The following is a 72,089-nucleotide window of genomic DNA, read 5'->3' on the forward strand; positions in this document are numbered from 1 at the left end:
TGGTATTGTGTATTTAATCTCAGACATTTCAGAACTTTTCAACGGCATTTTCTTTAGCAGTTCATTTTCTCTCTTAAAAAAGAAAATGATCTTGTAGAAGGCATCCATTGTTTAAAAATCTAAATTTGAGGAACACCCACACATAACAAAGAGATGTGGAGAAGGAGGCTTGTTGAAGCGTTGCTTGTTTTACAAAATCATCAGGAGATGTATCAGTTTCCTATTACTGCTGTAACAAATTACCCCAAACTTAGTGTCTTGAAGCACAAGTTTATTCTCTTACAGTTGTGGAGACCAGAAGTCTAAAGTGGGTTGGGACATATGTATACATATAGCTGATTCACTTCGTTGTACAGCAGAAACTAACACATCATTGTAAAGCAAATATACTCCAATAAAAAAATAAATAAATAAAGTGGGTTGGTTTGATGGGACCATCTGTTTCCTTGCCTTTTCTGGCTTCCAGAAGCCACCTGCCTTCCTTGATTCATGGCCCATCTGCCATCTTCACACCCAGCAGTGTAGCATCTTCCAATCTCTCTCTCTACCTCTGTGGTCACGTCGCCTGTTTTCTGACTCTGACCCTCCTTCCTCCCACTTGCAAGGACCCTTGAAATTACTTTGGGCCCATCTGAATAATCCAGGTTAATTTTCCTATTTCAAGACCCTTAACTTAATCACATCTGCAAAGACCCTTTTTCCATGGAAGGTAACATATTCACAAGTTCTGGGGCTTAGGATGTGAACAGCTTTTGGAGGGGTTCATTATTCGGTTGGCCACAGAAGAATTTGCATCTGTCAGGACAGGCAAGATGCTGCTGCAGTAACAAATAACACCCAACCCTGTCCCACACCCACCTACCCCCGGGCGTAATTAAACAGGCAGAAAGTCTTCTCATCAACGTTGTTCCACTTTTACAATCTGGGGAGAGGCCACCACGGGCCACACATCTGCAGAGAGGACAGGTGAACTTCAGCCCAGTCCTTGACCTGACTCCACAGCCGTGACTTTCCCCAAACCTGCTGCGTCCTTCCCACTCCCGCCCACGTTGCTCCATTGCTCTTGAAAAATAAGTAAATAACAGAGTCAGGCTGAGCTGGTTGGACACCCTCTGCTCTATTTTCCAGCATCTGCCATAAACCGTTGGAGATCCATGTTAGTTTTCCTTATTGCTGTTAACCTCACCTTCTAATTGTGCAAAATGTTCCAGCAGAGCAGCCTTTATTACAGAGCCCGTCTTTGGCTGACATTTGGTGCTGTGGATCTTGGCCTTGACTGACAAAGACAGCGACTTCTCACGCTGGCCTTGTTTTCTCCAAAGTGCAAACAACCCCACGACCAGGCATCTGGGGGACCCAGGAGCTCCAGTGGCTGCTGGGCAGGCAAAGAAACGCTTATTAAAAAAAAAATAACAACAATCAAGGCTGATGAAAGTGTACTTACTTGGTTTCTTCCAAAAAACATAAAGATTGGGAGGTATTATACTTAAAAAGAAAAAAGGTTTCATAGAACCCTGTGGTTTTGGCTTTTTTTTTTTTTTTTATGGACACTTTAAAGTTCATGTAGCCTATTTCGCTTGGCATTTGGGGCTCCCATGACTGCTCTGTTTTGCCTGGTTTCCCAATGAAACCCTGGATCCCTCATTCATTCAAGAAGTTATTGAGTGTCAGTTATGTGTCAGGCACTGTCCTGGGCTCCAGGTGTAAAGCAGGGAATCAATGAAGCTCCTGACACTAGGGGGTTCACCTCTGGTCAGGGACAATCAATAACAAGATAAAATGTATCTGGAGGGAACCAGGAGGTGGCAGGTGCTAAGAAGGAAAGTGAGGAGGCAGGGGAGGGTGGGGTTGGGATGCAAGTGGGCTCCTCAGAGGACGTTGACATGGAGCAGAGACCTGAAAGCAGTGATGGAGGGACACAGGCTAATATGTGGGGAGAGAGTGTATTCCAGGCAGAGGGAATAGCAAGTGCAAAGGCCCTGAGGCAGGAGCATGACTGGCATCTTTGAGTAGCAGAGCGTGAACGGTGTGGCCACAGCAGAGTGAAGGAAGGAGACAGGTGGACAGAAAAGGCCAGAGAGGTTGGGAGACCAGACCACCCCTGTAGGCCACTGTGAGGATTTGGGTTTTATCTGAGTGAGGTGGTATGAGTTTATCCAAAGACATACAGATTTCCAAAGAATTAGTTTTGTGTTTGTGGAAGTAAAGGTAGACACCTTCTCCTGCTTTGTGGTTTCTTTAAAAAAAAAATCGCAGTATATTGTTTATGCCAGATGGACACGTTGTCCCAAGGGGATTCCAAATTGTCACCTTTTATTTAAACGGACATGAAAAAGAGTATGAGATCTCTTTTCGCATCATCAGAATTTTTTCAGCTATTGGTTCCCGAAAAGAAAAAACCTGCAGTGCAGGAGAATCAGCTACAGTGATTTGTGAAAAGGGACATAAGTAGGCCAGGAATTAGTTTGCCTAATAGACTTCAACTTGAATTAGATGGAAGACAGATGAGTGGGTTTAGGCTGTTATGGAGCAGAAAGAATCGCAGCGTCAGACAGAGCAATAAAGAGGCAAAAATTGAGCAGAAACACGTGTTCTGGAGATATTAGCTGTTAGGCACGTGCCTTTCTCTTGTTGAGGTCATCAGTATGAAATCCAGTAGTATCCCGGGGAAAGAAAATACGGCCACTCACTGTCGGGTGGCGAGGTATGTTCCAGTTCAACAAGTCCCCTTGGTAACCTGGCACGCAGCTTGTACTGCTCAGGTTGGCCAGAGAGACTGAACCTCTGCTTTCCCTCAAGTGACAAGTTTTGGAAAAGAGGCCAGCATCGGCGTGCTGGCCATTACATACAGGCAGATCTTTGGCATGTGTTCTGTATCTTTCCCAGAACCAAAACTCCTCGCTGCCCTGGGGACTGTCCTGTGGCAGGTGCAGCAGGGTCAGCACCGGCTGTCCTCCTCCCTGAGTGTGACCAGTGATGCCAAGTGGGGCTACTTGATTTAGGGCCTCCTAGACGACTTTTTAATATAGATGGTTTTGATCATGACAAATTAGATTGGGGTACCATTTTTCTCTTCCCTTACAGCAAAAATGCAAAAGTTTGACAATATTCCGTGTTGATGAAGCTGCGGGGAAACAGGCATTCCCAGAAGTGGCTAGTGGGGGTGAAATGGTGCCGCCCCTTTGAGGACATTTTAGCGATATCTACAAAATGGACAAAGGCATTTGCTCTTTGAGCCAGCCAATCCGAACCCTGGGGGTTTATGTTGCAGGTATTTGTGTGCAAATACTTAATGATTAAGGTTACAAATCACAATATTGTTTGCAAGAACCAAACAGAGGCACCAAGAGAAATTTGCCACTACAGGATACTCGTTAAAAACAAAAACTTGGGCTTCCCTGGTGGCGCAGTGGTTGGGAGTCTTCCTGCCAATGCAGGGGACACGGGTTCGGGCCCTGGTCTGGGAGGATCCCACATGCCGCAGAGCAACTGGGCCCGTGAGCCACAACTACTGAGCCTGCACGTCTGGAGGCTGTGCTCCGCAACAAGGCCGCGATAATGAGAGACCTGTGCGCCGCGATGAGGAGTGGCCCCCACTTGCTGCAACTGGAGGGGGCCCTCGCACAGAAACGAAGACCCAACACAGCCATAAATAAATAAATAAACCCAAAGTTTAAAAAAAAAAAAAAATTTAAAAAATTAAAAAAAAAAACAAAAAACAAAAACTTAAACAAACAAAAATGATGAACTGTCCACACACTGAAACATGGAATGGTTAAAATAAAGATACAGGATTATGGTATAAATATTGTTGGATATAAGATCTTGTAAATGGTAAAAAGCAAGATGCATAGCAATATATACAGAATGGTGTTTTTGTGTATATAAGGAGAGAATGTGAGGTTATGTACGTTTATAATGCTTGTGTTCGCATGAAGAACACTGAAGGCTATGTTGGAAACCAGGACAGTACCTACCTTTGAGCGAAGTGGGGTACTCAGAGTGGGGTGAACCCATTAAATGCGTACCCTTTTATGTTATTTTGATGTTTAAGCCTTCTGAATATATTGCCTGGAAACAACATAGGTTGATGGTTTATAAAAGGGTCCTTTCTATTTTGCAGTCAAGGGTGGTATTAGGACCAAAAATGAAGCGGAGGTCAGTGGAGGGCAGGACACAGGAAGCCCTTGTGTGTCTGTAAATCAGGAAGCAAATGATGACGTGACCATCCTGACACCCCCAGTGATGCCCACTGCTGACCTCTTGGCCAGCCCTGCAGCCTGGTCCGGACAGCCTGGGGATCATGTGGAGATGACTTAACAATAGATAACAGGTTTGACTGTGTGGATAAGAAATCCCACCAAATTTCATTGAAGGCTCTGCAGAGGAAAGTCACGATAATGTTTCAATTTCAGAAGAAAAGTCGATGAGCATGGGAGGGTGACCCACCCCAATAATCTAAAAAAAAAAAAAAAAGGTTCTGATGAACCTAGGGGCAGGACAGGAAAAAAGATGCAGACATAGAGAATGGACTTGAGGACAGGGGAAGGGGAAGGGTAAGCTGGGACGAAGTGAGAGAATAGCATTGACATATCTACACTACCAAATGTAAAATAGCTAGCTAGTGGGAAGCAGCTGCATCACACAGGGAGATCAGCTCGGTGCTTTGTGACCACCTAGAGGGGTGGGATAGGGAGGGTGGGAGGGAGACGCAAGAGGGAGGGGATATGGGGATATATGTATACATATAGTTGATTCACTTTGTTATACAGCAGAAACTAACACAACATTTTATAGGAATTATACTCCAATAAAGATGTTTTAAAAAAGAAAAAGATCACACAGCTAGTGAATGACCAAGCAGAAATGAGAAAAAAAAAAGAGCCGATCTGATCCAGAGTGGACGTGATGGGAAAGGTGGAGAGGGAGGCTGAGCCTTTTCTTTGCTCCATCCCCGCCGTCTTCCTGACCCAAGGATGACAGGTTTCCATCTCTAAGCCTCCTGGGCTGAAATTCTCATCGTAGAGGGACAGAAAGGAGCTCAAATATTAAACCACAGATGGCCTGCCATTTTTATTCGAAGTGCTGGAATTTTTCAGGAAATGCCAGAGGAAGGGAGGAGGTCAAGTCAGCTGTGCTCAGCAATCCGTCATCGCCAGGTTTTACTGAACAAAAGCAAACACGGAAAACGTGATCACAATTCAAAGGGGCAGCTGAGCAGATAGCTTTCACCTGTGGTCCCTCCTGCAGCATCTGCTGCTGCCATTGTGGTTTTAGGTGTTTATGTCTCTTACTAACACAGTGAATGCCTCTAGGAAGGCACCTGTGCCTTCATGCCTTATTCATCCTGGAATCCTCTGTGCCCAGCTTGGGGCCCGGCACTCAGGATGCTCGGTACTGAGGGTGAGCATATGTCCTGGTCTGAGTGGGGAAGTCCCCGTGTGGGCCTGTTTGCCTCCTTAATTTATTAATAGCAGCCTCTTTCACTCTCCAAAGTGACCCAATTTGAATAAAAAATTATTTTGTCAACCTATCAATAAGGCACAGAACCACCCTCTGGCTGACTTAAACAGAAGACATTATTGTGGGGATGTAGAGTAGCTTTATCAAGAACAGGATTTCTTGTCTCGTGTGACTGAGAAGTCAGTCAAGAGTTTGCCCAGGACAGCCCTGATTTATGCCTGCTAATTAATCATTGTAATAATTACAAATAGTGCTCCCATTTATTTCCACAAGTCTCTTGGGTTGGACAGTAAGGTACATGGTCATTTTAGGCAGGTGTCAGTTACAGCTGGATTCAGCACTCAGATCAAGTCATCAGGACATGTTGGTATTGGTTCAGGGACCTGCTGTGGGCAAGAGGTCCCCAGTGTCTGCATCCTTGCATCCATTGAGATTCTCAGACAAAAGGGTTCTTGTTTTCCAGTAGCTTCCACAAAAGACCTGGGATTAATTCTGACTGGATCACCTTCGGTTATACCCATGGCTGATCCAAACTAAATAAGTGGGAGGAATGGAATCTCAGAGATGCTTGGATCAGAAAGATTTGCGTAGAGGGGCAGGAAGCTCACCCCCACCCCAGGGAAAATTCTGGAATATCTATAGTTTTTTCTAGTACCAAACAAGGTTCTGGTGTGCCTTGACACCTGACAACTTCTATAAACTTTATCCCTACTACATAAGCAAATCTCAACTTTAATTAAAGTTCCTTCCAGCTCTTGATTTCCTGATTCTATGATGCCTCTTAACAAATGCATAGGAAGGTTATCTGAAGGCTGACTTGTATCAATCTCAGAAAAATAACAGTGAAATCTCCAGGGTTTAGCACAGATGGCAACAGGCATCCCAGCAGGGGTAGCAAATTAAAATATATATCTATTCAAAAATTTGATGATCAGGAAATTACTTCTTGGATGAGCTCTTTAGTTACTGACTTCGACAAAGGATTTGTTAGTACGGTGAAATGAAAATTATACATTATAATTTGACATTTTCCATGCAAATGGAAAAAGTAGCAGAAAAATCTGTCATTTCAGTTCAAAAAAGAGTTCACCTGGAAAGAGAAGTACACACACTGTCACCTTAGTGGGTGGTTTGTTATGGGTGGTTGAAAAATAGAGATAAAGTTTCTTGAGGTTTACTTTACAAGTTACAGAGACGCTTCTTCCCAAGCCCCATAATTTGGGGGGTTATTTTTCCTCAGGTCAAACAACTCTAGAGGTAGGCAGTCCTGGGATATTATAATGGCTCCATGATAATATCAGGGACCAGGCTCCTTTTGGCTTTCTACTCCTCTATCTTTAGTGTGAGTCCTGTCCTCATGGTCTCAAGATGGCTGCCAGAGCTCCAGCCAACAAGACCAAATTTCAGAAGACAAACAATGGCAAAGGGCACTCGTCTGCTGACTTAGCTCCCTTTCAAGAATTTTCCTAGAGTTACCACCCTGTAGCTTATGTTTAGTAACCATTGGCTAGATCTGTATACCCAGGATGAAAGGGAACCTGGTAAATGTTTTTAGCTGGGAATACTGCTTCTTGAAATAAAAATAAGTCTTAAGTTAAAAAGAAAGAAGGAAAGAAGGAATATTGGACAGGCAAGCAAGCTCTTACACAAACCTAATCAATCGTGTCTCTGCTCAGTTTTCTCTAATCAGCACTTTTGATTTTTCCTTCCCTCTTCCTCTTTTCTTTTTTTTTTTTTTTGTAATGTCCTATCTTCCAGTAAAAGCAAACAAGCAGCTGCATATGTCCCTGCCTTACTTCTCTTACTCTTCCTTCTCTCCTTTAAATGTATAAAATGGGATCTGCATTACAGAGACCTGTGATCTTGTCCCTAAGAAACACCATGGAACCAACATGAATACTGCAGGAGAACAAACCACCAGAGCTCTGCAATGGAAAACCCTGTATTATAAATCACAACCTCCATTTTTCCACCCCAAATTTTATTTTCCAAAAAATTTGAAATGTGACTACTTAGTATATATATTTAATTCTATGAATAAGTATTTTTTAGTCACCTGAATTAAACCAAACATCTAAATGAACTGTGCTAATTAACTAGACTGTCAATCACAGATTCAAAGCTAAATGTCAAACTTTCTTTCAAACCTCCCCCGCCAAACCTCAGCATCCAGCTCATTAAAGAATTGAATATGTATATTTTCTTTAAAGATTCAACTTTAACATGACAAGATCCATTCAAATATTCTTGAAAGATATATTTGGTCCAGATATATTTCTGAGTCCAGTAGCCCAGTTGAAACCAAATAAATCTTAAAATTTAAGCCACTGTTAATTCATGGTGTTTTAAAAAATGAAGACACAGCTGACGAAGTGCCTGAGGCTGAAAAGTAAGTATCATGGCACTCAGCTATCCAGCCTGCAACCGTTCCCATCTTGAGGTGTGCAGACGACTTGACTGGTTTGGAGCCCTGAGCCAGGGAAACCTGATAATAGACCAGCTGTGCCATGGTCAGTCCCTGGGCAGCAACAAGATGTATCAAAACTCCCAACCAGTGACCAACTGGGAATCCAGAGGAGGCGTTTGTATCTTGGAGATGGGGTGTGAATCTTAGGATCTGGGGCCGCAGAGATTGGCATAATGGACTAAGGAATAGAGTCTGGACACAGTAGGGCCAGTGAAAAGGATATGGTGAAGCCTCTTAGGGAGACCCATGGTTCATCCCATGACTCTGCTAGGGATAGAGGCATTACATCTTAGAACTATCGGGTGTTGTGTACAGATGGATGGATGATGGAATGACGGTTGATGAAGAATGGATAGATGAGTGAACGGAAGGATGGATGGATAGATAGACAGGTGAGTGCCCCTTCCCTGTCTTGTTCTATGCTTGGCACATGGGAGAGACTTAATAAATACTACTGAATGAATGAACATTCATTCTTATCTTTCCTATTATCTTACCTTTCCTATTCTGAGAAAGCAAAATAGTGAGATAGGGATACTTGAGCTCTGAAACCAGATGGCCTGTGTTTAATTCCTGGATCTGTCACGATTTGTTGTGTGACCTTAATTACTCAGGTCCCTGGACATCTCCGAGCCTCATAGTTCTCTTCTGTGATGGAGAATGCCTTGTCATATCTGTCACCATCATCCTCCTCCTCCTCCTCATCAGAAAGATTTGAGAATGAATATGGTAATGCATAGTAGTGGCTTAGCAGAGTGCCAGGCACCTACAACAAAGTCATTCAATAAAGGTTACTGTTAGTTTGAACCAGGTGAAATTGTCATCATACTTATGATAATATTGTGATTAATTCTGTTTTCGTAAGAGGAAGGAAAATTCTGTTAGTACTACTACTTTTAATAGTAATAGCAATACCTATTGAATGATAAATATGTGATAGGAACTCTTTTGAGCACTTTATTAACCCATTTAATCCTCAAATTAATGCAGCGAGGTGGGCGCTATTATCATCCGGATTTTACAAATGAGGAAACTGGGGGATGGAAAGTTGAAGTCACTTGCCCAGGTCACATGGCTGGGAAGTAGAGGAGCTTCGATGGCAACCCCGGAACTCGGACTCCAGAGTCTGTGATTTTAGCCACATCCCATGACGTGAGGGTGATGGATCCATTATACAGATAAGGAGACTCAGAGACAGGTGAAGCCACTTGCCCAGGATCTCACAGCCTGGAAGAGGAGGAGCTGGGGTCAGACCCTAGCAGGCTAGCCCTAGTGGGTGCTTCCCTAACCCTTGTGATGCGGAAGCCCTGGCCCTGAAGGATCTTGGCTAATAGTGGTCAATTGGACCAGCTTCATTTACATTTAAGATGTTCTGAGGGATGGAAACAGAGGATCAATAACAGTTCCCAAGTCCTTTCCATTCGTAGGCATGGCTCAGCTGTCTGATTCACGTCTATACAGCAATTCATAGTGTCAACAAGAGGACCAGAGGACTGTCTGTTTTAGTGACCGTGAATGTCTGGAAGGAATAGGAGCTCATTTCATTTCGTAAGTCTTTGATTCAGTAAGTCCTTTAATTCAGGGTGGCCTTGGCCTCAGGCTGAATTTTCTGATGTTCGTGTTCACAGCTCAAAGTCAGTGCCCAAATACCACCTTGGAAGCAAGAAGGGCTTGTATCCTACAATTTTATCCTCACCTCTGTTGTCATCTGTCATTGATCTTTCACCAGCTAAGGTTTCCCTTAGAGAGTCTCTGAGGTGCTTCTGAAAGAAATTAACACGTGTGCCAGTGTGGTCAGGAACCATGAGGCCTGCTGAGAGTCTGGTCGGCGTCCTCTGCATTGCAAATAACATGAAAACCCAACTCAACAGAAGAGGAAGGTAATTGCTCTTGTTGCTAAGTGGTTCAGAGCTGAGTGGGTGCAGTAGATTGGATTCATGTTCCCAGTCCCTTTCCTCTGCCATGTGGCCTCTTGGTGCTTCCCTGGAGAGTGGGCAGAGCTCCATCCTCATCTTAGGGACTTTGGTCTTGGTTATGTGACTTGACCAATGGGATATGAGTGGATGTGACGTGAGAAGACCCCTTAAATATGTTTGTGTGGGATGCTTGGGCTGTTGTCCTTAAGGTAGGGCCATGAGAAGGACAGGCTCTGAGCAGCCTAGGAGCCCAGGATAAAGATGTGGAGCTGAACCTGACCTGACGTCTGAAGCAAAGATGCATCAGTTAACCTGCAGATTCACGAGTGAGAAAAATATAGATTAGCTTTTAATGACCCAGCAGGATTCTGGGACTATTCGTTACAGGGCTCTGTTAGGTTTCTATTCCTCTCTGAACTGAACAAGAGGCTGGGCAGAATGAAATAGGTTTCTGAACTAAGCCCATAATAATTCATTCCTGGAGCTGAGGGTAGAATCAATGCTTTCCAGTGTGGGCTGGGGATAGACCCCCAGGAAAGTAAAAGGGGTCATGATTTTATTAAAAGTTATGTGAATGAATGCTGGGGAGCAAAAACAACATTTATCTACTACACTGAGTTGATGCTTATAGTTTTAATGCTTCATACTCATAATTCTGGAACCTTCTCGCATTTATTCACAGCCTACTTATTATGGGAACAAAAGCAATCTACACTCCTTTGATTTCTGAGGCTGTGGTTAGTCCAGTCTCTTGTGTAGAATGTATTTTTTCTTACCGTCTCCTTCCTATTTCTTAAAAGATCCAAATAAAAAATATGCACCATAATGTGTATGATGGCAATTATTTAGCTCAAATAATTCCCAAATGGCACCAAGCATCTTAGTCCCACAGGTTCATTCCTCCTGTTGTTTCATTTGAAATATAGACCTTGAAAGGTGTACATTTGGCTATATTCAACTTTGGATCTCCATTGACAGAACCATTAAAGTGTCTGTTCTCAGTGACAGAGCGTTTAAATGCTCCTTTCCTTTTCATTGTGTTCAAGTTTGGGGGCAGCGTTTCCCGTTGGCTGAACTTAGCTGCTGTCTTGTCTGTAACCATTCTCTGTTTTTGTTTGGAGGAACTTGAGAACCAGTCTTAATTTGAGTCTAAGTTTAGGCGAAGTCGTGAGCTTTTAATGTCTCTATAACAGGAGACTGGGGTGCAGGATGCAGTCATGAGTCAGGATAGGCAAGGTGATGTTGCAATAACAACAGCAACATTTCGCACGACAAAACTCATTCTCTATGTTTAACAGGGTTGGTAGAGGGGCTCTGTTTATTATAAACTCTCAGGGATCTAGGCTGACAGAGGCTCCACCACATTATGATGTCACCATATCAGTATGTGTTCCCACGATCACCATGGCATGGCCAGAGACTAGGGAGAATCATACACCAGATCTTTAATGATTCTACCTGCAAACAATGTCACTTCCTCTCAGATTCCATTGCCCATGCAAGATCATGTCTACACATAACTTCAAGATTTGAGAAAGTGTGACCCTCCCGTGGGGCTGGGAGGGGAGGGGAAGCCAGAAGGTGGATGAGGGCTGGTGCTGTCTACCCTAGTGGAGTATTAGTTGCGGAAAGGAAAGAATTAACTTAAAAACAACTTCACTAATGTGATGGTTTTCTCTTTGACACCTTGGATCTCGGCAAACAATTGGGTTTCTGAGAGGATGGATTAAACAGAAGTACCATTTGAGGTTGGGCTTTTTCTGCACTCAATCTCTTATAATCTTATTTTTGTCTGTATGAAGGCATTAGCATGCATTTTCTGGGCTCTGAGCTAGGATGACTCATTTTCTTTGCCTATTTCCTCATCTCCATGGTGCCCTGGTCTTTGCCAGAACCAAACAGCTGCCCCAGTGAGAAACTGCTGCAGGGATCCTGAATCCCCCAAGCCTGGTGCCTGGTCACGCCTGGTGCCTGGTCACCCCTCCTGCTCATTTGGTGAAGCCCACCCTTAACAAGCATCCCCCTTCCCTGCAGGGCGAGGTGCTAGGGACAATGCCACTTGGAATCTGAGAAGTAACACTTGGGGCCATGCCCAGATCAACTTTTCATCACCTTAGAAAAGAGATGGGCTTGGGACATTTCAATCTCCACTGGAACCCTCAGGCATGTCTTTGTTATTACTGGGTGGGATTATTGTAACTCTGCTGGAGGGATGCACCCCTCCCCCACCTTGGGCTGTGTGAGGATTAGAGAGGGTGAAAAAGCAAAATGAAAGTGTCAGATTTCTATTGGGGATTAAGAGGCACTCAACTCTAGCCAAGTTTTTTCCCCTTAAAGAAGGGAAAAAAAAGAAAAAAGAAAACCCAATCCAATTTTCCCATCCGCTTCAACATTCCATAAAATCATGAGTTAAGGGGAAAAAGACATAATTCAGCTAACAAGTGAGGAACACTTTGCCTGAAATGTCACATTTTCCTATGAGTTTGAGGCCAGCAAAGCAAAAGAATTTCTGTTCATAACCATTGTGTGAACAAGGGCTATTTCCAGGAGAGAGATCTCTCCTAAAATTGGGAAACAGAAGAAAATGCAATCTGTTAATTATTCACAATTGCGTCTAACAACTCTCCAAAATTTTGTCAGACATGGTGTGTCGGGCAGCTTCTAAAATGACTCCCATCCTGGTATTATGTCCTTGTGTGATTTCCTCCTTGAGTGTGGGCTGGACCTGATTACTTGTTTCCAACAAGTAGAATACAGTGAAAGTAATGAATGTCACTCCTGAAATTGGGGTTGAACAAATTCAGCCCCATGGGGTTCAGCCTTTCTCACACTCTTTTGCCCTTTCAGCTGCTCACGCTGAGGAAGCCAGCTGCCATGTTGTAAGCTCCCTTTGGGGAGGCCCATGGGGTAAAGAAGCAAGCCAGCAGCCAGCAAAGAGCAGAGGTCCTCGGATCAACAACCCGTGAGGAAAAAATCCTACCAACAACCACTAGAGTCAGCTTGGAAGCAGATCCCCAGTCTCAGGCGAACCTTTCGATGAGACCACGGCCCCAGCGGACACCTTGATTGTAGCCTGTGAGAAACCCAGAGTCAGAGGACAGAGCTAAGCCACACACAGATTCCTGACCCACAGAACTGTAGATAATAATGTGTGTTACCTTAAGCTGCTAAAATTTGGGATAACTTGTTCTACAGCAATAGACAACCAATACACAGGGGCCAACTTTAGTGGGCATATGGCCCTGACTAGAACAATATTTGACTGAATTGTTCTGCTGAAAATGACTGTTTGTTTTTTTTTTTTTTTTAAAGATTTATTGATTGATTGATTGATTGCTATGTTGGGTCTTCGTTTCTGTGCGAGGGCTTTCTCTAGTTGCCGCAAGCGGGGGCCACTCTTCATCGCGGTGCGCGGGCCTCTCACTGTCGCGGCCTCTCTTGTTGCGGAGCACAGGCTCCAGATGCGCAGGCTCAGTAGCTGTGGCTCACGGGCCTAGTTGATCCGCGGCATGTGGGATCCTCCCAGACCAGGGCTCGAACCCCTGTCCCCTGCATTGGCAGGCAGATTCTCAACCACTGCGCCACCAGGGAAGCCCCAAAATGACTGTTTTTAAAATGAAATGATCTCAATTTAGACTGAAGCAGCTATTCTCAAAATTGTTAGGTGTGAAGACTTTCTTCAAATGAAACCCTACAGAAAAATCCATTTGTTAAACAGAGCTGCTCTGGCTGAACTGGGGGTGGGTTTCCATTTAACACCCCTGCCCCACGTTATGCCCTCGGAGGACCCTCCTGTCAACCTTAAAGTCTCCATAAGAACCATAGGTCAGCCAGTTGGGGCAGCCCCTCCCCAAGAATACTCGGTGACAGGAGGTGACAGTAGCTATAGACTTTGAGATAAAGCAGTTCTCCCCCCGTTCCCCCTACCCCTCCCAGCATAGACTTGGGTAAGCGCCCAGGAAAGCCAGGAGGAGGGAAATCTTGTGTGGGATCTTGAATGTACAGGCCTTTCTCCTTCCTCCCAACTCGCCCGACTCTGCCCTCTGTTCCACCCCCAGAGATAGACCCACGTCGCCCTCCAGAAGCCCCTGCTACCGTGTAGGCCAACATCACTCCACCCGCCATCCCGCCAAGGAGAGGCGACTGGTAGAAAGCCAAAAGAGAAAAAGTCTCTGATGACGGAATTCCAGGCTCACAGCAGGCTGGGGGGAAGGAGGGGCGGAGATGGGTCCCCACCCGCCTCAGTGAGGAAGATTTAGGATTCTGTCAGTCCAGGCCCGGAGATGGAGACAGGGTGGGGCACCAAGTCCCCCGCTGCATCTCTCCCTGTGAGTGTCAGACGTCTCCCCTCCCCACTGGCCTACTGCTGCCCAGACCTGCGGGCCCATGTAGATCCCCGCATGGATCAGACCTGACCATGATCTCCTGGTTCTGTGCAGCTGGACGATGTCCAGGTCCCTGCGGGGAGATGGCCGCGCCTGCAGTTCCTTCCTGAATCCTGACTGATGATCAATAGAGAAATTACAATGAGACAAGCGCCGTGGGCAGGAGGGCATCTTCACTCCCCAACAACACTGCAAAAAACTCCAAAGGGATCCTGAAAAGTGGAGGAGGGGTGAGCCGCCGCTAAGTGGGATCAGCGCGACAGCCCACGCCTCTGAGGTCGTCTAAAAAGATGTGCAGACTCACGGGGACGGAGATCATTTCAGGGCAGAGCAGATGAGACCCTGGGCGTGGGTTGAGTGCCCGTGGCTTCGTTCTTTTTTGTTGTTGTTGTGCCGTGCGGCTTGGGGGGATCTTAGTTCCCCCACCAGGGATTGAACCCAGGCCCTGGCCAGCAGTGAAAGTGGCAAGTCCTAACCACTGAACTGCCAGGGAATTCCCTCTTTTTTTTTTTTTTTTTAAGTATTTGACACATGTAGAAAAGCGTTAGGCAACAAACCACTCCACAAAAGACATCAAGCTTTACACGTACAGCTGAAGCTTCTCATGTAACCATCCATCGTCACATTTCCCTCCCTCCCTCCCTCCGAGAATTTGGTATTTGCTATGCTCATGCTTATCTTTTCTACTTTATGGCATTTGCATGCACGCCTGCATTTCCTGTTTATTTTAACCTCTGTCTAGTATTTCATGCCATTGCCTCCCACTGATGGACATCCGCTGTCACAGATAAAGCTTCAGTGACTGTTCTGGAGCCTGGGTCCTTGTGCACGTGCTTAAGACTGGCTCTAAGGTGTATGTGGATAACGGGAAGGGAGTCACTTTCTCAGGCTATGTCTGTGCAAACCAAGAAGAGATGGAGAATAGAGGTGGGAAGCGAAAAGTGGTCAATGGTCAATCGTGGTTTACATCTAAAATATTTTCTTCCTTTCCTTTCCTTTCCCTTTCCTCCCCTCCCCTCCCTTTCCTTTCCTCCCTCCCTCCCTTTCTTCCTTCCTTCTTTCCTTCCTTCCTTCCTTTCTTTTTCTTTTTCCCTTTTGTTCTCAGGCCAGAATCTATGCCCTGAATCCCCTACCTTTTTTTTTGGATAACAGTACCTTGATTTTGTTTGAGGGAATTACTTTCTCCACCAACTGGGTGGCACCTTGGTGGGTCTGTGGATCAAGACTGCCTTCCCCTCTCCCACCCTGGCTACAGCTAGAAAAATCAAGCACTCTCTCACATGGGAATTGGATCTGAGGAGAAGAGACACACATTCCACTATTGGCTGGAACTCACTGTGGTGCCCTGAAAAGACTGCCCATCAGTTAATTTCCCCTAGAACTCCAGAGCTAACTCGGTTTTTAATCTTTCTTGAAAATGTTTCTTCAGATTTTCCTTCCAGTCTGTGAAACTTCCATAACTTTGTTTCACTTAGGTTGGCCAGAGCTGGCTTCTGTTTCTTGTAACCAAAGGTCCCTGACTATGCATGGAAGATGTACTGAGGGGGCAGGTGGAGAAAAGGTGAAATTTGCTCACAGGGGAGGCTGGGTGCTGTGGACATTACCTCTCTGCCTCCCCACATTGCTTTCCCCTCATCGTGGGGAGATCACCTCTATACATTATCATTTGGAAAATCCACACTCCCATTCTCAATCTTGGTTAGGACCTTTTTGTTCCTTTCCACAGGGCAAACTCTCCTGTGTCCCAACACTAAGGGGATTTCTCTTTCCAAGGTCACAGGTACATAACTGGAGAAGTCAACCCAGGTAAATAGGTTCAGAAGGATAGTGAAACTTTGATTCTGTGCATCCCACTTCGGTTTATAAATCTGTTCAATTCATACGATTTTTGTAATGAACATTTTGGAGGCTACCCAGAATCCATTGCACCACCTTTTGGTAAACAAACCCCAGTTTCCCTGGGAAACTATCCCACAACTCTCACCCAAATGGCTTGGCCAACCCTTGGTGTCAGGTGGACTAAGACGGCAGGGCTTTCCTTTCCTGATGACTCTGACTGATTCAGGGATGGACATGTAACAAACTCAGGACCAATGAGATGCAAAGAGACTGTTGTCGTGGCTTCTGGGACTGAGGCAGGGACCCTTTTCCACTGGACTTAGTCTGTCCTGCAGCCATGACAAAAGATTCTCTAAGAATGGACCTAAGACATTATTTGAGCATCTGGATCCAGCTGTGCCTGAAACTAACAAACTACTCCTTGCACTTCTTAGTTATCTGATGTTATAAATTCCTTTAATTTAAAGTTATTTAACTTAAGTTTTCTGTTGCATGCAACCAAGTGTCCTGACTGATACAGTCTTTCAGTTATATGTTTACATTTAAAAAGGGGTGTCCAGTATCTCAGCCCAGAAGGAGCAGTGACCATAGGATTGCAGACACATGGCAATGGGTTGTAGAGGGTCTCTGATGACATATCGAATAGCTGGTCTCTAGATTCAGCTGGTTCTGCAAAAACGATCCACAAGTTATCAATTCTTTCCCTTCATTCCTCCAGAAGGTGTCCTTCTGTCCCTTTAAGATAGAGGAATAAAGTAGCTTTGTGTGGTTTCAATTAGGTCTACAGTTAAGAAATTGAGAGGAAAAATTAAAGCCAGAACCATTGGAATGTGATGATACAGACCCTTAAGAATTTTCCAGGAGAAGCTGACCTCATTCAGGACTTTGATGCTGGATTAGGTGCTCTGGTACCACTCAGAGTTTAAGAATGCTGGATCCCTTATCTGCTAAGGCCTCAGACAAATGGGGAGGCAATTGCATGCAGAGAGAGAAAAGTATCTTTCTAGTCACAAAGAGATTTTTCATTGTTCTGCAATGGATGATTATCTAAATTGGAGTGTGGGTATTTTTGTTGTTGTTGTTGTCTTAAAGGAGTGAAGGTTCCCACCAGCCTTCAGGATTCACTAATCACCAGGTGAATGGACACGTGCAGGATGGCATCTGGGTCTGTCACAGCTTCATTGGATTACAGGTCATGCCCTTTGGTCTGGTTCACCAATTTTCCTGAGTTTCCAGGGCTGATGAATCTTGTTCTCTGGTCTCCATTAGCTGCACATGACATTTCTCTTGAAAAGACCTTCCTGTTTACATTCTTATTTAAATCAAATTTTGATGGACACCGGCTGGCTTACTGACCAGTGTCTCTGACCCTGGGTCAAAGCAGAAAATGGAATTGCCGAGAAATGTTACAGGGGTCCCGGCCTCCAGGATTAGTACCCTGAGCACAGAACCCCCATGGTCAAAGGGCTTTGGCCGGCAGCAGAATAAATCATGGTGGTAACTCCTGGGTCCTTTCTGAAGTCGTATACCAAGGAGAGAGTACAAGCTTGGCAGTTTTCAGAATTTGTTCCAAAAGGCAGAATTAAAATGCAGATCACGCAAAGGACCGAGGTTCTACAGGTGAAAAAAAAGCACAGTAACCAAAATAAAATGCACACAGTTGAACTCTTCAATTTACAGATTTAACAAGTTGTAAATGAAACTTTAACTAGTAAATGACTGTGTATTAGTCAGAATGGCCTAGCTTATGCTGCAGTAACAAAAGATCCCCAAATCTCAGTGGTTTAAAATAAGAAATAGTTAATTCTCATAAATGCTGCATTTCCACCTCTGTTAACAGCAGGGATTTCTGCACATCGTTTTCATTCAGGGACCCAGGCTTCATCTCGACAGGTGTTTCTATTAAACCACCATGGCTGGTGGATGATAATATGGCTAAAGGGAATGACTCAAGAATAGCACACACCACTTCTACGCACGTGTCACAGGCAAAGCCAGTCACATGGCTATAGCAAACTTCAAATATGGTGGGGAAGTGCAATGCTATCCAGAGGAAGGATGCCCTTGTATATTTAGCAAATAGCTCTGATGACCATCACACCCCATCATAAGCAGCGATGTGTAGCTTTGCTGGGGCATGAATTTGACTGTCCTACAGCAAAGCTGGTGGGTGAGACAAGACCCCTTATCTGGTGAATAAGGCTGACCCACCACTCAGCATTTGGAACCCGGAAAGGGCTGAATTTTTCTCCCATCTATGTTGTGTTCAAGTAAATAATAACTGATTAAAATTCAGATTCCTGGTGAACAATGATCTCTGAACGGAAGTCCAACCTCCAGTCTGTTGCAACTTTGTTAATTTAACATTTGTTAAATAGAGTCCGGGGTGTTGGATGAAACAGATTCAACAGAAGACTGCCAGGGAAAGTGAAATACACAGGTTGATTACTCACAGGTCCTGGAGGTGGTACATGGTACGTGGCACACCTGGAGGGGCCACCTGGGGAGGTCAAGGCAGGATGCAGACAGAGCGGGTACAGCAGGACCTGGGGCACGTGCCTTTATTAGGGTGCGCAGGTGGAGCGCTGTGGGGCTCCTAGACTAAGGCCAGATTGGTCAGTTTAAACAAAAAGAGCAGGGTGTTGGTAAGCTTAGAGGCTGTGAGGGGGTGGGGGGATTTGATCTAAACGGCGCATAAGGGGAAGGCTCTAGGCTGTGTTTATCATAAGGGGGAGTCGTATCAGGAACTTACATTTACTTGTGATTCTGCAGGCTGTCATATAGGGCATGGGGGAGGGGCCAGTGTCCATCCAAGGCCCCTGAAGTCTGCTTGGCCTCACGAAATGGATGCTGAGGCAGCAATATTATGGAGCAGTTGATTTCTTATTTATTTTTTTATCTGTAGAGTCTATAACTGTGTTCATCAGATAGTTTCCCATATTTAGATGAATATTTGTTAGGATGTTTTAATTTTTATTTTTCCATGATAAGACCTGGATCCTGGCTATTGTTTGGAAGAGGGACTATTTTATAGAGGTGCTGGTGACCATGTAAAATACTATATACACTTAGTAGATCTAATTAACAGAATAGTGTGATACCAAACGGAATAAATAATACCAGACGCATGAACTTGAGTGTGAGGGCTAAAAAAGGCTTCTGTGATATTTGTGTATAATAATGTAGTCTTTCAGGGGATGTTCAGTATTATGGAGTAGTTTAGCTAAACTCTCAGCACAGCCTTTGAAGTTGGAGAAGTCTAAAAGATGAATGGTCTTAGCCAGGAAACGGCTCTTTTGGAAAAAATGAAACAGTGAGATGCAAATGCAACCAAGATGAATGAAATGGATGAGGCCACATTACAGGCCGAATGGAAACAGAAAACAATTCATGAAACTGTTTCAGTGGGAAGGCAGCCTGTGACTAGCTGCATTTTAAGGGGACCTAATCTAGGCCACAGAACTATTTGCAAATATGGGAGTTCCCAGTGGTCTCTGGAAGTTGGGATTCACTCGCATGTTGAGAGACGAGTCTGTACAATCAGGTGGCCTGGGCACTTTGGGGCAGCTCAGGTAAAACAGATCTCTGTCCCTGTGGTCTTCAAATACATATGTAAATTTTAAAGTTTACTGTGAACAGAAGTCCCTAAGGGTTTAAAAATGCATTTTGGATTGAATTATCAGTAGTACTCAACTCATGAAAATAGTATAAATAAAGAGCAAAATGTGATGATTTTGAAACATTAAAAGAATATTTATATTGGAAATGCATCTCTTCAAAAGATGAATAGAGAGCATGGTGGAGTGTTGATGAGAGGGACCCTGGTCCACATGCCAGCATGCTTAATTGTCCCTCTTTTTTTTTTTTTTTTTAAATTTATTTATTTATTTATTTTTGGCTGTGTTGCGTCTCAGTTTCTGTTCGAGGCCTTTCTCCAGTTGCGGCGAGCGGGGGCCACTCTTCATCGCTGTGCGCGGGACTCTCACTGTCACGGCCTCTCTTGTTGCGGGGCACAAGCTCCAGACGCGCAGGCTCAGCAGCTGTGGCTCATGGGCCCAACTGCTCCGCGGCATGTGGGATCTTCCCGGACCAGGGCCCGAACCCGCGTCCCCTGCATCGGCAGGCCGACTCTCAGCCACTGTGCCACCAGGGAAGCCCAGTTGTCCCTTTTTTGATGCCTAGGAGGTAAGTACACCTAGAGGTAAAGCGCCATGGGAAGGGTTTTCATGGCTGGAAACTGTGCCTTTCTTTTGCAAAATTCGAGAAGGAGTATTGTGAAGGGGGGATGGGAGAAGGGAACAGACTTGCTGACAACATAGCAAGAGTGTTCTCAGGCAGATCAGTTTAGGCAACAGGAACAGTTAGAAGCTTTTGAACCATCCCTGCCCATATATATACCCCTTGGAAAGCATGGTGGAGCCCTAGGTATGCCTTCCTCTGTCAGGTAATCTTTGCTCCACTCAAAAAATTATCGTTCTGGCTTCTTCTCTCTCTGCTCAACCTGTAAGTGTCAAAATTCTGTGAGCTGTATTTGATCCTTTCAGGATCATTGTCTTACTTGTGTCCTCATGGCAGTGCTGTGAGGTGCCCAGGGAAGGAACTGTGTGTTGCAGAGAAAGTCTAGTTTACTATGCCCCTGGCACTGAACTGTTCCTTCTTTCCTGCCTCCCTTCTCTCCATGACCCCATCTCTCCTCCACTTCCCACTTCCTTCCCCTCCATCTTTCTATTTATCTGCCACCTTGGTCATCTTCTCTCTCCCTGTCTTCTTTCTCCCTAAACATTTCCCCAGAATTAAGTCATGAAAGCTATTTGCATAAAACCATTACAAAGGAGGCGAGAGTGACATTTCTTTATGGGCCTGGGTCGATAGCTTTGACAAATGAGGCTGATATCAGGCAAAACAAATTGTTAGTGTTCTATGGAAATTTCGCTGTGGGTATTAAATATTTGCATGAGGTAACCAAGCACTCTAGGGGTTAGGCAGATGAATTCCATTCCAAAACCACTAAAATGAAAAGCCAACTGCAAATTAGGTTTGAAATGGACCTGCCTGTCCTCAGAGATTTCTCAGTGACGAATGGATTAGTCCCCAAGTGGAACACAAACCTACTTTGCTTTCATAGAAGCAAAGAAGACTAATAAAGGCTGTGTCTCTATGCAGCTCTGAGTCAACCGGGGCTCCGTCAACCTCTGTTTAATAGCCTGATGCTTCTCAGCTGAGCTTCTTAATTAAGTCGCAATAAGAGTTGGCCCTTAAGAAATCCCCAAACACCTGAGTTCTTGGCTTAATACCCTTTACTAGTGGTAGTGCCAACAAAGGCTTGGAAAGAGCATTCACCAGCCCCTGCGATCTCCACTAGGGCCCCACCAAGAAAAGATATGAAGTAAGAATAAAATAATCATTATAAAACTGTTTCATCTTAATTGTATTGACCTGAGACATACACTCCAAATAGAACCAGGATGCTCTGCTGAGGCATCTTCAAGACAAGTGTCCTCCACCCATCATTATGGCCCCTTATTAAACATATAGGGCTGGGGTTACTCTATAGTAACAACTGCCCCCAAATCTCAGTGGTAATCAATTCAAAAGTTTGTTTGTTGTGTATTAACTTCGATGCTTATTTTTTTTTCTCATGTGAGGTTCACTGAAGGTCCAGGTGGCCCTCGAGGGCAGTGTCACTGAGTAGACTCAGCCATCCGGGGCTCCAGCTTGCGGCACCGGCTGCCCACATCATAGGGCAGGGCAGAGAGCCTCGGAGCTCCTGCGCCTGCCGTGAAATGCTTCGGTGAAGTGACACACGATGCCTCTTCCATCCACACCGACCATCTCGAGTGTGTCCCACCGCCCCACTTAGCTTCAAGGGCGCGGGGAAGCGTCATGCCTCTGTTTCTGGAAGTGAAACCGTGGGTAATCATTAGTCAAATCCATTTCACCTGCCTTCACTAATCAAGGACTTGCCTGTCCTCCAAGAGGCAAGTAGCCTAAACAATAAGACGTTTGCTCAGGGTGTTTTCCAGGAACTTGGAGTCAGCTGTGCTTAGTTTGAGCTGAGCTGGTTAAGATTAGACCACTGACCCTCCAACTGGGCATGCGCCAGTGTCCCCTTGATGACCTTCTGACGTCAGAGGGCTGAAAGCTCCACCCTCGGATTATGCTGAGTGCCTTCATTTGTGAACACGAGTCCCATGAAGAGGCCCGTGGTTTAGTGACGCCTGCGCAGAAGGACATGATGCACCTTTTTCCAATCACCTTTCCCCATGCTCCTCGCACGCCCCAGGCTCAGCCCGCCCTGCTGCTTTATTCCCTGACCCATAAATACCCCAGCCCTTGGCCTTCGGGAGGTGGATTTGAGATTGGTTCTTTCGTCGCCATGCTTGGTTGTCTTGCAGATAAGCCATCTGCTGCAAACCTCGGCGTTTCAGGGTTTGGGGTTGCTGCACATCAGGCATAAACGAACCTGGTGTGGCAGCGGGAGGGGAAAATGCTCATCGGCAATGAAAGCTTCTCTCAAATCCTTTTCAAGCCAAATAGTCCTTTGCTATAGAATTCCAGAGCCACTAATAGGGAACTGAACTTTTTTTTTTTTCAAAAGAAAACAATTTTTTGACTTTTTTTCTAAAAGCGATGCTAGGATGGGAGTGAACCCCTGGGTCAGTCTGTGACCACAGAGGCAGCCTGGGGTGTCCTGGAGAAGTCTGCCCCATGGCACCTCCACCGCTGTCTGCAGTGAGGAGACCAGAGTAGCTGACCCAACTGCCCTGGGAATCCCAGCTCAAGGCCCGACTCCCTCACCAAGCTGAGTGACTTGGGCCGCCTCATCTTCTATCTGTTGATACCTCGATTATTGCCTGGCTCCCCAACTAGGGCTTGTCTTCATCTCTTTTGCTGTACCCTCCATAAGTATCTTTTAAATGAGTGAGTTCCCCAAGCCTCAGTTTCCCTCTCTACCCCGTGTACATGCTATTAAGAAGAGTTGCCTCGACGGGAATTTAAAAATTTTTTTAAACGCTTTGCAAACAAGTCCTATGCAGGGGTGCGTTGGGATCACTCTTAACTCTGTGCGTGAGAGTTTGTGCAGACAAGTGATCTTGATTAGAAACCAGCTCATGTTTCCCTGCCCTCACATAATTTTGCTCAGGAAACAGATTCTTTTCAAGCTCTGCAGCTTTCAGAATCAACATTCCGTTTAATACCGAACCTAGCCCTTCCCTTTCTAACTGACTGTGGGAGAGTTCAACTTGTTACTGGGCTCAAATCCCAGGAATTTTTCTGCTTCTCTGTTCTTTGCTCTGCCCAACACCTCGTCCCTCACACCCACTGCTTATACCCTGCTCCCCGCTGGCCCCCATCACGGTAGCACCAGTGGCTGTCCCTGTCATTAGGGCCACATGGCGCTACATCCAAAGGAGAGCTCTTTTTGCCCCAACATTCCTAGCAATAAACCCCAAGTAGCTTTTCTAGGGGGATGGGCAGGTCACAGGCCCACTGCAAACTGAGCACTGTGGCCTGGGGTGAAACGCTTAAATTTACCTAGCTATGTAATCTACCCATTTATTGACCAAGTGTGTACTAAGGAGGTACTAAGTTCTAGGCAGTGTTGTAAGTGTTGGCAAAACAGTAGTGGAAAAGAGTTAGAAATCCCGGTCCTTGTGAATTGGATGTTATAGTTGGTTGCTAGTTTTCTATGGCTGTTTTAACAACTCACTATAAGCTTCGTAGTTAAGACATGACACAGTGATCTCTTACAGTTCTGGGGGTCAGAAGTCCAGAATGAGTCTTCTCATAAAATCAACGTGTCAGTGGGGCTGTGCTCCTTTGCGAAGGTTCTAGGGGAGAAGCTGCTTCCTGGTCTTTTCCGGCTCCTGCATTTCTTGGCTCAGGGTCCCTCCTCCATCCTCAAAGCCAGCAGTGTGGGTTGGGTCCTCCCATTGCATCTCTGACCATGCTTTCGTCATCACGTGTTCTCTGCCACTCTTCTGCTTCCCTCCTCCGCTCTCAAGGACCCTGTGCTTCCATCGGGTCCACCTGGAAAATCCAGGACAATCTGCCCACTCCCAAAGTCAGTTGATTAGCAATTTCAGTTCCCCCTTGCCATGGAAGGTCACATACTCGCAGGTTCTGGGGATTGGATCGTGACATCTTTGGGGGGCGTTATCTGCCCACCTCGCTCCGGCACACTCACTCTGTGAGTCCTCAACCCCTTCCATATATCGACTTCAATCCTGCCAACAAGACTAGTCTCATTTGACAGATCAGGCAGGCGGAGGCGTATTTTGCCAGAGGTGACACGGTAGGCGGTAGCGTCTGCCCCAGAAGCCACAGGCTCGAGCTTGCCTCGTGCTGCCTTTGACTAAAGCAAACAAAACCTGCTTCCCATCACACCAGCAGTTTGAATTTAGCAACTGTTTCAAGTTAAAGGGGTAAATCAGTGGGAATAATCTCCATTTGGAGGTTGTTCAGGAGGGAAAAAACAACTTGTCCAGCTCTGGTCCTATCTCTAGTACAAACCTGGGAGGGTACTTTGAATCCACCCATGTATTTGTTCATGTGACAGATACTTATGGAGCACTTATGTGGCAAGTACTGCTCTAAGCATAATGTGTCCTAACTTAAGTAACTTTCACCACAACGCTGGAGGCGGGTGTCCTGAGAAAGGTCCCTCCCCTTTTACAGAAGTGGAAACTGAGGCACAGAGAGGCGAACTCACTGCTTCTCTCCCCTCACCCACTCTGTGCTGGCTACACCTCCTCCCCGCCAATCACAGTACAAAGTCACGCCTGCCTCAGGGCCTTTGCACAGGCAATTTCCCCCTGCCTGGAATGTGCCTTCTCTGGGTCTTGGCCTGGCTCTCTATTTCTCATCAACTATGTGTTTGTGACAGGGCTGCTCAGAGAAACATTTCCCAGTGCCTTTCTGAAATAACTCACCATACTCCTATCACAGTCACTATTACTGTTTTTGTTTTTCTTTGGAAACACATAAACCAGCTGACAGTAGACTCTGTGTTTGCCTGTATATGGTCTGTCTCCCCCAGGAACTGTGAGCCCCATGACGAGGGCTGAGTAGGTTCTATTTATGTTCTGCTCTATGTGTCTGGCACATAGTAGTTACTCAGTGCACACCTGCAGCGGACAAAGGAAGGAGTGAGGGAAGGCAGGAAAGAAGGAAGGCCTAACCCCCCAATGTGATTGCATTTGGAGATGCGGCCTGGAAGGAGGTCGTAAGTGTGAGGCCCTCATCCCATAGGACTGGTGTCCTTATAAGAAGAGGAGGAGACACCAGAGCTCTCTTCCTCCTCATGCACAGAGGAAGGACCATGTTCCTTCTGGAAGGAATGCTCCTTCTGTTCCTGAGACAGGCAGGGTCCCTTGAAGGGGCAGTTCAAGACCTCCCTCTGATTTTTGCCATGTAGCAGAGAAAAAGCAGAACACTCCTCAAACAGCAGAAGAGAGGGGGCATACGGTAAAAATGCAGACCTCCACGTTTCTGCCATCTTAGATGAAGAGGCAGAATTATCCGTCCTTGGAGAGGAAGAAAACCTTTTCTTTGTTCTCATCTGTTTTGGGGCGTGGAATAGCGGCCGCTCTTTCTTCCTCACCAGCTGGGGAGTTAGTGAGGGCGGGGATCTCTTAAGAGGGAAAAGTATTTCTCTCCATTCCTGGGAATCTCAGTCAAAAGGAAACTCCCCACTCCGAGGCCTGTTTCATACCTTCTCTTGTCCACGCTCCGGGCCCTGGGCAGGCTTGGTCTCAGCACGGGTACCATCTAAGGGGCAGCCCCAGAGCCATACCTACGAGAGTGACACCATTGCCTCCATCTGTGACCACGGACCTTCCAAATCTCAGTTTCCTCATCAGTAAAGAGAGACTGCTAATTCCTCGTCTCCCGAGGTTGCCGGGAGGGTCAGTGGGACCTAGCAGGCCACGGGGGCCCAGCAGATGTCTCCCTACAGGAGTGAGGCCCCATGCAGCCAGATCTCCTTCTTTCTTGAAAGACAGCTTAGAAATCTGGGTGTTTTATCTGGAGTCTGCCAACTAATTTAAAAATTCAATAGCGTGTGGTCTGGGTTCAGCCTGGGGCTGTCAGTTTTCTGAACTGAGCGCAGGAGGAAAGAACGTGAACTAGGAGTTAAGATGCTTGTATCAGAGGCTCAGCTCTGCCACCTCCTAGCGGGGTAACTTTGCCTGTCACTTTGCCAAGACTCGGTTCTTTCCTGTGACTTGGGGATACTAATGACACATTTGTTCAATGGTCAATGGATTGCTGTGACATTCAAATGAAAGAATGTGAATGAATGGACTTTGTAAAGTGAAATTCATTCATTCACTCAGCAAGTAATTATTGAGGAGCTATTCTAGATCCCTGGGTGCCGGACAACGGAGGAATAATTGAAGGTGGGCACTCTGTACCCTACACATTTCCATGGACCAAATCCTGGCTTCCTCACCCACTAACTCTGGGAGAGTTAATTAATAATAATACTTAAAGGGTTATTGCCAAATTTTAATGAGTTAATATTTGCACAGCATTTACATGCCCGGCATAGAAAAGTTGCTCTAGAAGCCTTTGGTAACAAAAGATTTCTTTGACATGAACAAACTAAGAAGTTGAATTGCCCTTTAAGGAGGCAGCTGAATATCTTACCTTAAAATATATCAGAAGAGGTAAAAGAACAGAGCATTACACACCAGTATAACCAAATTCTTTAAATATAAAATGAAGTTTTAGTCATTAATCATTAGCCATTGAAAACGCATATCTAGAATGCCTTAATTTACCAGGGTTACAGAGTAAAGGTTAATTCTACTGCCATCAGAGCATCTGAGGGTTCGTCTTATTAACTAATTACACAAGTGATATGTGCATATATTCCTTTATTAAAAAATAATGAAAACATTTAGATGAGGCTAAAGTTCCCGTTGATATCCGATGTAATTCTGCCATAACATGTAAGGAAAAAACCCAAATCGCAGTAGCTTAAAGCAACGACATTTATTATCTCTGCTCAAATCTACATCCACGGCAAGGCAGTGGGCATCGCCACTCCACGAGACCCTCACTTACAGACCCAAGGTGGCAGTTTCTCAATATCTAGAATGTGTCACTACGGCAAGAAAGCAAAACACATCCTGGATCACGGTGACATCCCCCCCAGAGTGACACGCTTTCCGTCACATTCCATGGGCCAGAGCCAGGCACACGCCACCTCCAATTCACAGGGTGATGAAGGTCAATCCTATCATGTACTTGACCCACCACTTACCTTGGGAAAGTTGCTTAATTTCTCTGCGCCTCAGTTTCCACATTTGTAAAATGAGAACAGAGATACACAGGTAATGTAATCTAACATAATACTTATAATATGAAAATATACACACAAACCACACGTTTCTGTTTCCATGAAAACTCTGAGACACAGTTTTATTGCTTTTGGCCTGAGGCTACAGCACAATTTATAGAGCAACCAGTGGATGGATACTAGGTATTTCCTCGTGCGAGCAAAAGAGGGGCTATTTGCAATGGGCAGTTCTGGCCCTTGTGCCCACTGACCCTGGCGATCTGGTGTCACAGGTGACATGAACCAGGGCGCTCAGATGCTTGAATTCTTGGCCCATCTAGAATAAGCGCTGTTGGCTTCTCAAAAATTGCAGTTTACTTTCGTTCACTCCAAGAAACCGAGTATTAATTCATCCTTGAAGAGCACGTGTCTTTGGAATAGCCTCCCCAGCCACTAATATTCACTTCCCTTTTGATAACTTGTCTCTGCATTATTAACATGCAGCTCCATGCTCATCCAGCCCACCCCAAATCCCCATGACAGTCAATCATCATCTGGTTGATGTGATTTTTTTTTTTTAAATCAGCTTTAATTGAACCCCTAAAATGTGTTTACTCTGAATGCATTAAGGTTATACTTATCAAATCGGAACTATATTACCTCCTTAAATTACCTTGAAAACAAAATCAATAGTTTATTTAACCAGAGTCAAGAAAAGACAAAAAAAAAAAAAAAAAATGCCCTGAGGAATTTATGTAATAAGTTTTACTTGGAAAGAAACAATGTGGATAAACTTGGGGAAAGAATTTCAGGGTAAAGCAAAGAATATGGTTAGCTTGGAGGAATAAACGGGCACCTAATTTAATATTGTTCATTTCTGTGCAGTTTCTTACAAATAGCTCACCAGGGTTTGTCAAGTATAGGTTGCTTTCTGAGCAAGCCATAGGAATAAACAACCTTGTGACATTTTTTAACAGTCACAGCAGTTGGATTTAACACAGGTATTTATAGCATTTCTTTAATCAAATATGAGATCATTAAAAAACTGGGCTTCTTATTAATGCCTCCAAATTGAACTCGGGGTGGGGGGGAAATTTGATCTAATTCAGATACTTCTACCTAAGCGCCCTGTGTGTTTTACACTTACAGTTTCTCAGGGTTTTCTGTCCCAGGTCACAGCTCCTCTGTATTGAGGAAAAATGACAGTTCCCCTTTCAGTGACAGCCAATATCCTCTAAGACCTGAGCCTTCCCATCAACTAATTTGCTGGCACGTTGAAAATATCCTATGGCAAGCAGGAGGCACCTTCTTCCAGAAAAGCTGATGAACATCTCCTGGGGGATGGACGGGTGGATTGAGTCTAAACACAAGAGGAAACCAGAGGGATGGTTATTTCGCCAGCTTCCAAATGTCTCCAAATTTATTCCCTTTTGGATCTACATGTACTGGTCCTGCAAGTCCTAGAACTCTAGAGTTAGATGAGAATTAGATGAGAATTGGGAATCCTGGAGCTCAACTCATCTTCATTTGCTCATTTGTATACTTTCTCATCAGTCGTTTCCTGAGTGCTCCCCGGTGCCTGGCCTTGATCCGGGCTCTACGCTGGCAGTGGAGTCAGTGAACATAGTAGCTGTCATCTCTGCCCAGCCTGAGAGACAGAAAAGAAAACAAAGGCCCCACAAACAGGTAATTTCAGGTGGTGATAAGTGCCACGAAGCAAGCAGGACCGCATATTGTGCTGCAGTCCCTAGTATCCAGAGTCCTGAAGCTTCCACGGTTCCCCTCATTCCAAAAGCTAGATTCACAGACTTGTTTCACCTGATGGCCTTCCTTTATCTTTCCAATATAGCTCCTTCTTCTTCTTTTTTTTTTTGCTTAAGTTAACTAGACCCAGTTTCTCCTGTTTGTGACCAAAGCGCGCCCAATGGATACAGAAATGGAGAGTGTTTGAGAAATAATCAAGAGTTCTTCCTGACAAGACTGTCCTCAGAAGAACTGCAAATACAGTTGAAATCAGAACACTGTGCGAGAGAAGGGTCAGGCCTTTCCTGTTCAGAGGAGACATTTGGCAGGGTTTTGGCTGCCCTGCATGTCAACTGAAAAAAAAAAAAAGCACAACTTGAGAGTTGTGAATTGTTTTCCTTGGGGCAAAAGGAGGACTATAGCCCCGGGGACAGCATCTCAGACAGCTCTGAGAAACGGCACTGAAGGAGGTCAGCATGTGTGTGATCTGGGGAAGGGCGATGCACGCAGTCAAGCACATGTGTTGTCAGAGACTTGCTGCTAGTCACAAGGAGAAGGTGTCTCAATGATTTTAGAGCTTTTCTAGATATGAGAAGATGAAAGAATCTGGGCTCATAAAATCTCCTCTTGAAAATACCTAATTATCTGAAGGCCTGTTCTGCCAGTTTTGCCCAGGGTACAGGGTACCTCATTCCTGATCTCCATCCTGAATTCCTCCCAGGGGGTGTTGAAGGTCAGCGACTGCAGTGGCTTGTGACTTAATCCTCCTAGAGGCAGATGGAACTTGGCACGCATATCTAAACACACTGCCTGTGTTTGGGGGAACTTCCCATCCTAGCCGCCATCCCATCGCAAAGGTGGAAGCTGGAAACCTGCAGCCTCTCCTGCAGGTAGAGCAGTCACATGCAGCACCCACGTGGAGACTTCCCCCCGCCCCCAGGAGCTCCTGATGTAGAGAGCAGGGTTTGTGACGATTCTGATCTGGGGATGGGGGCACCGTGACTTATTTCCAGAGGCAGCTGGGACCAAAGTGCTGGAATCCAGCTCTCGAATACAGTGCTCAGGGTCCACACTGCAGAGCTCCACAGTGTGAGACATTATTCCCGGCTGCATAGACTCCGAGAAACCTGATTTGCTGTCCTTCCCAGAGAGTCGGGGAGCCACTTATTAAATTCCTTTCCTGCTTAAATAGAGTGGACTCCAGCGACCAAGCCCCCTGACAGATGCGTGGTTAGGACCTTCTGCTCTACATGCCCATCCTTTCCAAGTCGGAACAGCTGGTGGCCCTCAGAGCCCCCAGCCAAGTGTCCGATGGGGAAGAGCCTTTCCTTGTCACCTGCCAGCAGCAGCTGACAGACTAACAGAGCAGAAAACGTTTTTTGCTTCACAATCTGAAAATTGGATTGTAAATCAACAGCGAGCCATCTGTGAACACGTTCCCACAAATGCTAAGTGTTCCAAGTTGGTGGACAGCAAGTCCCTGGAGAGTTCTCAGTATGGATATTAATAACAACGAAGATGGATTCTCCGGGGTGGGGGCGGTGGCAAGGAGGGTGATGATAAAGTCTCTCCTTACAGGGATTAGGCTGAGTGGGACATATACATACAGATAAATAGATACTGCTTAGCCCAGTGCCTGGAAAATATAAGTGCTCGATAAACATAGAATTGTAACATTACTGTTTTGCTGTTGCTAATTGCAAAAGAGAGGATCTCAGGGTCTTTAAGCCAATTTCCTCTTTCTAAAAGTCCAGGAAGTCTTTCCCCCGACCTATTCAAATCCCATTCTGGTTTTGAGCTCTGGAAGTCTCTAGGAAATCTATTCTGACCCCAGCGATCTTCTCTTCTGACGTCACGTTATTCCTTGTCATCAGGGTCTTTAAGAGGGCTGTCCTGGACATCTAGATCCTTATTTTTTTCCATCCCCTGATTTCCCAGCCACATGAAGGGCCCACATCAACATCTGACCCCTGGTGAATCCTCCGAATTCATCCCTTCCATTTCCTTTTGCTTTTAAAAATCCACGTACCCCCTCTTACATTTTTAACACCTAATTTTTAAACATACATGTAAACCATTGCATCAGTAATATTTAATGTTCATATACTGAAAGAAAACTGTTAGATCACTTTTCAAGTATGTCCGGTGGAAACTCAGGACCATAGTGATTTGATATCCACCATCACGGATTTGAAAAGTACCTGAGAAACTCGGCTCTACCTGGTGGAAATTTTACATTATTCTGTTTTCTTTCGAACTTGCCCTCTCCTTGCAGGATTTGATGGGGATGTGTCATATTTTGATGCTTGGAAATTTTTCATGGATCATCACTAACACAAAAAACATTTACAAATGTCTGTGACCATCACACTTCAAATGTTTAATACATGACTCTATTACAATTGTGAGTAGTGCACAATTGATTAAAACAACAACCATTGTGGGTGGGGCTGTTTTTCAATTAATTCACGTATTCATGAATGAATACTGTTTTGTAAAGAGACAAGTTTCAGCATCAATGCTATCCTCCTTTAAAAAACTTTTTTTTTAGTTTGATTGATGTAAGCATGGTGAACCTTGATCATATAAATAGATGGGAATTGACGAACTTCTGTTATGTCACCCAACCCTCTGAATGCCTTCCACGGAAATAGGCTGCCTTGCTTTCTGGCTTTTGAATGAGTTTGCCAATGGGTGGGGAGAACCAGTGGGAGAGGAGGAAGTGGGGGGGTCTTCATTCCAGTGGATCCCCCGGTGGTGTAGCCCCAGCTGCCTGCATCCACACCAGGTTACAGCTCCTGGCTGGAGGCCCCACCCTAGAGAGCCCACCTGTCTTCAAATCCCAGATACCTCCCTCCGCTCACCTTGCCTGGGGCCCCGCTCCTACCAGCCAGGGCCCTGCATTAGCCTTTGTAATTCCCCTCCATCCTGCTCACAAGTTTTAAATGGTACCTATGAGGAACTCCCCTCCAATTAGCCAGTGTGAGTGCCACCTGATTCCTGCTGGAATCCTGACCTATCAATCTTTCTTTTATAAAGTAAGAGAAGGGTATTTGTAAAAGAGGATGTGGAAAAGAAGAACCCACAGGGAACACACGTCAGTCGAGGGTCTGGAAATTGATTCTCTTAAAACCGTCTGTGCCTGTGAACCCTTACAAAGTCACCATGCGCCCCCGGGGGTCTGAGTACTCCAATTTGATGATCGCTGATCTAATATCTGAACATCTGACCCCTCTCCTCGGCCCCATAATTACAAGAACCATGTTGAGAACCAAAAAGTCATTAAAGAAAGCTGGTAGGTGTTTCAGCATCCGGACTAAAGGATGCTGGGGGATGCCAGGTGGCCATGGTGTGTGCGCTCCCATCGACCTCATAGCAGGGAAGCCGCTTCCCTTCTTGAGATGATGTTGGCGGGGAGAGGTTGATCTCAGGAGGCCAGCCTCTCTGCAGCGCTGATTTAGAAATCCCAGAGAACCCATTGAGAGTTTTTATTGCAGCGGCGGGCAACTGATCTACAATAACATGTAAAAAGATAGGGGTTCCCAGTTAACGACAGCAGCTGCTGTTTAAGTTGAGATTAGAGTTAAAATGTGTGCTGGATCCACCTGCTAGCAGGAGAGGGGTAGTGGGGAAGGGGGACGGGGTGGTGATTCCACGCTTCACATCCCTGAAGGTGGCAAGAAACCCCAGGGTCATTGCTGAATAGTCTAGGTGTCCTCATCCCTAGGAGAGGGAAGGCTCCCGGCAATTGCTGTGGGTGTGTTTACATTAGCTGCCAGTGGGTCTTTTCCCCCAGGGTCATTCAGATGTAAACCAACCTTCCTTCCTTCCTGTCCTGGATTTTGGTGCCCAATTCCTCACTTACACAAGGAGAGAGGCTCAGATCTCCATCCATCTGGGTTGTCACCTGGTCTTTGTAAGGCAAATGAGGTAATGGATGTCCACATTCTTATAGCACTTGGCTGGGAAGGCAGGAAATGAATTCAGCCTGTTTCCCAGCCTGTTTCTCCTGCTCTGCTCAGCTGCCTGACGTTCTCTGAGGCCAGGTTGGGGTGGGGTGAGTGGAAAGGAACCCTGAGTCCAGGCAGGAGCAGATGATCCTCCTGAATTAAATCAGGGGCTGTATGGACTTATCTACACTACCAAATGTAAAGTAGATAGCTAGTGAGAAGCAGCCGCATAGCACAGGGAGATCAACTCGGTGCTTTGTGACCACCTAGAAGGGTGGGGTAGGGAGGGTGGGAGGGAGATGCAAGAGGCAGGAGATATGGGGATATATGTATATGTATAGCTGATTCACTTTGTTATAAAGCAGAAACTAACACACCACTGTAAAGCAATTATACTCCAATAAAGATGTTAAAAAAATAAAAATAAAAAATAAATCAGGGGCTGTGGGGGAGAAAGCGGGGAGGGAGATGATACCCACCATGTCCCCTGCAGGGAATAGGTGTTCTCACCTCTTGCTTGGGTTAACTGGCTCAGTCACTTTGTGGTTGGCCTTGTTTCTGTTTTCAGAAAAAGAAACTGAGGCTCAGAGAGAGTCAATAACTCACCCAAGGTCACACAGCCTGCACAGGGCAAGAATAGAATTCACACACAAGAACACTCTTCCATCCATTCAGTGTTTGTTGAGCTTTTTAAAGGGACAGTCATTAGAGAAACAGCAATGAACAAAATCAACAAAGCCCTGCCCTCATGGGCTGTGTTAAGAAGACTGATGAGGAACAACACACAGCCCATCAGGTGGTGATCAGGGCGGTGGGGGAAAGGAAAACAGTAAAAGGTATCCTTGGGAGGGGTGTCCTTTTTAATCAGGTAGTCAGGGAAGTGACAGCCAAGCATCGACCTGAAGGAAGTGGAGGTATGAGCCAAGCTTTTATATGAGGAAAGAGAGCTCCAGGCAAAGGGCACAGCAAGTGCAAAGGGCCTGGGGCAGGACTATGTCTCACATGTTGGAGGAATAACAAGTAACTGCTATGTACTTCCTAAGAATCCCACAATTCAAGGGTATAGTAAGTAAGTGAGGGGTGGTGGACGGAGTCTGCCCCAGGTGTAGGCAGTAAGGCTCCTACCCACACCCCCATCCCTTAAAATGCTAGTACCCACATTAGACCAGAAAACTTGGGAGGGCTGAGCTTGTCCTGTTCCTTGTTGCCTCCCCAGGACTTAACATCTTGGTGTAGAATCCAGCTTTTTTTAAATTGAAGTATAGTTGATGTACATTATTATGTTAGTTTTAGGCGTGTAAAAGTGATTTGACATTTAAGTACATTAAGCGCTCACCACTGTAAGTCTACTAACCATCTGTCACCAAAGTCATTATTGACTATATTCCTTATACTGTGCATTATATCCCTGTGACTCATTTATTTTATAATTGGAAGTTTGTACCACTTAATCCCCTTCACCTATTTCACTCATCCCCCTCCCCCTTCCCCTCTGGCTACCACCAATTTGTTCTCTGCATCTATGAATCTTTTCTGTTTTGTTTGTTCATTTGTTTTGGTTTTTAGATTTCACATATAAGTGAAATCGTACGGTATTTGTCTTTCTCTGACTTATTTCATGTATCATAATGCTCTCTAGGTCCATCCATGTTGTCACAATGGCAAGATTTTATACTTTCTTATGGCTGAGTAATATTCATTGTGTATATATATATATATATATATATATATATATATATATATATATATATATATATATATATATATATATATATATATATACCACATCTTTATCCAATCATCTGTTGATGGACACCTGGGTTGTTTCCATATCTTGGCTATTGTAAATAATACTTCAATGAACATAGGGATACATATATCTTTTCTACTTAGTGTTTTTGTGTTCTTCAGGTAAATACCCAGAAGTGGAATTGCTGGATCATAAGGTAGTTCTATTTTTAATTTTTTGAGGAAACTCCTTACTCTTTTCCATAGCAGCTGCACCAATTCACATTCCCACCAACAGTGAACAAGGGTCCCCTTTACTCCAAATTCTCACCAACACTTGTTATTTGTTGTCTCTTTGATAACTTTCTGACGGTGTAAGGTGATATCTCATTGTGGTTTTGATGTGCATTTCCCTGATGATTAGCGATGTTGCACATTTTTCATATGCCTGTTGGCCATCTGCTTGTCTTCTTTGGAAAAATGTCTATTCAGGTCTTCTGCCCATTTTTTAATTGGATTGTTTGGGTTTTTTGATGTAGACTTGTATGAGTTCTTCATATATTTTGAATGTTAACCCCTGATCGGATATACCATTTGCAAATATCTTCTCCCATTCAGTAGATTGCCTTTTCATTTTGTTGATGGTTTCCTTTGCTGTGCAGAAAGTTTTTAGTTTGAAGTAGTCCCATTTGTTTATTTTTGCTTTCATTACTGTTGCCTGAGGAGACATATCCAAAAAAATACAGCTAGGACTAATGTCAAAGAGGTTACTGCCTATGTTTTCTTGGAGTTTTACGGTTTCAGGTCTTACATTTAAGTCTTTAATCCATTTTGAGTTTATTTCTTGCATATGGTATAAAAAAGGGGTCAATTTTGATTCTTTTGCATCTAGTGGTCCAATTTTCCCAACACCATGTATTGAAGAGGCTGTCTCTTCCTTGTTGTGTGTTCTTGCCTCCTTTATTGTAGATTAATTGACCAAGTAAGCATGGGTTTATTTCTGGGCTCTCTATTCTGTTCTATTGATCTATGTCTGTTTTTGTGCCGATACCATACTGTTCTGATTACTATATCAGAGAGCATGATACCCAACTTTGTTCTTCTTTCTCAAGATTGCTTTGGCTATTTGGGGTATTTTGGTTTCCATACAAACGTTAGGATTCTTTGTTCTAGTTCTGTGAAAAATGCCATTAGTATTTTGATAGCGATTGCATTGAATCTGTAGATTGCTTTGGGAGTATGTTCATTTTAACAATATTAATTTCCCCAGTCCACAAACACGGTATATCTTTCCATCTGTTTGTGTCATCTTCAATTTCTTTCATCAATGTCTTGTAGTTTTCAGAGCACAGGTCATTCACCTCCTCGGTTAAATTTATTCCTAGGTATTTTATTCTTTCTGATGCTAGAATTCAGCTTTTGTTGAAGGCATAAACACATAAGAAAAAGCCAGTTGTCCTCGGAGATCTGCGAGTATGTGGCCAAGTGTGAATGAAGAGCTTGATGGAGAAGGAGAGCTTGAGAATAAAATGCTGGACTCACTGGCAGGGTCCAGACAGGGCCACCTGCTGGGGCTGGACAAGGACAGACGTGATGTGTATAGTGGGATCAGGGCCACTAGGCAGGCTGTCGCTGTGCCATGCTTCCCTCCCAATGGGCTTTACAAAGCAAGTAGGTGTCCGTGCCTGCCCTGCCTGCTCCCACTCTGCTGTGCTGGACTCACAGAAAACCTTTGAGCATAGACGCTCCAGCCCTGGTCTCTGTCCTGGGCAAAGTGCTGGTTTCTCCAGCTTACTGCCCACCTGATGCTGTGCTGGTGAGAACAGCCCCTCACCTGAGCAGCCAGTGAGGATAGACAGCAAGCAGGGGCCTTGATATCCGGAGGCCAGGTTCAGGTCCAGGCTCCAGCAGCAGCGAGCCGTATGACAGTGGCTGGGATGCCCCACTTCCTGAGCCTCACCCGTGACCCGAGGCTCTGGATACCTAGGAGGCATCTTTAACACTGATTTCACAGGAGTTCAGATATCTTTTTCCCCTAAAGACTACTCTGTTCTAGCACCGTTGGAAATTCAGAGCCTTGTGGGACACGGTCCTTATTCAGGTGATGGGAGTCATGGGCAGGCAAAGCTACACACTTATGTGCAGAGAACTCTTAAACCTCTGGTTAAACAGGTGCTGTGCTCTCTCCATCTGAGAAGAGTGGGAGGGGAAGCAGCAAAAACAGTGACGACGTCTATTTGCTTTATGAACCGCCTGTCATTGTGATTCATTTGCCAACTCATTAAAGTCTCACAGCAGTGTAGGAGGTAGGTACTTTCATCCTGCATGATTCGCAGGTGGGGAAACTGAGGCACGCTGCCCCAACTTCTTCGTAAGCTTCTCAGGAGCAGATTCTCACCATTCCTGGTTTCCCAGGTCTTTCTCCCAGGCCTCAGGGATGGTCCCTTACATTCCACCACACGCCAGGAAGCTCAACCCTAAATACTAATTTTTTTTTTAACAAATCGACAAGAATGTATTATGCATCTGATTAACCTTGGACCCCACAGAGTGGTCTCCAGGAGGAATCATACTTATTCCAACAATGGAGTCACTACCAAGGTAATCATGGCCTCCTCCAGGATCCTCAGAGCTGGGGTGAGAACCACAGGAAAATCTGTCCCTTTATGCCACAGTCATATCTTACCTGGGTCTCTCCTGAGCTGAAGCACATTTCCTTCTCACTAACTGTGAACCTGAATCACCTCCAGACATTTATAAATGCTGAGCTCACCCTCCAGGACCAGCTGGATGGGCAGGCTACCTGCACAGTTTCACGGAGCCCCACACTCAGAAGGGCCCTTGCTCAGTTTAATGCTCTGCTATTACCATCTTGAAATTCTTAAGAATTTTTGGACACAGGATTCTGCATTTTTATCTTGCATTGGGCCCCAAATGTGATGTAGCTGAACCTGCTACCTTCCAAGGGGCAAGGTTTGCCCCCTCTCAGGTTTTGAGAAACACAGGCTCCCCAAGTGTCTGATCACTGGGTGTGTCACTGGAGGGTCCCACTCAGTGGGATTCACAAGCACCATTGACTTGGCTAAACAACACAAGTCTTACTGCTGCTCAGCTCATACCCTGAGAGCCAAGTCATGATTTCAGTATCTGAGCCTGGTGAAAGATAGAACATCATCAGAGAATGGCCAAGAGGCTCCTGATTAGTTTCTTCTGATCCCATCCATTTCTTCTGCTTCAGGATGGGTTTGATCAGGGTGTCACTGAGCACTGGCTGCTCTGTTGATAAGTTTGGGGCTGGGGCAGTTTCTGTTTAGTGCCCCCGATTTTGTCTATACTTGAGTAAAATGATGCCTCCCTCCTTTGGGGATGGACATCCAGGTTGGCTTTCCCTACAGTCTCATTCAGCTGAGGCCCCACTCATGACCCCAAGGCCGTCATCCTCAACCATCCAGGAGCTGCCATGAGAACCCACACCCTTCCACATCACAGACCCAGGAATGTCCCCCAGGTCGCCCCCCCCCCCCCCCCCCCCGCGAAAGTTTTGCGAGAAGGGTTTGAGCAACTGTAATGAGAGTGAGGAAGAGGTTTCTTAGCACAAAATGAAAATGCGGGGCCCCTTGTTCAAAGATTATTAGGAATTTTAAGACAGAATTAAACCAAACCCGAACCCTTCTAAACCCGGGTTGTATACCCTTGACGCCAACGCTGTTTCCAGGGTCCTGTAACTCATCACAAGGTGAAGCCAGGCTGTGGGTCTTTTGAAAGTAATTACAAGCCTCATTCTTCATTCATCTCTATTGCGTGAGTCCCAGGCAGTCAGGCCACGTGTAGCTAATCAAAACCAGAGCCCAAGGCTGCCTGGTGTGATCTCAGAATGCATCCACGTGTGGAAATAAGAATAACTGCCCCCCAAAGATGTCCATGCTCTCATCCCTGGACCCTGGTAATACAATGAGATTATCCCAGGTTATTCGGGTGTACGCTATATAATCACATGAGCCTTTAAAAGCAGAAGAGGAAGACAGAGACTCAAAGTTCCAGAAAGATTCAAGGAAACTGAGGCCAGGGAGTTGCAGGGTCAGGTTAGTTAGAATCTTGGCCCTGGGGCTGCTCTGCTTTTATTAAATCAGCAGTCACATTAATCATCTCATAAGTGAATTTTCCTAGAAGGTGATTGTAAAACAAGATATGCTGTCACAGAGAGAAACCTAAATCGAATTGCGCTTATTGTCAAATGGACCCTGCTTTTCAAACCCACTAGAAAGCTATTATCCACCAAAGACCTACAAGCTGTACTTTGCCCATGGAGATTTGTAGCTGTGCTGCCCAGGGCGTTACTCTTTATAATACACAATTACACGTGCACTAATGCTTGCGTGTCTGTTTCATCACACAGTGAAATCCACATGTTTAATTTTCCTTGTCTGCTTATCCAAAGGAGGACTATTGGTGGGTAATAAAGCAAGCAAATTGCCACCTTTATCTATGATCTCAGAGCAGTGTCTTAACTGGTCATGGCCCTGTTTTCTTTCACTAGTGAGAATTTAGAGTAACCACCATCCCTATCTGAGGTCACACATAAAACACTTCATGGGTGACTATAATTAAACCAGTTCATAATTCTCCCCATCTCCCAAACTAACCCTCCCTTTATGAAGATACACTGTTAGGCACTGGGTGTTAGTATAAATCAGACTATACACTTAGGTGTAATTAAGGGGGGAAATGGGTACTGCACTGCAAAGATGAGCCCTGTTTTGCTGAAATAATTCCATCTCTATGTCAGCATGCCAGCCCAGGGAGGCAGCATGAAATACAATTATCTTTCTTACGACTTAATGGGAGGTTATGCTGTTATTTTTCATTATCATAACTTCTCAAGTCATATAAACAGATTTTCTTTTTCCCTAATGCAATTACAGTCCTACATACGAGACAGCTTATGTCTAAATTAAAGCTCAGGCAAAGTTAACCATAAGAGTTTGTTTTAGATGATCCTGGCATTTCTATTTAAAACATGCACACAGTCCCCACTCCAGGAGCTGAGGAGTTTGAATCCAACCCTCTGAGGGTGACTGCAGCATCTTTTGCTCTTGAAAAGCAACTGGTACAGCCCCTTTGCTCCAGCTCTGTGCCCGTCCTCTCCTGAACGTCCATGCCAGGCTACAGCCGTTTCCCCTAGTTTTAACGTTTCTGTTGCATATGCCGATTTGTTTGACTTGGTGAAAGATTGACTTTTACAACCCTCATAAAATCCCTCCGCTGCAACCCAAACTCGGCCAAAAAGTGCTTGGGCAAAAACGGCCCAGGTGTATTTCAGATCTTGATGGACATAAACACACACACACACACATACACACACACACACACAACAGGAATGATATTTTTAAAAAAACTGTTGTGTAGGAGTCCCTGAAATAGAAGAACATTCTGGCTCAGGCAGGTAGATAGAACCAGACGGGCGTTCTGCACAAAGGGAACTCACGGGAGGAGGAAAGGGGGCTTGTGGGTGTCAAGGGAAAGGTCCCCTGAGGTTAAACCAACAAGGAGGTGGGGAGTGGCATGAGAAGCCTGAAAAGCCCGATTATCCAGCCAGGACCAGGACGATCACGGCGAGAGATGCCACCAGGGTGGGGAGGGACACGGAGGAGAAAGGCCGTCCCAGACGGTGTGGTTGGAGACCGGCAGGGACTGCAGAATCAGGAGGTGGAAGGTTCTGAGACTTATACTGAGGCCGCACCCAGGTCCCTGCTCAGTCATGGCTGAGTGACTTCCCAGGCTGGGGGACATCTGAGCCCCTGAGGTCCCTTGTGTTTCCCGGGGGGACCCTGAACTCCCGAAAGGAGCCAGGAGTCCGCACCTGCCTGCAGGAAACCTGGAAAACTTAGGCCAAATTCTCTGAATCAGAAGACCGTGGGTTTACTGAGAATTATGGGGAAAAAAACATGGCCAGAGAACACTTTGCAGACCCTCCAACCCCATGAGTGTCTGAGCTGGTGAGTTACGTCCTGACCTAAAGCTGGATCCACAGCGTCTGCGTGCAGTGGACACACACACGTGCTTACACAGGCACACATGCATGCCTGTTCTCACACACACGCTGCCACTGTTTGTACAGTAGTTCATCCATTCATTCTACAAGCATTTATAGAGCGCTCCCTCTTGCCAGGTACTGCATTATGTTCCAGAAAAACTCAGACGAACAGAATGTATCAATAGTTGCTGAGCGCCCGAAACTCCTGGTCTACTTGGAGGGCAGCTGGGAGGAGAGATGCTGTCTAAAAGTAAGGAGACAGCCACAAATCGTAGTTTTGCCCAATGACCTCTGTCTGCAATTCCCCACCTGCCTAGAGACTGAAGACCACATCCCCTGCACACCGTAGGACAAGCCCATTTTGACAATCCCCTTTCTCCTCCCCCATCTTCCTGAAAGTTCTGAATCATTCCCTGCCCCCTCTCCTCTCTGGACAGCCTTTCCTGCGGCTTGTTTTAATCACTTTTTGAGTTAAAAGTCAATATTTAATTAACCAAGTCATTACATTCAGCTTACGTTTGACTCTGGGTATTTGTACATCTGTGCATGTCGGGACACCCACCCGCGTGCCCCTACATCTGTCCCCTGCCTCTTTCCCACAGTGCCGCTCTCCCTTCCTTTGGGGCAGAGAAAGAAAGGAGGCTGCTCTTGAGCGGGTTCCCTTGGGGTCAGAGAAGCAGGGAGGATGGGTTTTCCCTGGAGGACACCTGGCACCTCTCCATGGATCAGGAAGAGTTACTCTCATCTTGTAGTTAATAGCGAAGGGCATTTCTTACTGCATCTCCACTATCCATTACAGAACCACTGGAAGGTTTTAATTAAATCAAAGCCATTCATTCCATGTAGAAAGGGGGTGGGGAGGACAGACTGAAGACCACTCACCTGGTGAGAGAGGTTCTCCCAGCTGTGCTTGTCCCACGTGTGGAGGAGAGAACACATCACAACAGCCTGTCTGGGTGTGTGATTTAGTGTCCTCACAAGCAACTTGAGGGGAGATGGTGGCGGGAAGGCTTGGCTGACGGCACGTTGGACGTTTGCACGTGAAGCATCTTCCTCCTTCAAGCCAAGTTTACAGACACAAATGCACGATGTTGGCAAAACTGCCATGGCTGAGGGGTAAGTGGGAAGGGCACACATGTATTCCATTTGAACTTAGGACTTTTCCCTGAAACTCTAATAGGATTCTAAGTATTGGTTGATCCACGAGTCGATTGTAAAGTGCCTGGCCTGGGGGAGGACAGCGTGTCCATGTGGTGTCCTGTGTGTCCATGTGTGTGCGTGTCTGTGTGTCCATCTGCCCAGGATGCAACACACATTCAAACACCATCCCCAGGACCTGGGTCATGCAGAGCTGTAAAGCCAACCCCAGAGGATGCCCACGAGGCCTGGAGTGCACCTGCTGATTGGATTGTCATTTGTAGAGCACTTTGGATAATTATCTCAATAATATTTTACCATTCAGTGGCCTAATATTTGAAGGCACCAGGGACAGCCACTGTTAGGTGGTCCCTTTGTACCCATTATTAAGTGCCAAGCATCCCAGAATGTTTCCCAAGGAGTGGGGCAGGGGCTACTGAGAAACATAAGGATTAGAGAATCATCTCCACAATTTAGGGTAGTTCAGAGACCACATTAAATACCACTGAATCAGGCAGCTAAAAAGTCATCCTCTTTTCCACTCTCTGCCAGCCCTCCCAGAACTTCAGGTAGAAAGACCCATTGGCATGGGTCTTTACAGTGGCTTAAAGAAAGAGATTTAGAAAGAGAGAGACAGAGTTGGAGAAATGTTATCTGATTGGAATGTAATAATATTGTTTTTGTTTTGGGATTTTTAGAAAACTCTATTTTGAGATAATTTAGATTTGCAGGAAGTTGCAAATAATTGTTCATGGAGGCCCCCCATAAGCTTCACCCAGCTGCCCTGAATGGTAACATCTTGCATCACTATAGTACAATATCAAAAACCAGGAAATTGACATTGGTACAAGCTACAGAGTTTATTCAGACTACACCAGTTATAAATGCACTCATTTGTGTGTGTGTGAAGGGCTTCCCTGGTGGTGCAGTGGTTGAGAATCTGCCTGCCAATGCAGGGGACACAGGTTTGAGCCCTGGTCTGGGAGGATTCCACATGCCGCGGAGCAACTAGGCCCGTGAGCCACAATTACTGAGCCTGCGCGTCTGGAGCCTGTGCTCCGCAACAAGAGAGGCCGCGACAGTGAAAGGCCCGCGCACTGTGATGAAGAGTGGCCCCCGCTTGCCACAACTAGAGAAAGCCCTCGCACAGAAACGAAGACCCAACACAGCCATAAATAAATAAATTTATTTTAAAAAATAATAATTAATAAATAAATAAATAAATAAATTTTCATTCCTTTGGGATAAATGCCCAAGAGTGTAATTGCTGGGTCTATGGAAAGTCCATCTTTAGTTTTAAAAGAAACTGGTTATGGGTGATGGGACAATATGGTGTAGAGAAACTTTTCCTTGCTCTTTCTCTCTAAATTCAGCTGAATACCCTGGAAATAATTCAACGAACCCTCACAAAGGACTCGGAAATGTGGGAAAAAGCAGATGAATTGGCTAGGAACCTTAGGACTTGAATAATGACACCTCAGTTGAATTACCTGGGTTTTCTCTTTACGTCCCATATATCCTACACTGGGCTCTGGAGTGAGCTGCAACCCTAAACTGTCAATAGGCATAGACAAAAACAAGCACAAGATCAGGAAAGCGGCAGCTTAGTGGAGACTATACCCAGCGGCAGTGATGGGCTCTATCTGCCCCCAGAGCTCCTGGGGGTTGGCCTATCCCACACCCCACATCCACCTTCAGCATACAGGCCCTTCTGCTTACCATGGGAGGACCAGCAAATCTGGTATCTCCTGACCCTCCACCCAATGGCAGAGGGTAACTCAGACCTGGTGTCCCCCCAGCCCTCCATTCAACAATGGAAGGTGAGCCAGGCCCACCTTCTTCCAACCCTCTACCCATGGCAGAGAGTCACCCAGACCCCACAGCTCCTGTTCTTCCACCCACCAGCAGAAAGAGGCTAGGTAGGAACTTCCCTTCCTGATGGCACCAGCAGAGATAGAGTTGAAAGCCCATTGGCTTGTCTATGTCTACCAAAAAACCTCCTGGGATTTTTAGTAGAAGTGGCATTCAACACATAAATCAATTAGGAGAGAATTGACATTTTCACTATGTTGAATCTTCCATGCTATAAAAGAGGTTCTTTCCAATTATTTAGTTCTTCTTTAATTTCTTTCATCAACATTTTGTAGTTTTCATCATGTAGATGTTGTGCATATTTTATTAATTTTATACTCAAGTATTTCATTTTATTTGGAGTAAGTGTAACAAGACTGCAGCTTTAATTTCAGTTTCCATTTTTTCATTGCTAGTATATAGACATGCAATTGATTTATGTGTATTGATCTTGTATCCTGTGACCTGTCTGAACTCACTAGTTGTAGGAATTTTTTTGTAAATTCTTTGGGATTTTCTCTGTAGGAAATCACATCGTTTGCAAATAGAGACAGTTTTATTTCTTCTATCTGTATTATTTCTTTTTCTTGCCTTACTGCACTGTCTAAAAATTCCAGTATCATGCTCAATAAAATTGGCGAAATGGACTTTCTTGCCTTCTTCCTGGTCTTAGAGGAAAAGCATACAGTCTTTCACCATCATGGATGACATTAACTATGGAGTTTTTGTGATGCTCTTTATGAGACTGAGGAAGTTACCCTCTATTCCTAGTTTGCTGGGTACCTTTATCATGAATGGATGCTATTTCTTCAACTAAAATGATTCTTCTTTTTTAGCTTGTTGATATGTTTGGATGATACTGATTTTTTTTTTTTTTTTTTTGACTGTTGAACCAGTCTTGCATACCTGGAAAAAAATCCCACTTGCTTATGTTATAAAATTCTCTTTATACATTGTTGTATTCAATTTGCTAATATATTTGAAAAGTCTGTGTTTAAATTCATGAGAGATATTGGCCTGTAGTTTTCTATTTTTGTATTGTTTTTGTCTGATTTTGGTATCAAGGTAATACCAGCCTCATAAAATGAGCTGGCAAGTGTTTCCTCTTCCATTTTCTGGAACATCAGAAAACTTTTTGTGTAAATTTGATGTTAATTTTTTTTTAATGTTAAATAAAATCATCCAGTGAAACGATCTGGAGATTTCTTTTTCAGTAGCTTTTTAATTACAAAAGCAATTTCATAAATAGTTTTAGGACTATTCAGGTTACCTATTTCATCTTGATTGAGTCTGGTAGTTTGTGGTTTTGAACGATGGGTCCATTTCTCTAAAGTATGGGATTTATGAGCATAAAGTTTTTCATAGCATTCCCTTATTAGCCCATTAATGGCTATATGGTCTGTAGTGATACTCTGTTTTATTCCTGCTATTAATGATTTCTTTCTTCTCTCTTTTTATCTTTGTCAGTCTTGCCTAGAAGTTAGTCAATTTTATTGATCTTTTCAAAGAAGCTGTTCTTTGTTTCACTGATTTTTTTTTTCTGTTGTCTTTGTCTTCAATTTCATTGAATCCTGCTCTTTTCTTTATTATTTTCTTCTTTCTGCTCACTTTGGGTTTACTTTGCTCATCTTTAGTTTCTTGAGGTAGGAACTTAGATTACTGATTTGAGATCTTTCCTTACTTCTAATGTATGCATTTAGTACTCTAAACTTCTCTCTCAGTATGACTTTAGCTGCAGCTCACAAATTTTGATATGTTGTAGTTTCATCTTCATTCAGTTCTATGCATTTTTAAAATTTCCTTTGAGACTTCCACTTTGACTCATGAGTTATACAGAAGTGCACTAATATTCATATGTTTGTTTGAAGATTTTCCTGTTGTCTTTCTGTTGTTGATTTCATTTCTAGTTTGATTCCATTATGGTGAGAAAATATACTATTTGTGATTTGAATTCTTTTAAATGTGTTAAGATTTGCTTTATAAACCAGGATGTCGTCTCCCTTGGTAAACGTTCCATGTGGGCTTGGAAGATGTGTATTCTGTTGTTGGATGAAGTAGTCTATAAATGTCAATTAGATCCAGTTGATTGATGGTGCTGTTCAGTTTAACTATATCCTCACTGATTTTCTGTCTGCTAGATATGGAAATTACTGAGATAGGGTGTCAAATACTGATATGTTAGATGTTGAAGTCTCCATCTATGATTGTGGATTTATCTGTTTCTCTCTTCAGTGTCATCAGTTTTTGCTTCCTGTAATTTGAAGCTCTGTTGTTTGGCACACATACATTTAGAATTATTATATCTTCTTGGTGGACTGATCTTCTTGTCATTATACAATGTCCCTTGTCATCTCTAGTAATTTTCTTTGCTCTGACGTCTACTTAATCGAATACCAACATAGCCACTCCTGCTTTTATTAAAGTAATGTTTATATCACACTTTCCATTCTTTTACTTTCAGCCTACCTATGTTATGTTTGAAGTGAGTTTCTTGCACACAGCATGTATTTGATTGGTATTTTTTAATCCATTCTGCCTCTCTCTTTTAATTGATATATTTAGGCCATTTACACTTTAATTACTGATGGGTTAGGGCTAAAGCCTGCCATTTTATTTTTTATTTTCAATTTGTTCCCTCTGTTTCTCTTTTCTTGCCTTCCTGAGGGTTTTTGAATGTTTTTTAAAATTTCATTTTGATTTATTTATAACGTTTTACTGTGTTTTATTTTTGTATATTTTTCTCAGTGCTTGCTTAGGTATTACAGTATGCATGTACACAACTTAGCATACTGCTATCAATGTTTTAACACTGCACGTTAAGTAAGAAGCCTTCCCTTTACCCTTCCCACTTTAAAAATACAATTGTCTGAACTGTTTCATATGAGTAGCACATCATTGATGTGATTATTTTTGCTTCAACCATCATATATGATTTAAGAAACTCATGAAGTGAAGAATAGTCTACTAATACCTATTTTTCACCCATCCCAATATTCTTTTTTCCTTGCTAAAGTTCCAAGAATTCTTCTACTGGTTTCTTTCTGCTTCTCTAGTTATATTTGAAGTGAGTTTCTTATAGACAGCATAAAATTGGGACATGTTTTTAAATGCACTCTGCCAATCCTTGTGTTTCAATTGGTGTATTTAGATAATCTACATTTAATGTAATTATTGATATGATAGGGCTTAAGTGTGACATTTTTTTGTTTTCTTTGTTCTTTCTGGTTTCCATTTTTTTGATCTTCTTGTGGGTTACTTGAACAAGTTTTAGTATTTCATTTTGATTTATCTATGGTGTTTTTAAGTATAACTCCTTGTAGAGATTTCCTTAATGGTTGTTCTAGATATATTGATAACTTATCACAATTTACTAGTATCATCACTTTACCAGTTTGAGCAGAGTGCCTGTCTCATAAAATCCAATGACACACTGCAAGTAGAGTGTTTAACACAGGAAATGGCAGTAATAAAATAACAATAATAATAATACCCAACCCTTATTGAGTGCCCATTATACAACCAGGCACTGTTCTAGGCACTTCCTATGTATTAACTCATTGAATCATTACAATGATCCAATGAGGAAGAAAACATTATTGCACTCAATATACAATCAGGATGGTAAGGCATAGAGGGATGATGTAACTTTCCCAGGATCACAGGGCTAGTAGCCCAGGGACTAGAAATTGAGGGAAACCCTCACTGGCCCTAGCCCTGAGGGAGCTAGGAGCAGGCGAGTTACTGTAGGAGAGGGTTGCCATGTGGAGCTGAGGCCACAGGAAGAGGATCTCAGCCACTGCCACATCACGACCCAGAAAGGGGATCTGCCCACGCTGTCTCCTTCCTGTCTAAGCTGCTGCCTCTTCCTAAGGGCCAAACACAGCCAGAAACCACAGGGTAGGAGAGCAGGGGTGACCCGCCTGTGGAGGTGAGTCTCTCCCAAGGCACAGAGCAGCGCTGAGGAGGGGGAGGAGCAATGGGGCGGGAGAAGCAGGGCAACCACCCCGCCCTTGCTGTGGTTTTCCAAATGGTGCCCCTGCTGTTAGAGCTTCTGGTTCCAAGAACTTGTCCTTGGTGACCCATGGAGGGTGACCAGGGGAGGGAGGCCTCTGAGCTTCTAGACCCAGGTTATAGCACAGCCTTGAGGAGCCCAGCATCCCTCACTGGAGAACTCAAAGGACCTTAATAAAAATCTCCATTCCTTCAATTTATCTGAATATATATTTGGCACTGACTCTGTGCCAGGCACTGTGCAAGGTCCTGAGGACGGAGCTGTGAGTAACGCAGGCCCACTTCCTGTGCTGGTGGAGCTGACCCTCCCAAGGGGAGAACTGGGCAATAAATAAGGTAATTGCAGGTGTAGTAGGGACTATGAGGGAAATAAAACAGGTTATAAAACACAGAGAGTGCCTGGGGCGGGGGCACCACCTCAGATAGGGCAGTCAGGGCAGGTGTCTCCAAGGAGGTGACATTTGTGCCAAGACTTGACAGAGAAGAAGGAGCCCATCAAACAGAATCTGGGGAAACATTCTTTCAGGTTTAAGGAAGAGGAAGTGCAAAGGCCCTGGGGCAGGAACAAGCTTGACTTGTCTAAGTGACAGAAAGAAGCCACGGGCCTGAGAGCAACTGAGAGGAGCGGGGAGAGGTGGGCAGGGGTCGGATCACACCCGCCCCGTAGGGCTTGGTGGGGAGTCTGCATTTTGTACCCCAAGCCATGAGAAGTCATGGGAGGGTCTGAGCAGGTGAATGACAGGGCTGGGACTCAGGTGAGCTGAGTGCCTTGCGCCTGTCCACCTGGAGTGGGTGCCCCTTCAAACCTGTGCCCTGAGCACCTCCCTGGTCTCACCTAGTCCAGGCCCTGTGAGTTGTATGTTTGGATTTGAATTTTAGAAAGATCCTGCTGGCTGCCCTGAGGAGAATGGAGGGTGGGGGCAGGAGGTTGGGGGTAAGTGAGGAGACCCCTTAGGTGGCCGTTGCCGTCCCCGGAATTTAAAACTAGCACTGATTTTTGTTATGGGGTCTGTTGACAGGGGGCCCTCATACACATCCCCATTGGGTGGATGGTTCAGAGACAGGCTGATTATCTGACTTGGGTCTTGGGCTGCCACCAACACATCTAGCAGGGCCCTGGAGGAGAAATTCTGTCTACAGAAGTGGTCTCCAAAGACTTTTCTACCAGTCTATTGACCAAGAAAATTGCAAATATTTTTCTTCCGACTTCAGCAGAGCTAAGTCTTTGCTCCGCTGAAGCTTCAACTGTTCAAAGAAACTCTCGTTGTTCATGCCGGAAGATGTTATATAAATCATTATCCGAGGGCTGGCATTGGGCCTGCCTTTGTGAAAATATCACCTGATTCTTTTCCTTTAGATCTGTGAATATAGAGGCAAGGGGAAACAGAAAGAAAACAACAAAACACAGCTCCCCCATCCCGAAAGAAGCAAGAGATCACCAAAGCACAGCCCCCTCCAGCTCCTGTTTTGCCTGCTCTCCACAACTGGAGATGCTGGATAGAAGTTCAGTGATTCTGGCAGGTTTCAGAGGAACTGTCTTTGCATGTGCAAAGGCCCTGGGGCAGAAATAAGAAGGCAGGTGTGGCTGGAGCATAGAGAGCCTGGGAAGGGAATTGAACATGAGATTGGAGAGACAGGTCCTAGAGGCTTTCATGGGTATGGTAAGAAGTGCCAGCCAGCCATCAGGTAGGGGGTGGGCCTTTAGCCTCTGTCCACTGTCAAAGGGCATTCAAGTTTAGAATATTGTTGCTGGTAGAAAATATAAAGATTTTCTAGGTAAGACTTTGCAATGAACTCTTAAATTGTGGTGATGATACAATTGCAAATCTGTGGCCTTTTAAGATTCATTATTAAAATCATGACTCAGTCTTCCAGCTGCCAAGAGTAGATGATGAGTATGAGGCCAAGGAGCTCCTCGTATAACAATCTGTATTAATGATCATGCATAAAGATGTTTCCCAGGAAGCTTTCTAAAAGAATTTGCAGCTAGAAAGCAATCAGAGCCCAGGGCTTACATTGACAGTTTGGCACATGAGAACGTGGTGGCATTTAGAATGGGCTGCGTGGGGCCACGGGGGCAGGGAGGCTGTTTCCAGGCCATAAATACTGTGGTGGGAGTTTTGTTTCCAGGCAGAACTTTGCAAAGTGGATGTGACCTTAGAGAGGGCAGCAGGGGCCACGTTACGTGGGACCCCATGGGCTGTGGTAAGGTTTGGGTTTTATTTTAAGGGAAAGAGGCGTGGGTTAGGGGGTTTTAAGCAGAGGAGGGACATGCCTGTCTTAGGTTTCAACATGACCCCTCCATCTTCACGTGGAGGAAGAACCGTCAGGGGTGAGAGCCAAAGCAGGGAACCTCGGAGGAAGCCAGGTCAACAATCAGAGAGGTGATGCTGGGGCCTGGTAGAGCCCAGATGATGGTGAGAAGGGGCCAGGCTTGCTGTGTGTTTGGGGGATCAAGGTCTAGAGAAAGAGCGAGGGCATCTCCTAGAATTTTTACCTGAAATACCAGGTTGGTGGTTGAACACCGAAACTTCTCTCTTGGGATCCATAAATGTTTGTTGGAGAATCTGTGGTCAAAATAGGCTAAATCTTAGGCTTGGGTTATAATTTTGCATTGATGACTGTTGATGGAAATGAACAAAATATGCTGGTCTAAGAAAGGGAGCTGTGGGTGTGATATAGACAAAGAGGAGAGCAGAACAAGAGAAATCGTGGATGGTTGAAAATATATCTGTGCATGTGTGTATACTTGTACATGATAGGCATATAGGTATATAAATTTCCATATGTATTTATTGGAAATGACAGAGCTCAAATTTGAACCCAGAACCCATGTTCTTAACCACCGCACTGTTTAACCAGTCTCTTGGTTTCATTGATATTGAGTTGTTTCCATATGAAAGATTATCTTTCACTGTTATGAGTAATGTTGCTGGGAATGTCTGTACCCATGCATCCCTGCACCCCGAGTAAGCGTTTCTGAAGCCAAATTCAGGGAGTAGATGCGTCTTAGAGCCCCTCACTTCTGTGGCATCTGGCAGTCCACCCTTTAGATCAGTGCCTGAGAGCCTTTCCTGTTCCAGTAGAGCTGGGACTTCCTCTCCAGCAGCTGAACTGGCCTTTGAAGGCGGCCAAGCTCCTTCCAGGAGAGGGGGAATGGGAAGGGGGGATAGGCCTTCTGAACCTCTAAACAGACCCAGGTCAATTATGATGCCCTCCCACCAAAGGTCACATTTTCTCACAGCTGGGTAAGTCTGGCATGCAGAGGTGGAGGTCTGGGGAAAATTGTGTCACTGCTATTTTCTGCTTATCCATGCCACAGTTCTGATGGTTCTCTGGGCTGGAGACTTCTACATCAAGGTCACCCAGGCTTCCTTACAGTCCCAGGGGCAGGGGAACCGTCATTCCCCCTAATTTGGGGCTGGTTGGGGCGCAGCAAGAAGAGGGACTCCTCCTGTTTCCTAACTGTGATGGAGCAGTGGATGAAGTCTTCTTTCCCTGCGGAGAGAGTAACACGGGGAGGGTCCAGATCTTCGGTCCTTTGTCAGGAAGGCTGTGGCAGTGGTGGACTCTTCCGGGACACCAGTGGACAGGTATTACAGGTTTAATTCAACCCAGATGAATCTTTGGGGGCCAGCTCTTGGCCAGGCCTGGGACACTCAGAATGATTCACAGCTCTTGCCTTGAGGGACAACCAACATAGCTCTAGGTTCCCTACCACCAGCCAGGCACATGCAGTTGTGCTGGTTTTGCAATAACCCAGTGCCTCCTCTACCATTCAGACTTTTCTGGACTGGACTTTGTGTTTTTACTCTTAAATAATTTTGTTTTAAAATGGGTAGTATATCCTGACTGCGAAGAGGAAACCAATATCCACTGAAATAAGGAGAAGGTTGGTGTAAAACCAAGTACAATGGAAACAGTTATTAATCTTCAGCAAGTTACTCCCTCCCATGATATGGCTGATATGACTTTATTTATGAGAGTGAGAAGAAGAGAGGCATTAAAGATGCAGTCGCTCCTCACTGAGACTTTCTCCTTGACCTAATCAGTAGGTTGGAGACGGGGAAAAGAAGAAATTTCTCAGGTGTGAGTCACAGGCTTTTAACGTTGCGACCATGCTTATATAGGCACCATATGGTGGTGGCTTTGGTGTCTACGGGTTAAGGATACACTCAGACCCCATACTCTAGAATATTCTGCATTGCTTCACCATGACTCATTTTTCCCGAATGTCCACACCAGGTAGAAATCTTTCCTTTTAGAGATCCTCTTAGACTGCCAATTTCAAGTGGGGCCCCCGAAACTAGATTAACACCCCCCCAAACTCTTTGCCTTCGAGAATTTCCTTAAATGAGAACACTTCAAAGTACATGGAAAGGCCACATACTAACTCTGTGACCCAGGCCTGGCCAATCGCTCCTCCCCAAGTTCTCAGCCCTGGAGGCAGGGGAGTGAGGGCTGACATAAGGGCAGACCCACCAGCAAAGAAGGCATCAGGCAAGGCCTGGTGGGCCACGCGAGAGGATTTGGATTCCATTCTAAGAACATCAGAAAGCCACTGACATTCTCTTAGCAGGTGAATCATATCTGCTTTGCGTTTTCAAAGGCTCCCTCTGGCTGCAGCTGGAAAGGGACCTGGGGACAAGATTGGAATCAGGGAGACCAGGTGTCCTAGTGGGAGATGATGGGGGTGCTGCAGAGGGAAGGGGTGGGGAATGGGCAGGTTCTGTTCTGAAGGTCAGCAAGGCTTGTTGATGGATTACAAGTGGGAGGGGAGGGAAGGAGGAATCAAAGACGACTCTGAGGTTTTTGGCTGAGCTCTTGGCCAGAAGGTGGTGCCGGTTACAGATATGGGAGACTGGGGGAGGAGAGACAGATTGGGGGGGGGGGGGAGGATGGACAGTAAGGCATTGTCCACCGGGCCAGTGGCTGGTCAACTTCCCCCGAACTTGGAAACACCCTTTACAGGCTACGCCTCATTGAACAGAAATCCTGCTGCCGAGGACAGAGCTTTATTGAATCACAAGTGAGAGAGTCAGGAAAGGACAAGTTCTGGGTGGAGTCTCTCTCAGAGAGGAAATGGAAATGACCAGGACTACTGAGGGCCACTGTTATACCTGCGACCCGCCCTTCCCCAGGGCACCTCTCCTCGGTTGAGAAAGACTGGAGTAGAATGTTCTCCCTGAAGCTTCTGCAACCAGAGCCAGCAGAAGGCAGAGGGAAAAAAAAAATTTACTGCATGACTTTTCTGATTTTTCAGTCCAATGTTCATTACTGAAATTCCAATACTGCCTCTTCGACATCTGCTTTAATTGATTTTGGGTTTAGGAACCAATTTCGAGCCTTGGCTTTTTGGTAGCTAAAACTGGCAGTTACATTTGACTTTATTTTGTAATAGCAAAGGATCAGGGATGGTTCCCCCTTTGCCACCACCATGAGGAAACCTTGTCTGAGAAGCAGGTCCTGGGAATCCAGTGGATTTTTCTGGATTGAGTTGCAGGCACGGCAGTTGTTGCCAACTGACAGCAGTGAGCACGTTCCAACGTGAGGAGGGGCATCAAATGTAATTGCTCAGGAAACAATGGAGTCCATGGGCCCATATGTGGCCTCCAATTTCGACTGTTTGTCCCCCAGGCCTTTTGCCCTCCTGCTGGGGAGAGAGCTATTCGAGGCAGTCGGTCTGATGGGGTCCAGCCTCCTGTGGCCTTTAAACAGGTGTTGCCAAGAGCTGGCAGCTCACTATCTGATCCAATGACATTGTGGGCATTCCAGGAACACTTGGGGGCCAGATGAGGGCTGTCACTTAAATTCCAGCCTGGCAGGTGGACACCAGCGGCTGAAGGTTGGTACAAGACACACGTGCTTCCCCACCTGTGGCCCGAGCTCATGGCCCCCGACCCCCTGCCTGTCTAGTCTCTACCTGAAACTGCCCCAGCCCTGCAGCCTCTCTGCCTCCTGTGAACACGTGCACGATTTATTTATCTGATCTCTTCAGCTGGAGCCAGAGGTTGCAAACTTTTTAGAGGCCAGGGGGTGGAGGTAATGTGAATTAGAGAACTGGGGACAACAGGGCCTGGGATGGAGTGGTGAGTATGTGCCCCGTCTAAAGCAGCCCTTGGTACACCTCCCCTAGCCATCCCATATGGAAAGGGGGATGCAGGAGACAGGTCTTCCAACTTTTCAAGCAAGGCCAGAAGTTTGCTTTGATGCAAAACTTCTCAGTTAAAAAAAAAGCTGACAGCTAATTTATAAATGTGTCTTGATAAAGACATACTTTAGCTCTCTCTAAACTCTGTAAGAAGAAATATAACAACCCAAATATGGTGATCAAGGTCACTTAGCCTCAGAGTTGAAGAGGCAGTAGGGAGAGGTGGGGACTGCGGTAAATGGGAGAGTCCATGGCCCATCCAAAGGGCCTCACAGTTTCTCAGCTGATTGTGACCACACATCTCTTCAAGAGAAGACAGAGACCTAGACCTTTATGCAAACATCTTCTAATTTTTGAAATATGGGCAAGTAATTCCAGTTTTGAAAGCATCATAAAATCCTAACAAAATACTTCTTGGAGCCTCCAGACTGTCACCTCTTATTTAGTATTCAAAGTCGCCTGTGGTCCCTGCATTGAGAGTGGGTCCCTACCCCGCCCCGTCTGCTGACACATCCCAGGCTCTCCCTGCTGAGCATTGTTCGTTAGCTAAGAGACATGTCTGCAGAGCCCCTGTCACCTTGGTTCTTACCCAGATTTCCTTGATTCCACTGACCCCTCCCCCAGTATTCTTAATTACAAGAATAATACAATTACACTTTAAATAACACAAAGCCCTTCACTCGCCACCCACTGCTCTCTCCTCAGCCCAGGGGCTACGACCACTTTGTTTCATGTGTGTTCTCTGAGAACAGTCCCCTCATTTACTGACAGACAGACAGACAGACAGTAGAGGTAGTTGTATTATATACGTACTGAGAAGAGAAGCAAGCAGACTGGGTCATTAGACAGCGATGGGGGCTCTCCTGAATGGGGGGTCCAGGGAGGGCCTCTGTGAGGAGGGGACATCTGCAGAGACTGATGTGAGAGAACCAAGTCATGCAGATAATGGGGAATATCCGTCCAGGTAGTGGGACCAGCAAGTGCAAAGACCCTGAGGCCGGAGCGGCTTCCATGATTTTGAGAAGCAGCAAGGAGGCCTGTGCAGTTGGGGCAGAGGGAGTGAGGAGGGGGAGTGGTAGGAGTTGGGGTTGGAGAGAGGATGGGGTTGAGGGTGGTCACATCACGTAGGGCCTTATGGGCCATTGTGAAGACTTCGGCTTTTATTCTATGCAAGAGGTTAGGCCACTAGAGGATTCTGAGTGATGATCCAACTCAATGTATCTAAGGGCCCCTGGCTGCCAAGCGGAATACACAGGGTGATGGAGGCCCGAAGACCAGTTAGGAGACTTGGACAATAGTCCAGGTGAGAGATGACAGTGGCCAGACACAGATTTAAGTCAAACCCTGGGTTTACAGACTCTGGTTTTATTCTCACGGTTCCAACCTCCCTCCCTCTACCTTCCCAAAGAATTCCTGCCATCACAAAATCTAGTTATTTACCTATAATTAAAACCAAAACAAAACATACATGAAGAAATCATCTCAGTTCTCCATCCCCAGCAGTGCTCCCGAGCCTTCTCAGAAGGGGAGGCGCTGCAGGCATTTGGTCTGAAGGGGGCGCTGTGTGCAATGGCTCCCAGACACAATGGCTTCCATCTTTGAATCTTCCAAGTACCAGACACCCTCTGAGTCCCAATCAGTACTGTTTGCTCTGAACTTTGGAGTATGGTGTCCATTCGGCATTCTCCAAGTGCACTGCAGAGACACACCAGTAGAACCTGGCATGCCCTCAAGTATCATTTATTCCACTATTTGTTCTTTAAAGTTTTAAAGAAAAATGTGTAAAACTAGCACATCAAATCCATGCTTCCACAGACAATATTGCTTGGTTGGAGGCTCAAATTTTACAGAGTGAGTCCATTTAAAGAAGAATATTAAATGATATTCCAAGTAGTACATTAAAATGGCCCCAAAACAACAATCATGAAGGGAGTGTGTATGAATGGATGACGCTTGGGAAATGCTGAGTTTCTGGCTAGCAGTATGGTTCTGGCACTGGCATTTAAGCCCCATCATTGTGGTTGGAGGGGGCCCTCCCCAGCTCATTAGAGTCACAGAGAGAGGTGTCAGGGTGACCTTACCCCCAGCCCAGCGTGGTGGGAAGGTTTGGTCATGGAAAGAAATTGGGTCTGTTTTTTTTTCCACACGTCCTTAGGCGAATGCTGGAGAAAACAAGTTTTGGTTGGCTGGCCTGGTTTCATTAAAAATATTTAAAACTGGCTTCTTTCGCCCTTCATGGTGATGTCTTCCAGGTGCTTTACCTCTCATCTAAGCTGTCCTTCTTCTGCAGGGCGGGGCGGTGGGAGGAGATTAGATCATATATTTTTGTGTTAAAGATGTTGATATATAAAGCTTGGTAGTTACGGCATCTTAAATAAATCAGGTTAGTGTCCCAAGGGGCGGCTTACCATGTGCCGTTTATGCACGAATGCCTCTATCATTTAAGAGGCCGGTTAAACATTGTAGTTTAAGAGCAGATTAACAAAGCTCTCCACAGCCGGCAGATTTGGGCAGGAATGAGTGCACAAGCAGACACAGGGAGCTGGCGGGCAAGAACACCCAGCAGCTAATTGCCTCCAAAATTAGTAGGATGGGAAAGTAGAAGCTTCAGACCCTGGTTTGGAACAGATTGAAAATAAGAAATGGTTCCGCAGGCTGTTTTGCTTTTTGCCAACGCAGCATTTGGGGCTGCTGACTGCAGGTGAATTATTCACCAGGTGGTGGCCTCTTGCTTTCCAGGAGAAGTCCGACAGGTTGGGTGGGCGGCCAGCTTTGTCCTTTTTACCACATAAGGTGCCGGAGAGAGGATTCAGCCTCCCTGATGACCTAGCAAAGCCTTTAGCAAGCAGTGATTGGTTCTGGTGTCTGAGGACCCCACGGCTGGCTCATCGGGGTCCAGCAAAGCTTTCCCTTCCATCAGCCAGTCAGAGGGACACCAGTCTAGGCCCTAAGACTTTCCTTCTTTTCCTTTCTGACTTACTTTGTCTGGACTCTGCCATCCAAGCCCCAAGTACCTCTTACAGACAACAAAAACCCAAACTCAAGACTAGGACCGTTTCAGATCACAAGAAGTGACATGGAGAAATGAGTCACAGGCTGGTAGGGACAGAAAGGGAATGGGAGGAGGTGGTTTACCTTAGATCAGATGCTCAAGGAAGATTTCTTGGAGGAGGTGACATTTGAGAAGAGACCTATATGAACTTAGGGAGTCACTTACAGTGATATTTGGGGAAGGCTGTTCCAGGCAAAGGGAACAGCAAGAAACAAGAGCCCTGATGCTGGATGAGTCTGGAAATGAAAAAGTTCCCGTGGGGCTGAGGTGCAGTGGGAGGGGGCTGGATCCTGCAGGACCTCATAGACCAGTGTGAGGAACCTGAACTTGACCTTGAAGGCCACGAGGAGACATTAAGGAGCTTTTGGTGAGGAGGTGACATGGCTTGTTGTCCATATTAGAAATTCGCACCCTCCTGTTACCTATGAGATGGAGGGAGTGACAGGGGAGGTGGGGATGTAGACAGAAATAGAAGGGGTGACAGGAGGGAGGGGGGAGGAGGTAAAGGGGGGTGGAGGGGGTGACAGGAAATGGAGAGGTGGGTCTGACCAGATGTAGTAAGGGGCACTTCCTCCTCATACCAGTTAATCATTAACTCTCTTTACTGAGCCCTAATTATGGGTGAGGCATTCTTCCAAGTCCCCATCACAAATCACCTTGTTTGATCCTTAAACAGCCCTCTAAGGCAGGGACTGTTATTATCTCCAATTTATACAAGAGGGGACAGACGTGGAGTAATTTGCCTGAGATCTTTTAGTAAGTGTCATTGTCAGGATTTGAACCAAGGTCCTCTTGCTGTCCTCTCCTCCAAGGAGCCACAGCCACCTGAAATCCGAGACTGAGGATCCCCATAATTCAATATTCAGGACCCTGGGGGGCTAACCAGAAGCTAGTTGCTAAGCAACCTACTTGTTCTCAGTGGATCATGGGGATAGAGTCAGAGCAAAGTCATTGGTGGTCCCGGTTATCACATGGTCAGGATCTGACCAATTAGAGTATCCCATTCCCCTGACTATAGTGATTGGCTTAGAGTTGTACATGTGACTCAGGATGGTCCAGATGGAGTCAGTTCCAGGACTTTGACATCAGTGTTCAGATAGGTACCCTGGTTCCATCGGGTGCTGGAGATGAGAGGCCATTCCTTAAACTCCAGGAAAATGGCAGGCTGAGGGTGAAGCTGACAGAGGCAAGGTGAGTTCTGACAAAATTCTGAGAGTGCCAGGATTGAGCTGAGCTTTATTGAGCTAATATAAATTCTCTTTTTCTGTTAAGCCAGTTTGAGTGGATTTTCCCATCACTTTCAACCCAAAAGTGCCACGGCTGGAAGTGCTCTTATCTGGGCCGGCTTCCCAAGCAGGATCCCCTGTGCTCCAGGCTTGGATCACTCCCACAGAGCCGGGCAACCCCAGAGAAAGGAGTGCCTCTCTTTCCCTCTAGTTCCAGCTAATGTCCCCAGCATGTCTGCATTGGACCAACTTGGGCACATGCCCGTGTCTGAGAGCCATGGTGACACGCTTGGCTCCAGCCACGGCGGAACACACAGAGCGGCCAAGCCTGGACACCTGGTAACCTCAGGCACCAGGAGTGTGTGGCCAGCCCCTCTGAATCACACGCAGAGAATACTTGCCAAGAGACTGGGCAGTGGGAAAGTAATAGTTAACCTGGGAGCTACAGACCATGGGCATCCTGGAAGAGCCTAGGAGTAGGCGGGCTTCCTGAAGCAAGAGCTGGGAAGGGTGGGAGAGTGGGCAGGATTTGGTGGACCTCTCTGCAGGCTCCGCCCTCTCTAAGCACCAGTGGTCACACACGGAGTCCTGTCCCCATTTGACCTGCCATATTGGGGAGAAAGGTCTTTTCTCCTGGCAGAGAAGAGGCAAGACGGGCCCTGGAGGGAGTCTCGGTGTGGGAACTGGGAGACCTGGCCTCTCATCCCCAGCCCAGACGGACTTGGGAACATCATAGTTTTACCTTTCTGAGCCTCAGTTTTCTCGTTTGCAAAATGGGAGCAATCGGCCCCTCTCTGGACCTCAGGTTTCCCTCTTCTGTCAAACGGGGTGGGGGGGATGCGGTTGGAGAACCTGGCTGGGCCTGAAAGTCTCTCGGGGCATCCAGACCAGCCTGGCAGGGAGACCCCTCCGGAACCCACGTCAGCAATTCTGAGTCTGTGGAAGCCTCAGGAAGCTCCTCAGCTCCCTGTTGGAAGAAGGTAATGAGCTGTGTTAACAGCCTGATTATGGGGGCCGCGTTTGGGTGCCTGCCGCCCCAGAGGAAGAGGGGAGATTCTCAGCTGGAGAACTGCTAATGTGATGATGTGGTGGCTTTACGAGCGCATCTCACAAACAAGCTGTGCACGTAGCACGACACATGAGGGAAGAGTAAATATCCACGGTGAGCGGAGGAGGGGAGGAGAGCACTCCCGTGGGGCTCCAGGGAATCTTTCAGAAAGAGGGAGGAGTGAACAGTAAGAAGCCCCTGCCCCGCCCATGACTTGACTGCCTGGGACACAGGGAGTTAAGGAGGTGTTGGTTCCCGTACCCTACAAGGCTGCCCATTATCTCTCTGCATCTCCGGATGTGAAGTCTCCAGCTGCTACTGGACAGCCCCGCTTGGCGGTCTGTGGACACCTCGGATCGAGCACGTCCCAGACTGAGCGCTGACAGTCCCCACAATGACCCTGCTCCTCCCGCAGGTGTCTCCTTTGCACCTGATGGCGAGTGCACAAGAGAATGGGAGAGAAGGGCCTTAGCTAAGATGCTAAGGCCACGTTGAGCGCTAAGGCGGTGCCCAGTGGAAAACATTATCCGCAATATTTAAAACAACCTGTTATAGCAGAGGGCGGGATAAATAGATAGAGCACAGAGGATTTTTAGGGCATTGAAACTGCTCTGTGTAATGCTATAATGGTAGATACATGTCACCATGCATCGTCCAGACCCTTAAACGTACAACACCAAGAGTGAACCCTAATGTAAACTGCGGACTTTGGGTGACAATGATGTGTCAGTGTAGGTTCATGGATTGTAATAAATGTCCCGCTCTGGTAGGGGATGTTGATAATGGGAGAGGCGGTGCATGTGTAGGGACAGAGGGTAGATGGGAATTCTCTGTACTTTCTGCTCAATTTTGCTGTGAACCTAAAATGTTCTAAAAAAATAAAGTTTACTAACTTTTTAAAAAGTAACTGATTTAGAAGGATACACTCTAAATTCATAATTGTCTCCAAGGTGAGGAAATGGGACATTCTGGGAAATAAAAGGGACTTTATCTTTAATTCTTATCGCCTTTACTAAAAAAGAACTAGAGGCACACGTTGGATAAAATGTTCATAATCGTCCATTCTGGGTACGTTGATCCACATGAATTTGTTCTTGATCTTTGTACTTTTATATCTATCAGCCACTTCTCATATAAAAATATGACAAAATAAATAACCTGTCATGGCAGTGGGCCCAGAGAACCCAGGAGATGGGTGGGAGGCCTGAACTAGGGTGAGGGTCTGGCAGTGGGACACAGCAGGTGGGTGGAACCAGACAACACTTTTATCCAGAAGGTCGGAGAAGAGATGTGAGCTGACCTCGAGGTACAGACTGGCGGCCAGTGGGGGACATGGAGCTGCTCCCTGAAAGCCTGTCATTTGGTTCATTTTCCTGAGGAGGGAAGGCTCTGTGCAGGTAGCAGACTCTTAGTAAAAACTGTGGGGGACCATGGGTTCCTAACCCCATGAGTTAGTGCCTGTGGGCCTATCCAGGTGAGGGATGGTGATTTCAGCTGCCTAAAGAACTGGCCCCTGTCCCCAAGACAATACTCACTGCTTCCCGAGAAAAACAAGGGAGAGAAGTGCAGTTTCAGGCTCCCTGGGAGCCCTACGTGCCACAAATCTGCTGAACCAGAGGCTCCAGCAGGAGGTGATGCAGTGAGGTTTCTCTTTCTTTTCCTTCTCGTCACCCCCCCAGGTGCTGATGCCCCGAGTTGGAGTCGTTCCTCACTCCCTCCATCCCTGTCTCCTCCTTGGTGGGTGGCCCTAGGATGCCCATTCCTGAGCCTCCTCACTTCCATTCTTCTGTCTGCAAAATGGGTTGCAGTCTGCAAAGCAGGCTGGGAAAATCCCCACGATGCTGTGAGATGTGACCCCCGCCCCAAACGCTCCATAAACAATTCGGGATACGAAGTAAATACTCCGATCTCCTTTGGGATAATTAGATCCTGGTCACTGATTTATAATAAATAGGAACAACAACAGTAATAATGCAATTTTTTAGAAAAATTGCCAGCACCTGGCAGGAATATTAATGTTTCATCTCTCTTGGGATTTTATTCTGGAGTCAGTATGCTGTTGTGCTAGATTCAGTTTGATTACTCTGCAATCTGGACCACATCGACTTGCTTACAGCGGCTCTGAAACCTAGCAGCCACCCCCGCTTCAATCCCTATTCCTCCTTCCTTCTCAGGTTTTCTTGGCTGTTCTTGAGCATGTATTTCTGCACTGGAATTTGAAGATGATTTTACCCTGGAGTTGTTCTGCCTGAGTTCAAATCTTGCTTCCAATATCTCACTACCTGGGTCACTCACTGCTCACCTTGGGCCTCAGTTTCCCCATCTATAAATGGTGGGCGGGAAAAATACTACTGAATTGGACTTTCAGGGATGGAGCTTGAGTGAGATCTCGTGTATTCAGGTAGTTGGAATACTGCCGGGCATGTGGTAATTGACAGTAAATGGTAGCTATTTTATTTTATTTTATTTATTTATTTTTTAAACTTTGGGTTTGTTTGTTTATTTATTTATTTATTTATTTATGGCTGTGTTGGGTCTTCGTTTCTGTGCGAGGGCTTTCTCTAGTTGCGGCGAGTGGGGGCCACTCTTCATCGCGGTGCGCGGGCCTCTCACTGTCGTGGCCTCTCTTGTTGCGGAGCACAGGCTCCAGACGCGCAGGCTCAGTAGTTGTGGCTCACGGGCCTAGTTGCTCCGCGGCATGTGGGATCTTCCCAGACCAGGAATCGAACCCGTGTCCCCTGCATTGGCAGGCAGATTCTCAACCACTGGGCCACCAGGGAAGCCCAGTAGCTATTTTATTATCATCATTATTACAAAAATTAATGTGAGACTGGAGGACTCCAGTCCTATTTGCCTCAGACAGACTTCTTCAGGGCTGGTGAGTGTCATCCCTTGAGATCAGATGCCCCACATAATCCCTGTGCACAGGCTGTGATCCTGCAATATCTAGGCTCCACCCCCATGTACACAAAGGGCAGCAAAGCCCAGCCCACTCTGGCCCATGCACGCCCTGCTCGTGCACACACTTGCACACCCACTGCACGTGTAGTCTGCTAAAATATCCCAGCCCCTGGGGTCGCAGTAAGTCCTAGCACCACCACCTCCCTGCCCTGGGTAAGCCCTGGACAGAGGTATTTGCTCGCCTTCAGGCTCCTGGGGCTGGGTTTGAGCCTCCTCGGTGCTCTCACCCCGGGCCTCCTGGAGTGGCCATCCTCCCAGCATAAAGCCCAGCCCTCCGGATGGCCCTGACCTCTCACCCCACAACCTGCCCTCCCTCAGGTGTGCAAGCACAATTGGGGGCGAGGTGTGGATTTGTACCCAGGCGTGATGGAGGGATCTCAGGGCCCTGGAGGAGCTCTGAAGAAAGCCGACATCCTCCCTTCCCTCATCCCCACCCCCCTCCCCACACTCCTTGCCCTGCAGCTTCTCCTCCTCCTCCTGCTGTGTCCCTGCGGGTCCTCTCAGCTGGGGAGGAAGAAAGCAGCCTGACAGATGAGTCTGCATTAGATGCTGCTCATTTGTGTTCTCCAGCTGGGGGTGGAGCACTGGTGGGGTGTCAGTGCTGGGGAGGAGGGCGGGCTTCCTGGGGTCACTCATATGTCACAGGTTGCTTTTGGGGGTGTGCACAGGAGGCTTGCCCTCATGAGACAAGGGGTGCGGTTCTGGAGAGAGGCCTCCACCCATGACCCCGTGCCTCCTGGGAACCTCACAGGTGTCATGGATGGAAAAGAATGAGGATGCCACTCCCCCAGGCACCACTGCATGTGAAATCCTAAGCTGAAAACCCTCCTCTGGATGGTTGGAGCATCTTGACCTTGGCTGAGGCACGTCACACCTCTCAGACTCACTCTCCTGCTCTGAGATAAGGAACCTCAGTGACATCCATGATTTCTGTGTTTAAGTGTCCATCCCTGTCCACCTTTGATTTCCCTCTGTGGACCAGGCCTCCCTCACACTGAGCCACTGTGTGAACTGGGCAGGGCTGACCCCAACCCCCAACACTGGGGTGGGCGTGTGACCTAGGAGTGGCCAAGCAGACCCATCCAGCCTCCTGGACACTCAGATCGGCTGTGGGATGGACGTGTGACCCAAAATGGACCAATGAGGGCCTGCCCTGGGGCTTTTGCTGGATCTGGTGGGAAGAGACTATCTCTGTGCGATGGGGCTGCTGGGCTGGTGGGACGGAAGCTGGGAGCTGCTGACGGTCACCTTGGTCACTCCATGGAGACAACCTGCTTGAGAGTGAAGCCAACTCAGAGAAAAGCAGAGCCCAGACACGGAGAGAGACTGAGTCATGACTGAATTGTTGGAGTCCCTGGATCCAGCTGGGTCAGAAGCCCAATACACCTGACTTTTTTATTACCTGAGACAGTAAATTTCCTTTTTTCACTTAAGCCCATTTGGATTGAGTTCTGCCACTGGCAACCAGCAGAATCCCAACTACTAGAACCCAGAGTTTGCCCTGGGGACGTCTAAGTGGTGGGTCCAAGCAGACCCGCAGAAGGGAGCTGCTGCAGGAAGGCTGTGTCCTGGGTGTCTGGGACCAGGCATGAGGATGGGGCAGTGCTGAGTTCTCTCCCCCACCCCAGGATGGCCCCGGGCTCAGGGGGCCATGGGGAGCTGAGCACCCAGCTCACAGCCCTCTTTCCATGGACCACACGGGTCCTGCCCAGTTGACTCTGCCAAGCGCAGTCAGGTGGCTCTGGACAAAGAGAGTCAGAGGAGGCTTCCTGGAGAGCAGAATCTGAGTGGGATGAGGGAGGAGAGGTACACGGGACACGTGCCCACTTGAAAAATGGATGGCTGCCCCATCTGACGCTGCCACCCGTCCTCTGTCCTGCTTTCTTTTCTCCACAGCTCTGTGGTCATGATTACATGTAACTAGTAAATTCATGGACTTCTGTTTTGTCTCTTCCCCCAAACTAGGCTGGAAGTTCCAGGAGGGCAGGGATCTCGGTCCACGGTCTTCACTGCATAGCCCTAGCGCTTTATAGAAATATGTTAATGGGAGAAATGAACTCTCCCTTCTGGGCACAGCACCCTGATTGTCCTTTGGGGAACCTCCATCCTGCACTCTCTGCTCATGAGCTTTGAGTGGGGGGAGCCCCACACCCACTGCATGCGGGTCCATGACCCAGGCCTGGCAATCGGCATATCCAGGACCACTGGCTACACCTGGGCAGGTGGTACCTGCGGAAGGGGCTGAAATTCCTGCCCCCCAAGCCTGTGTCCTCACAGGACATAGGGCTTCTTCTTCCAAGAGAAAGGGGCACCCTTTCTAACTGATGCCAAGGTACCTCAGGGGGTAATCCTGGCCATGAACAAATCCCCTTGACCCCAGTGTTTGGGTCAGAGATGGGCATGTGACCAAGTTGGTCCAACCAGGTGAATTCTGAGAAATCTGCAGATGCCACCAGGAAGAGAAGGTCTTCCCTCTGAGGTTGCTGCGTTGGCAGGTGGCATCTCCCCCGAGTGAGCGAAGAGGGAAAGAACAATCCTGGAAGGCTGGGAGAAACTGACTAGAGTCCCCGCATCCAGCCCTACCTGAGGCCCACCCCATCCCTGGGGCTTTTTAGTTCTATGAACCCATACATTTTCTTTTTGCTTACATCTCTTGGAGTTGAGTTTTCTGTCCTTGCAACTTTAGGACCCTGTCCGACCTTGGGCCAGAGTAGTGGTACCCACAGGGTAGCCGTGAAAATTGGATGAGAGCTGCCTTTGAAAAGCACTTTGTTGTTTTTAAACACTTTATGTGTATGAAGGGCTGCTGGAGGTGCTGGTGGCTCCGACCTCCCATTCCCTAGGGCTACCCCCCCTCCCCCCCGCACAGGAGTCCAGACCCCTTCCCAAGACAGCCTTTGTCCCCTCCCCAAAGGGGGTTTCAGTTACTCACAGCAGCTCTCTTTCAAATGAGTGATTTTCTCCTTTCCTATTTTTCATCTTGAAAAATGACAAATTGAAGCACTTAATTTTCCTCCTCCAAGCCAATTAATGTGGACGTGCTCAGCGCCAATGCTGGGCTGTGAAAGACAAGTCATTTGTATCAATTAGCAAAACACACATGAACTTTATGGCTGTGTGCAGACTCCAGGGGAGGCTGTCCTTTGAGAAGGGAAGCCCGGTGGGGAAGCCAGGGGTGAAGACCTCATCAGGAGCACGTGGAAGGTGTAGGATTTGGGGGCCATTAGGGTTGTTGTGATGGCATTTGGGTCCAGCCACTTCTCCTTCCCTCAAAGTCCCCACGGAATTTCCAGACACAGCCATACCTCACTGTTAGCAGAGGTTTTGTTCCCAGACCTCAAGGTGGACTCCATATAGGCTGGAATGTCAAGTCTATCTCCAAAGTGTGCCTGAACCCTTATATGCCTTCCTAGGCCAAGCCCCATCATCTGTCACGGTGTTCCCGGATAATCACAACAGCTCCTGCCCTGGGCTGTGCTCTGCACTCTGGCCTGCCTCAATCCATGCCCACCCCCTGCAGTCAGAACAAACTTTTAAAAGTATAAATCAAATCATGTCACTCTTATACTCTGAAGCCTTCAGTAGCTCCCTATGGCTCTTAGAATAAAATCCAAACTCCCGGGCTTCCCTGGTGGCACAGTGGTTGAGAATCTGCCTGCCAATGCAGGGGACACGGGTTCGAGCCCTGGTCTGGGAAGATCCCACATGCCGCGGAGCAACTAGGCCCGTGAGCCACAATTACTGAGCCTGCGCGTCTGGAGCCTGTGCTCCGCAACAAGAGAGGCCGCGATAGTGAGAGGCCCGCGCACCGCGATGAAGAGTGGTCCCCACTTGCCGCAACTAGAGAAAGCCCTCGCACAGAAACGAAGACCCAACATAGCAATCAATCAATCAATCAATAAATCTTAAAAAAAAAAAAAAGAAAAAAAAAATCCAAACTCCCCATTGTGGCCCCCAACATTTTGCATGGTCTGCCCCTTGCTGCCCTCTCACACTCATCTCCCCCTCCTCTGCCCAGGTGACCCCCTCCCCTGCAACCACACTGACCTCCTTGCTGTTCCTCCGACTCACCATGCTCGGTCTTGCCCCAGGCCCTTTGCACTTGCCGTTTCCACATCCCTTCCTGGTGGCTCTTTCTCATCCTTCCTGTCTCAGTTTAAATGTAACTCTCCCCCTGCCCCAGGCTAAAGTCACTCTCTTTAGCTGCCACTTATCCCTTCTGCATCCATTCAAACAAACATTCAGGGAGCATCACCGCATAGCAGCTACTGTTCTACATGCTGATATTACAGAAGTAAGCAAGGTAAACACAACTGCCTGCCCTCCTAGCACTGTCCTTGACACTCTGGGGACTGGACGAGACATGGGAGAGATTTGTTGTCTCAAGGAACTTCGGGTTTCTAACTGGAACTCCGTTTCCTCAAATGAAGTCCTTATAGAATTAGGTATGGGTGAGTCAGGCAGAGAAACAATGTTCACAGAAATTAGATTAAACAAAGAGGACAACTGGAGCCAGCCGCTAAGGCCTGACCTGGGCCCTGTTGACAGAGTCTTGGCAGGAAAGGGGCAGACACCACACCTGGCCCGGAGAACATGCTGAGGGAAGGTTTTTGCTTTGGGTGTTTGGTTTCTGTTTTAATTGATGTGAAAGGGATTCCAGGCAGGGACTAGAAAAAACTCCCTGCCCTCTTGAGCTGACGTTCTACTTGAGAGGAAGACAAACAGCAATGGAGGTATGTAAGAAAGATGTCAGACAGTACAAGGTCTATGGGGAAAAAAATAAAGGACAGAAGAGGGTGAGGCTGTGTTACCAAGTCCAAGTTTATACTGCTCACCGCATGACAGGCTAATAAATCAAGAGAGGAGGTGCTGGGGCAAGGAATAGCAACTTGATTCGGAAAGTCAGCAGACCAAGATAGCGGACTAGTGTCCCAAATAACCATCTTATCCGAGTTAGAATTCAGGCTTCTTTTATACTAAAAGGGGGTGTGGTTGGTTGTTGCAGACTTCTTGGGGTTGGAATCCTTTGTTCTTGCGGTCAGGTCAGGATGTTCCTATAAACCTCCAACAAGACAAATGTTACTCTTTGTTTTGCAACTTTTATCTCTAAATGAATGAAAAAGTGTTACACCTTTAAAGGTCAGAGCCTTGAGAATGGGCTAGGCTGTATATTTCAGGCTCTAGGCAACATTCTTAACTTGTAGCAAAAGCAAAAGAATACAAAGGTTAAAGTAAAAGAAAGATCCAATAAGGAGTCTGATTTGTTCTTCCCTATTACAGCTGCAGTGACAAAGTGGGAGATCAGGGCGGGCTTCACAGAGGGGGAGACATGTAAGCAAAGACCTGACAGAGCTGATGGAGGGAGCCAGAGGATACTGGGGAAGACCTTTCCAGGCAGAGGGAAGAGCAAGGACAAACCTTCCAAAGGGGGAGCATGTCTGGTGCATGGGAGGAAATGTGACTGGAACAGAGGGAGCGAGGGGAGCGTTCCAGGAGCTGGAATCAAAGGGGCAGGGGCATGGGGCAGGATGTGCGGGCCCTGCGGGCCCTTGTGGGGACTTGGCTTTTGTTGTGAGTGAGGTGGGAGCCATGGAGGGCTCTGAGCAGGGGAGGCATAGCCTGACTTGGATTTTCGGTAGATTCCTGTGGCTGTGAGTAGAGCATAAACTGTAGGGGGTGGGGAGGGCAGAATTAGGCAGAGTGTTGGCGGGGTTACCACAATTATCCAGGCAAAATGCTTTAGGAAGGAGGTTTGGGGTGGGGTACGGATGAGGTGTCTTGACCTTGATCCTGAATTATTCTTGGGAATTAGAAAGTAGGTAGGGGGAGGTAGAAAGAGGCCTGGACTCTCTATGAGTTTTGAAAAGCCCTCATGGGATCCCTGCTTGGGGTGGTGTGTGTCTGTTTCTGCATTTACTCATTCTTTCACGTTGGAATTCATCCATTTATTCCAGACCTATGAGAGGCTTTGAATTCAGACGCGCCTGAGTTCAATTCCTGCCTCCACCACTCCCTAGTCGGGTGTCTCTGACCTCCCCGGGCCTCAGTTTCCACATCTGTAAAATGGGGAGCACGCAGTACTTGCACCTAATGGGTTGCTGGGAACTCCCAGTGAGATAGTGCATGAGGAATGCGTTTATCCCAGCAGGGAGCAAACCTTTAACACAATGGAGCTTATTTTTCCTTCCTCTCTCCCTCCCTCCCAAATGTCCATCTTTCCTTCCTCCCTCTTGTCTTTACCTCACTTGATTAGGCTATAGATTCCAAGAGTGCAGTGATTTTTATCTGTCCTGCTGTTGTTGTTCAGTGTTTTATCCCCAGTGCCTGGAACCTTGCTTGGCACAGAGCAGGTGCTCCATAAACATCTGGTGAATGGATGGATTCCCTTCAGTCCTGAGCAGATGGGAAGCACCCCTGGAGGGAGAGCGGCAGGGTAAATTCTAAATTCCAGAAAAGCAAATCAGAGTGTGGGCAACAGACAAGTCTACGGGGACCTTGTTCTAAAGTCTCAGAACCCCTACAAACGAGCGTTGATGAAATGTTTAATGTCTTCTTCAGCTCATGTGCAAGTTGTAGGTCAAATTTATGGGCCAGAGAGAGTTGTATTTTTAATCTGCTCTATGTAATTTTTATTACCTTAGGGCCCATTGTGTAATCAATATACTCTTTATATAAATATATGTCCAGGAGCATATTTTTATTGTTTCTGATATTTATGAAGATCTACCAAGGCCTCTGTGCCTGGGAGTGTGGCAGTGCCGGGGGGTTGGGGGGAGCTCCCTGGAGTGGGACAATCACAGCCAAGTTAACAGGAAGGCTTCTGATTCAAGGAGCATCCAGGGGGTCCTGAGTCAGCCCCCCACATGTGTGATGTGATTTCACTGAATCCTCAGGGCAACCCCAGGGGGAGGATCCTGCTACTATTTCCTTTTTTTTAATTTGAGAAAATTTTACTTTTTATTATCATTAAAATTAAAACAGCTGCTACTATTTCCATTTCCTCCAGTGGAGGAAGCTGAAGAGCAGAGGCTCTGATGATCTTCCCAAGGTCACGCAGCCCTTAAGATCAAACCTGGACCTGACCCCAGACACACCCTGACTTACTCCAAAGCCCAGGCTTTGAATCAGCTTTTGTCGCGCTCTTGGGCCAGATAACTCATTCCAAACAACCTCCTAAACTCTAGAAAGACAAGGATTTATCCACGTGAGTAAAAGGTTTAAGATCTGTTCCGGCCCGTACGTTAATTGTGCATCATATTTATGGTTCCAGAGAGTTATCTTTTTAATGTATATGTGTATATTTTTATCATACCCGGGGGCCCTTGATACAATAAGTGTTTTATAAGACTTGGAGGATAATTTTATTACTTTTCAATATTTACAGAGGTTCAAAGTTGTAGCTTTGCCTTTAAGGTATATTGTGACATAACGTGCTCCTATCTGCGACTTGTTTGATGCTAAGCCCTTGGTTAGGAAACAACCTCCAAGAAGAACCTTGGGCCTTTGGTGGGCGCGAGTAGTGTTCTGATGACCCTGGAGGGAGGCGGTGTCCAAGGGCAGAGCCTGGGGAGGAGGGAGGACATTTAAGTGGAAATACAGCCTCAGTGAGTGGGCCAGCAGGGCTGCCTCGGGGCTCAGAGAAGACCCCCGTTCCTGCGAACCAGGAACTGCAGAGCAGGCTCGGGGGAAGAGGCAGCACAGGGCCAGGCCTTGAAGGGCAAGTGGGGCCTCAGGAGACGGAGGAGCTGGGGGCAGAGCTTCCCTAGGGAACCATGTGACATTATCCATGTGACAGTTGCCATCGTGGAAAGGTTTCCTTCCCTCCCAAGATGCTGTGGTTGATGTCCCCGAGCTCTCAGGAACTCAGGTTTCACTCTGTTATTTCTTCCATAAATCTTCCCCAGACATTCTCGGATTGGAGACTGAAAGGACAGCACATAAATCCATGGAGGGATGGCGATGCTCTTTGCCCAGAGGAGGGAGAGTCTAATGAAGCCCTTGTTCTAACTCAGCAGGTGTCACCGGGGGACCAGGGTGGGCACTGGCTCCTGGCTGGCTCTGGTGGGAGCTACTACAGGGGAACTGTGTCCTATAATTGGACAAAAGATTCCCACCGTCAGGCAAGGAGGCCAGAGGGGGCGTACGTGTGTATGGACGTCTGTGTGGGCATGAATGTGTGCGTGTTTGTGCAGGCTATATATTCATCAAGTCTTTGATTTTTTTCGGGCAATATTTACCAAATACCTACTGTGTACTTCGGATTGCACTAGATCCTTAGGATTCAGTGGTTAAAATGGCAGACAAGAGACAGACAACACTAAGTAGAATCGTCTAATAAGGGATAAAGTTAATTTTAGGATGTCATGAGTAAGGAGGGAAATTAACCAGGCAGTGTTTTGAAGGTTAAGGAGGGAGCGGGGGCACCCACCCATAGACGGGAGGGTTGTGGAGGCTGTGATGATGCTGGAGGATGCAAACCCGTCCAGATGTTTGCCTTCAGCTCAGACCCTTCTCATAGCTTCGGGCGCTGAGCTCCAGACACCAACTCAACATCTCCCCTGAGGTCCATTCTGACCCCAGGTCCATGTGGCTGAAGGGAAGCTTCTGTTTCTCTTGCTCTCAAAACTGCCCTTCCCCCCAACCCCCGCAGTCTTCCCCAGCTCAGTCTGTGGCCCCACTATTTACTAAAAGATGGAAGGAGCTAGTATGGGAAGAGCCAGGGAAGAAGCAACCCAGATACAGTGCGCAGTAAGTGCAAAGGCCCTGGGGCAGGCAAGACCTTCCTGGAGTGGAAGAATAGAGAGGAGGTCAGGCACAGCCAGGCCGAGGTGACCCCCATGGGAGGGAGGGAGACACACAAACCACCACCCTCCCCGTCCTGCTGGCCTCCTGCTGGGGCTCCCCACTAGCAGACCAGACACAAAGCCAGAGCAAGAGCCCGGTGGTGTGGGCCACCTCAACCGGCCTTGCGGGTCACAGAGCAGGGGGAGGCGGGGAGAGTGGACATGGAGGACAAAGGGAACACGGGTGGCACAGGCCTGCAGCCAAGGCCAGGGCCCTGGCATTTATTCTGAGTTAGGTGGGGAGCCACACGGCGCAGTGAGCGGAGAGATGACAAGGTCGGATTTGCATGTTTGAAGTGTCATCTCACCGCTGTGGGGACAGTGGACTATAGAGGGCCACTGAGGCCGGTGGGGAGGCGTCTGCAGGGTCCAGGGAGAGGTGACGGTGGCTCGGACTACCTGGGGGCTGGGAGGGGGGCCTGTCCTGGAGTCAAAGCAGAAAGGCCACACTGAGGGCTTCCCGGTGGCACAAGGACCAGGGATGGGCTCAGGCTCGTCTTGAACGTGAGTGGCGGCTCAGTCGTGCAGAGAAGCAGCCTGGACGCCTGAGCAGATGGGGGCGGGGTTGCGGCGTCACGAGACGGTGGGAGTCAGAGCTGGAGCCTGACCGAGAGCCCCTCTCGCCCTGTGCCTCCCGCGAAAGTCCACCTCTGGCATCGGAAGGAGCGGCAGCAGAGGGTGAGGCGCCCCCCGACGGCTGCGCCGTGGCAGCGCTGCCCTCACGTTTATCCTGCCGTCCAGCGGGAGGACAGGCGCTGGGGCGAGAGCAGGCGTCCTGCTGGAGCAGCGACGGCTCCTGAGAGGTCGCCTTTGCCTCCCGCCCCGGCCTGAGAGTCACCAGAACAGGCCTGGACCGAGCAAGACTCCACCTGCGGAGGGACCGCTGGCCGGACCTAGGTCCTCCCTACGGGGCCGCACTGGCAGGACACCCCCTCAGCCCCAGGGCCCGGCAGCCTCGCCGAGGGCCGCCCCGCCCTGCAGGAAGGTGACCCGCTGCAGC

This window comes from Balaenoptera musculus, chromosome 15 (genome assembly GCF_009873245.2).
Source record: "Balaenoptera musculus isolate JJ_BM4_2016_0621 chromosome 15, mBalMus1.pri.v3, whole genome shotgun sequence".
Taxonomy (NCBI): Eukaryota; Metazoa; Chordata; class Mammalia; order Artiodactyla; family Balaenopteridae; genus Balaenoptera; species Balaenoptera musculus.